The sequence below is a fragment of the Pleurodeles waltl genome, chromosome 4_2 (assembly GCF_031143425.1).
Source record: "Pleurodeles waltl isolate 20211129_DDA chromosome 4_2, aPleWal1.hap1.20221129, whole genome shotgun sequence".
NCBI lineage: Eukaryota > Metazoa > Chordata > Amphibia > Caudata > Salamandridae > Pleurodeles > Pleurodeles waltl.
In genome coordinates this window covers 71,202,837-71,272,711 of record NC_090443.1, presented here as the reverse complement: position 1 = coordinate 71,272,711, position 69,875 = coordinate 71,202,837, and the positions used below count along the sequence as shown (strand labels likewise).

Below are 69,875 nucleotides of genomic sequence, written 5' to 3'. Positions count from 1 at the left end.
GAAGTTTTGAGTAGTCCATGTAATTCACCGATAATCGGTTTGCAGAAGCCCTGTGGGAAAGTTCGAATTGTCCAGGATTTGAGAAAAATCAATGAGATTGTGGTCAAATGTTGTCCCGTGGTGCCAAATCCAGCTGTGATAATGTTTCAGATTCCATGTTATGCTGAGTGGTTCACTGTCATTGATTTGCCACAAGCCTTCTTTTCTGTGCCTGTTCAAGAGGATAGCCAATTTCTCTTCTGTTTCAAGTTCTTGGATCAAGTTTATTGCTGGTGCAGAATCCCTCAAGGGTTTTCAGGATCATCATTCATATTCAATCAGTACTTGAAAAAGAATTTGGAGTCATTGGAATTGCCTTTCCAATCGACCTTGGTGCAGTACTTTGATGACTTGCTGATTGCGTCCAAAACGAGGAACGAGTGAAAGTATGATACAATTGCCCTGCTGAACCATTTGGGAAAGAATGGTCACAAAGTGTCTCCACTTAAATTGCAATACTGTCCAAAGGTAGTGAAATATCTGGGTCACTAGATTGAGAAGGGTTCAAGAAAGATATCCGGAGAAAGGATTACAACCATATTGCAGATAAATCCCCCAACCACACAGAGAGATGTCAGGATGTTTTTAGGAATGGTAGGCTATTGTTGCCAATGGATTCAAAATTTTTCAGTCATTTCGAGACCATTGCAGAAGCTGACTCATAAGGCGGTCACTGATCCTATAGTATTAGACCAGGCTGGAATGAAAGCGTTCGCTGAATTGAGAGAGAGTCTGTGCAAGGCTCCAGCATTGGGTATGCCTGATTACACAAAACCTTTAACATTGTTTTGTCATGAGGTGATGCATGTTCTTGGTCTATCTTGACACAGGTCCATGGAGGTGTAAATTGCCCAGTAGCATATTTTTCAGCTACTTTGGACCCAGTTGCCGCAGCCTTACCAGGTTGTTTGCACGCAGTTGCAGCAGTGGGTCAAAGCCTTACCCAGTGTGAAGATATTGTGATGGGGCATCCTCTCACTATAATGGTGCCTCACTCTATTGAGATTCTACTTACAAGGACGAAAACCCAATATTTGACTGGTGCAAGATTGACAAGATATGAAAGGAGTATTTTAGGGTCACCAAATGTGTCATTGAAAAGATGTACAGTGCTGAACCCGGCAACCTTACTCCCAAATGAAAATGTTGAAATTGAGAAAATGGAAGATGTTGAACATGATTGTCTTGAAGTAACTGACTTGTGCACAAAACAGAGACCTGACATTAGAGACACCGGATTGGAAGAAAATGACCAAATTATCTTTGTTGATGGTTCTTGTCTGACAGACAATGCAGGGACACTGAGAGCAGGATATGCCGTGTGCAGAATTACTGGTAGTTTGGAAGCTTCTTGGCTTCGAGGAGTGTATTCTGTCCAAGTAGCAGAACTGGTAGCCCTTACTGGAGCGTGCCTTGTTTCTGCTCAGCTGAAAGTCACAATCTACAGGGATAGTCAGAATGGATTCGGAATAATCCGTGATTTTGGCCAGTTGTGGTCACAGAGGTTGCATGACCTCTTCTGGTTCACCAGTGGGAAATGGTGAGAGAATTAAAGAATTGTTAAATGCTATTCAAATGCCTGAAAATATTGCTGTGGTGAAATGCAGTGCACATCTGAAGTCGCAAGACTTGGTGTCATTGGGAAATGGATTTGCGGATCAAGTCGCAAGGTTTCACGCATTGAACTGTATATCATTCAAAGACAAGTGGGAACTGTTATCTGAAGAAGATGAAACCTGTACAAGTTATGCATTGAAAGTAATTGACACTTTGGAGGAATTGAAAATGTTACAAAATAATCCTGAAAGGGAGAAAAAAACGTTCATGCAGCAAAATGAAATGTATGCAAAGACAATATGACTTGTGGGTTTCAGAAGAGGGTCAATTGGTTTTGCCAAATAGTCTGTTGTCTCAAATGGCTAGGTACTATTATGGTCAAGCACATATTGGGAGGGATGCAATGATTCGATTGTTCAAACATGATTGGTTTAACCCAAAGTTTAGACAAGTTGCTCAGGCAGTTTGCCATCGTCGTGTCAATTGCCAACAACTAAAGGCAGGAAAAGGGACAATGGTTAATTTGAGCCACATTGGAAGAACTGGAGGTCCATTTAGCAGAATGCAGATGGATTTTTATTGAGATGCCTGTGTGTGGAGGTTTGAGATATGTGTTGGTGATTGTTTGCATCTTTAGTCACTGGATTGAAGCTTACCCTACTCCTAAAAATGATCGTCTAACAATAGTGAAACTACTGCTTAGGGAACTGATACCGCGTTCCGGGTTTCCGATCTCTTTAGAATTAGATCGGGGAAACCACTTTAACAATTAAGTAATTAAATTATTGTGTGCAGCATTGAACATTGAGCAGAAGTTGCATTGTAGTTACCGCCCGAAGCATCAGGACTAGTGGAACAGATGAATGGTATCATGCAAAGGTGTGTGCGTCCACGAATTTGAAATGGCCTGACACATTTCCTTTAGTGTTGGTGTCAATGAGAAACACACCCGCCAGGAAGACAGGATTGTCGCCGCACTAAATCCTTATTGGTCGAGCCATGAGGTTACCAGCAGTGCCTGCAAATGCACTTGTCAACATTACAGATGATATGGTGTTGGACTACTGCAAAGGTCTGGCTGATGTGGTTCGCACTTTCTCTCAGCAGGTGGAAGCCACCACACTTCACCCGATCCATGACCCAGGGCACAATCGGAGAGCTGGCGAATGGGTTGTGTTCCGGAAACACATGAGGAGAATGTGTTTAGAGCCTCGTTGGAAGGGATCATATCAGGTAGTTCTGACAACTACTACAGCTGTGAAGTGCGCTGGAATTCGGAACTGGATTCATGCGAGTCACATGAAGAAAGTGGCATGTTCACTGGATCATGATGAAGAAGAGATGTTGAGAGTACCAACAACAGCAAAACAAGTCTCAGGGCCGGAAAGCGAACAAAGGGGAACTGAGACCAGATCTGAGCCCGTTGAAGACGGTTCAGTCACTCCTGTGAGAGAGAAAGAAGACCTCCAGGAGGGTGATGGAGAGCCTATCTCAATTGAGGCAGCAGGAGAGCCTAGTCAGAGATGGGCTCTCCCAGAGCAGACGATCTTGAGAGACAAACAGAGCAACTGCCAGACCCAGAGGGGAAAGGAGTTGAGGTGGATCAAAGCCATTGTGATCGGACTCCTCCTGAACCGATTGCAGGTCCGTCAAGAGAAAACACAGCAGAACAAGGAGAAGGTTCAAATTCGACTAAAGAAAACATTGACAAAAGGTCCACTGAAAGGAGATAAGTGACCGGAGTCGCAAGTAGAAAGAGGAAAAGAAGTGGTTGTTGAGACAACAATCGAGGAAGAATTAGATACAGCAAGAAGAGAAGATATAAGTGAAGGAGAATTGAATGGTGATCGAAAGTTGGAAAGAGAATAGCAAGGTGAAGATATGCAGGTCCTGAATGGGCGTATGCAACTACAAGTGAATGGCAGCAAGAGTTTTTGTCTTTTTGTTTTAAGAGAGACATTCGGGTCAGTATTTTGGTACTTGAAGGAAGCTGATAAACTGAACTGTTGAAACAATCTGAGAGAAAAAAAATTGAGAAAGAGACTTTTGGAAAGTAACCGGAAGAGACATTGATAACCTGATTTGACTTTTAAAACCTGATTTTGACAAGCAGCTTACCGGTTTTGACAATAAACGCAAGGGAAATTAGCTTTAGAAGCGCAACACTTAGGGAAACTTGTATATATAGGCCTAAATCACACACTGACACTTTGTGGGAACAAGTGAATGCGGGCATGTGTTTCTGTTTCAGAGTAAATGGACGTTTATGTTGAATGGACAGGACCCGGTGATTCCCGGAATTTATTATATCTGTGGTCTTAATGCTTATTACCGTCTTCCAAGAGGATGGCATGGGACAAGGGACATGTTATTTGGGGTTTCACTTTCCCAAAGATTTATCAAATGGATGATATGAAGAAGTTTCTGAAAGTGACTGAATTACATCATATGAGACAGAGGAGGGAGTCCTCTTCTGGTATAGTGGGAGATATATTTGGAGCAGTGATTCCTTCAGTGGGAGTCATTCTGACTTCGAAAAAGATTTGAAAGTTCTCTACTATTACATGTTTGACAAATTTTTCAGGAGCCATACTCCTGATAGATACTGAGTTAGCTGCTGAGAGAGCTATGACTCTTCAGATTCGCCTTGCTTTAGACATTTTTTTAGCGAAGGATGGTGGAGTCTGTAGAATGATTAATTCTAGTCATTGTTGTTCATATATTCCTGATAATAGTAAGGAAATTAGAGGTTCAATTACTAATCTGACTAATGAAAGTGCTGATTTGAAAGAACCAGGTGTTTGGGAAAAGGTTGGCAAAGCTTTTGCTTCAGTGGGAAATTGGCTCAGCAACATTTGGAATGGGATACTTTTGAAAATATTGCAAGGAATATTAATTATTGTGGTTTGTCTAATTGGAATATGGGGATTGTGTAATTTATGCAAAATAATTAAATTGAAATTGGCAAAGAATGATCAGAGGAGGGAAGAAAAGAAAAGGGAAAAATTGTATAGGGAGAATTCAAGAGGGAAACAAAAGTATAAAGGGATTGAATTGACAGAATTTTAGCTGATGCAAAAATTTGTGGGTAGTAGTTAGTGTGATGGCACATTTAGTCATCAGAGGAGGGAGTGCTAGCGCAGCTGTTTTAATAAAATTTTAATGAGTGTTCATGTATTCTGAATAAGTGGTTTGTGTAGAAAATATAATAACGTAGAAAAATAATGCACGCATTTGAAAATGTGATTACGAAGAGTGGCCGCCTAAGTTCACGAAGTGTACTTATTAATATCCTAACACTGTGAAAAGTTGAATATATGTTTGACTAATGTAGTAACATGTCATATTAAAAAGCTATGCATTATGTTTTAGCTTTATTAATTGTAAGCCTTAAATTAGTGAGTGTCTTGGCCTACTTGCCAGGCCTCATGTCAAAAGCTGTATTTCCTGACATTTAATAAATGTCTGTCCTAGAAAGTTAGGATTTCTATTGTATTGTTTAAATGTGCTCATAGTGGAAGTTTTCTTATGAGAACTGACTGCTAGAAGATGCTGTTTTTGATAATGTAACATTTTGTGTGTAATGTGTGTGAGACTGACTTTCTCAGGAGAAGAACAACGGAGATACTGACTGGAGTGGAAGCTGCAACAATATTGTTACCTGACAAGCCAGATGATGAGGACATTGTAGGACAACCAATCAATAACATGTGAACGGAGTAATGGTAGAATTCATATATTGGGAATTTTCGTTTTATTAGACAAAGTGTGAATATGCGATTAATTGACCAATGGGGATTTGGGGAATAGCTTTACTCGTTTTAATTTAACAGAACTGCACTGAGAAGAAAGCAGCATTTTCAACCCGGCATTCTACATTTGCCATAGTTCATTCTTGCCCATTTTGCGTCTTGACAAGAGACGTGCTTAACTTTACTGCTTAAAGACTTTGCGTTTTCTGAATTTATTTTTCTGAATTTGATGCTGAATCCTGAGGACGAAGACTGACTCTGCTTGCTAATCCAGCTTGAAGATAGGTATTATGAATTAGACTGTTGATTATCATGCATATTTGCTTTTCTTTTCTAGGTACCAACTGCACTCTTTTAATAGAGCCATAGTTAGATGTGTTTCTAAATTTGTGTTACTAAATTGTTTGCATGAAGCCCAACATGCTGAGGCCAATCTGATGTTAGTTACGGATCCTCACAAATGAAATTATGCTATTAGGGAATAATGCTTGATGAATTTCTCTGCTGAATTTAAATGTATGAAATCACTATGACGCAATTGATTTTGCTATTAATTTGCACTGTGACTTTAGAATGTGTTGTAGTTCAAGCTTTGATTAGTTTACATTTCTTCCGCCGCTTTGGACAGCCAGTATTGTTTCTGTATGTGTTTCATTTGATTTTGAGATTGATTTCCATGACCTTAGCATTGTTAATATAGGGAAATAAATATTCTAACTTTTACTAAGTGGTGTGGGTATTCATGACTGAAAGGTCATGGCGTGTGACAATTATTGACTCCATTGATTATTGATGGTACTGATTGTTGTTGATTATTGATATTGTGTACTGGTTATTGATTAGGTACTGGAGCTATGATAAGAACATATTAATTGCAAGTCAAAAGGTTCATCGACCTATTCGCGTCCCCTTGTAAGTTTACTTATTATGGTCAGACGCGCTAACAGATATGGTAGCAGAGGTAACGGTTAGTCTCCTTAGGAGCTTATCATAGACCTCCGGTACAGAGTAACAGGTATTAAGGTCAGACGTGCTAACAGATAATGCAATAATGGGTTTGTGTATGTGAAGGCATATCAAATGTCCCCTTTGTCCAAGTGTCTTTACCACAATGCCCAAGGTCCAAACAAACAGGAGTACAATACATAACTCAGATTCACAATATTGACATCTTTACACTTTTTATTTTGTCAGCGGAGATCCGAGCAGAATAGTGTTTAATCACAAAAATCCACGACTTATTTACATAATTTGTATCTGTTAATAACAGTAACTTTATTCACAAGTGACCCTAATGGGCCCCATTTACGGTTCCCAACAAGATGACGAATTGTCTGCGAAAGAAAAAACGTTCCTAGAGATGGAAGCTACTTACAACTCGACCAAAAGCAGCTTTGTACTGAGAATACTGAGCACACCAAAGAAAGAAGACAGACCTTACTAGGCCCAAGGAGCTAACATTAAGCAGAATTATAAATGGTTGAAGTAGTCAGGGCTTCTTGACACCACCTTTACTCATAGGTTATTATTGGTCGTACATGGAGAAGTGTGAAGATCCCGAAGTTATGGGGACACAGGAGACATTTTTGGTGACTGTACTACTGAATACTGACACCGACAATACTGTGGTACCAGAATATGGAGGACAGAATATCGAGAGACAAAATAGAAGGTATGTATATATATAGGGAAGTATAGATTTACAATTCCTAACTCCACTTTACCTACTGTGAAGATATATGCACTGCATAGGTACATATATTTGGAGTTAGGTATAAACAAGCTAGACTTAGTTATCTGTCAATATTTTATTTTTGATTTTCTGTCCTTGATATTGTGTCTCATCAAATTTGTGGTTAAGATATTCAGGGGGCACACCGTTTTTGGCTCCACCTGTACAGGCAAAATGTTCTTGGGTCCACTTGTACAGGAGATAATTGGCTAATCTGGAACAGAGATTATTGGCCCTACCAATGCAAGTGAAAAACTTCCTGACCCTGCCTACACATTTGGGAAATGTGTGTACCTAGCTGTACAGTCAGGAACTACCGGTATTAGGTTCAAGGCGTTATCTGTATAGATAATATGTGCATAGTTGAACTTAACTGTACGGGTCAAGAGGTACTTAGTCCAACCTACCCAGGTCACACACTTTGACTATATAGGTAGGGGGGTCCTGTGTCTACTTGTACAGGTAAGAAGTCCTTAGATGTCACAAGACCTACCCAGTGGCAGCCGGCAGTGTTAGGAGGAATGGTGGCGGGCGGGAACCACACTCACACTCATTCTTTCACACACGCGCACGCACATCCATTAACAACACTCATCAACATTCAAACATGCACGCACACACCAAACATTCATTTAAAGAGATCACACACACACTTACATTCAGCCTAGGAGGTCCCAGGAGGGTTGGGACTGCTGCCTTCCCTCATTGGCTGACCTAAGGGAAGGCAGCAGTCCCAACTTCGTCACAGAGTGGGATGGGGTCAGTGAGACTGCTGACTCCTCCACACTCTGTGACGAGGTGTCACTGATTGAAACTCACCCTGGGCACTTCAGGGCTTAAACCTGAAGCGCCCAGGTCGAAGTCAATGGGTGACGCTTCCCTCGTCACCTGGGGGAGGTCCTCGAGGCACCTTTGCTGCTCCGAGGAGGTCACGCCCACAGGAGCTGTGATCTCTTCAGGCAAGCAAAGTTCAGCTCAGACAGCCAGGAGTCTGCGCAAATCACGCATGTCTGCTCCTGGCTGCCTGGCCTGAATATGAAGAGTGTCTGTCAGGCTGACCTTTGTTCAGTCTGACCAGCACTCTTCATGAGGGGCAAAAGGTGGGTGGGGGCGTGGCCCCTCCACCCTAAAGGAAGGGCCACGCCTGGACCTACCTATTAGGGAAAGAAATTCTTAGCCCTTACTTGTACAAGTAAGACATTTTTACCCTACCTGCACAAAAATGAGAGCCATTGCTATACCTGTTGAAAGAAGGCATTTTGAGTGCTACCTGCACAGACATGATGTCTCTGTGCACGTGAGAATTGCCCAGCCGTACCATTGCTTTTGAGAAATTGTAGAGTCAGTCAGATGTTAATTTCTCAACCAGAATGGTGCAAAGGTTCTACGTCAGCCTGCATAGGTAAGAAGTTATTGGTACTACTTTTTGTTTAATGTCGATATTCTGGTAACAAAAATAGCATCTGCCACTGATATAGTGGTCTACATAATGTTTTCAAGAATATAGCCCCATCAGGTGTAGATTTTCTAATATTAACTCAAATGGGCAATATTTTTGTGAATGAGTTTTTAGACAAAATATTTTTGTGAGTCAATATGGTGCTTGAAATACTTTTGTTTTCTTAGTGTGGCACCTACATGTTCTTCTGCTTTTCCTTGCACTGCCATGGCTAACCAGAAAAGACAAGACTAAAGTATGGTGTCGCTGCTGGTGCATAGTCGAGACCACGGAAGAAATTGTGGAGCTTGATAGGTTCTTAGACCTCTCAACACAAGTCAATTTCTTGGTTCTGCATGTTATGGTAGGGCTATCTTGGTCTTTCTTTTACAGAACGAAAGGATGACCCACTCCCACGGCAAAGTCAACCCTTAAGGAGGTAAATAAATTTGAGACATATACATTTTTGCAGAGCTCCTTATGATGTTTTTTTCCCACAGTTACCTTGATTTTATACTTTGTGTTAAATCTATTCCGATGTTTGAGCTTAGGTTTCAGATCTTACAGTGCTTGTAATCTGTTGGCCTTTTAGTGAGCCTGGTTTTGCTGATAATATCACAGTTATAGTATTTGACTCCTTTCTCTGTACCATGGAAAAAGATGGAATGCAAAAACATATTTTGCAAAAACGAAGGGTCCAAGATATAGAGCACTAAAATCTCGACCTTAAATAAATATCTTTCTACAAAACATATGCCCTGTATTTAATGCCCAAACTCAACCAAACGTACCCCCACAAGTTTAGGGCTGGGTTCATCTACCTTTCTAATTCTAGTCCTCGAATACTGAGAGCAGTGCTTGATACTGGGATTACCTGCAAGTTGAAATGTGTGCAGGGAGATATTTATGTAAGGTTGATATTTTGGTAGAGTATGGACCCTATTGAGAGTATGGAAAACATGTTACTCTGTCACAAACGTGATGAATGTCCCACCTCTCGTATTATAGTACTTTCTGTTTACATATGCTTCATATTTCCTACCTCCATTATTGATGCAGCATGGCGGCATTCAATTGTTATGTCGTCATCAGAAAAACCAGCCCAAAAAATGACCAATGTATTACAAAGAGAGAAAACTCTAAAACGAAGTCGGGGATATTCACTGCACTTTACACTTTACAAAAAAAAAAAATGGAACTCTGGCAAAACTGGTACACTGTAAAAAGCTGAACATATTAACAATTTTCTGTCTGTCCTTAAAGCGACGCCCCACAAAATTCCCAAGGTTTGTGAGTACTCCCATGTCAAATTTGGGCAGGAATTAACTCTTTGTCGAAATGTGTGTCTTCGGTGAGGGATGTACAGTGGATTCTACCTCTAAGCTAATTAACAAAGCTACTGTTGATCACAGAACAATCCATCTCTTTGGGAACCATATTGTCACCTGCTTGTGTTGCCTTAAGGCGGCAGTATACTTACACTTTCTTTTTCAGCCATTTTGACATCGTTGAAACCTATTGTAAACAAAACTGATTTTCAACTAGCGTTTCATCTGACGGTCATATGACAGGCCACAAACAAGCCTAAATCGAAGGACTCTCTCTTGTTGAGGGAACCCAATGGCCGTCCAGTAAATCAAGGGACCCTTATAAGAAGCATGAAGTAGTGAGGCCCAAGCAATCCCTGGCATACAGGCTGTCCGGTGTCAATCATCGTCGTTCCTTTGTCATTAAAAAAAACAATTGAATAGTACAAACTGAATAAACTCTTTCCAGCCTTAGAGAAAATGAGAAATTGACTCCCGAAAGAGTCCTTCCCCAATAAATTCAGCAGTTCTTTCTTGAGTATTTTTTTAGTAATTTGTTTTGTTTTTAAATAAAATAAAAAAATATTTTTGCGCCACACACAGCAAATCAAGTATTTTAGTAATAACATGGGGGGGGGGGGGGGGGGGGGGAATATTTTCATGAGACAGGACATTTACTCACTATCAGCACAGCAGCTCACTTTGTAGCCATGGCATCTCCCAGGAGTGACCGGCTAAGTAACCAAACCTGAAGACTCACCCACGATAACCAGAGACACGGACATTTACAAGCATGTGGCAAAATCTAGCAGTACTGGCGAGAACCAAGTGGAGTTCCCCTTTATCTTAGGTCCGCAGTTTTAAGCAGCATGCATACATGGGGAGTTAGAGATAAAGGCAGCACAAGGTGTGAGCTGAATTACATATCTCAGCATGATCTGACATTTCTACCAGCAAGACAGGCTGTGATGTCATCAAAATGCAGCAAGGGTTGCCTCAAAGAAGAACTGTCATGCCATTGCTAGGCTGCTATTGGAAATTACAGGACATACCGCAATCACATCTTTGTGGCTAGCTGACAAGCCATGATTTAATAGCTGTGCTGCTAGTTGTGCTAGGAAAACTGTTTAATGTGCATCACAGTGTGGCCAGTCAAGTGAGCAAGAAAGTCTAGTGTCATGAGTCTGCTATCAGCTCAGAAAAAGATACATGCTAAAGTGCCATCCACGTGTGACCAATTTTGCCAGCAGACAAACGATGATGTGCGATCGATTCAGACAGGAAAACTGGCGATGATGTAATTGCTACGTGACTAGTTCAGAAAAGCAATAGAAGCTTCCCGCTGTCAGTAGCACTGCCACAAGGACAGGCTCTTAAGTCATGACTGTGTGACTAACAGGCAAGAAGACACACTAAGGTGTCAACACAGTCTGAGAAGTTCATACAGGAAGACCGACTCCCAGAAACAAAATTATACTTTGAAGCCATCACTGTCTGACCATTTGAGGCAGGAAAAAAAAGACTAAAATACCATCAACCTCCAATCACTTCTGCCTTATGTCAGAATGACAGTTAATAATGTCATCACAGTGTGTGGTCACTTCCACCACAACACAAAATAGACAAAATATAATACCATTGTTTTGGTGGCCAGGTCATCCACGCGTGGTGGCTATTAGGTCATAACTACGAAGACAGGTCATTACAGGTTTGCACATCATCACTGTACGATCAGCTCCATCACAAATCTAAATTATAATTTTTGTGGACATGTGATCCAAGAAGATAGACTGTGATGTTAACATGGACCCCTTCCCCTCAAAGAAAGGGCCTTATTATTGAGTGATCAGTTCTGCAATAAAGGCAGATCATCATGTCATCATCCTGCGACCTGTTGAATCTGAAAGACATACTGTGATCTCATCAGAAATGAGTGACCAGTTCAGGCAGCAAAACAGACCATGATGCCACCACAGTATGGCCAGTCGTGGGAAAACTATCTTCCTCCATGCCTCCATGGACGTGCTGGCCAAACTGTGTTAATGTTCATTCACCGAAAAGCATGGTGGGAAGTGAGGCCCTGAAGCTCTCGACTGAGCGAACAGGACCACGGCCCTAGACAGTACAGTGAAGTCACAGAAATGGTAGCAGCGATCTGGAACTCTGGAAAAAGAGACCTTCAGAACTTGAAGTTAGCTGAAATGTCTTGCCACAAATGAAAACTCAAGGAGGGAAGAACAAGTCCACTTTAGGGAAGCTACGCTACTAAGAAGGTAGGCAGGAGAGGTCGTAAACATAGGAGATAAAAATGTAAACAAAACTCCAGCGTTATGTTCCCGTTTACATTAAACCAGATTTAAATTCACGTGTCAATGCTGCAGACTGTGCGGTTCAGTGACATTCAGCCTCACACAGGTGGAAGAGTGATGAGCAACACAAACATCTCTTTCACCTTTAATATTAACTATTGATGTATTTCAGGTATATGCGGTGGCACGCATGTGAAACCTTGTAAAATGCACTACTGGAAAGGAGACTTTAAGAGTGGATATTGTAGAGCTGGTGTAGGGTGATTACTCCAGCTCTCCTCATGTCGCCAGGTGTTTTGGGTCGCAACCTTCACTCTAGGGTCATGATGGATGGGAGTGGGGCTTCCAAATACCTAACCAAAGAATGGCAGATGAGTAATACAAAGAGCCAGTTTCTGCCACTGTCGATGAGCTGCCCTGGCCAAAAGGTGAAATAGGCCTGAACTGCTTTACTGTGACCCTGTTTGTCCACGCCAGTTGTTGGGCAGCTCAAGCGCACTTAATGGTGGTTGACTTCTGAAACACAATGCCCACAAATTGGAAGCAAAATCAAAGTCCATGGGGAGTTCCCCATATTCGAAGCGTTTCTCGGGTTCGTAGTCCAAGAAGGAAACAAAGAGGGGCAAGAAAAGGGATGGAAGATCAGCTGCCTGGGTAGATGTGAGTGTGGGTGACTGGGTAGGTGACTAGGTCAAGGACGAGTGTCTTGGTTGTTGTCCTTAAAGGGACTGCGTTTTCAGCTCTATAGGCTCGCCCGTGGCTTCCTGTGGCTCTGGATCGGCTGGCCGGGCACCTTTTAAGATGGAAAGTCTCTCTGATAACCCCCTCATCCTAGGGAAGAGGATGAAGTCGTAGATGATGCCTCCCAAAGCGCCTCCGATGATGGGGCCAACCCAGTATATCTGGAAGAGAGAGAGAGAGAAACAGAGTTAGGAGACAGCGTGGGGTCCTCTGCCCAGCCCTTGTGCCAGGGCCTTTCTAGGCTTTTACCAGGCAGGGAGTTTGCTGAATCTGATCTTAGAGCTGAGTTTGTGCCAGAGAAATGCCACATACAAACATACTCGAGAAAGGTAATTTCCAAAATCAAATTCGGGTCTATTTAGTCAACTTCTAAAATTACAAACAACATTCTCAAGATGTGGCTGCGTGCTGATGAGTGTGGGTGCTACATGTTGGAACTGAGGGTCACTGGCGTAGCTGGGTGCTGGGTCCGAGCCCTACAACAGGAGAGAGGAATCTGCAGGTCAGAAAGCAGTGGCAGTGGCTGAGCTCTTTGTTTGGTTCTTTTACTTCAACAACAACAGGTGGAGCAAGTGAGGACTGGGGTACACTGGCAGAGCTGAGTGTGGCCTCTGTGGCTGGTATGGAGTGTTGCATACTTGCATTCCTGCATCTAAAACAAAGAAAAGGATAACATTACTGGAAGACCATCTCAACTTCCTTTAGCTACCATCATATAACTGAGACGATGCCTCCCAGGAAGGACTCTTGTAGCATCTATTTCCAATCCAAAAGTGGAAAGTAAACTTTATTTTTAAAGGGACTCTCACCTATACTAATGTGTGGCATGCTTCTTATCAAGTCGTCACTCGGCACATCCAATATTACTGGACGGGGTCGACGTCACTTTTGGAGGGAGCACTTTGGTGTAAATATGCTGTGTTCTTGCAAGGTCTGGCAATGAGTTAAAACAACCTTGAGGTGATACCTCATACATTTTTACTTTGGATCACTTTTGGATGTTTAAAAACAGAGCGGATGTACATGCAGTAATTATCAGCTCCCACATTCACTGGTCAGCATTTTTCAGCTAGTTTAAGCTCAGCCCTATGGGTTATCCATGTTTCTTCAGGATCAAACCAATTCCTGAAAGATATTATTGGTATTATTATCCTGTTAGTATGAGAATGTCCTACCATACATATCTGATAACTGTGCGCACAGTAACATGTAAGGGTTACGGGACCAGATGTCGGTGCAACCGCCTGGGGGGCGGTGGCGGGCGGTGACCCTCAATAGTGGAGGGTCGTCCAGCCCAGTGCCAAACCCAGTAGCAGGCACTGTAATAAATCAACAGTGCCTTTAGGCTGAAATTCCTCAGCTGTTAATCATGGCTCGTTATTTTATAATGGGCCGTGAAAGAGAGCTCTGGAATTAAGGCTGAAGGCAAGGCGGGTTTCTCACAGTGCCTGTCAGTGGGCGAAAAAGATTAAAAGAAAAAGAAAAACAAACTTACCTTTTTCATCTTTATTGCAGAATCCTCCTGGAGCCTCAGCCAGCTCTCCTCTCCAAATCCCAATATTGCCTTCAAGCTCCATATCAGCAGCATGAGAGCAGCGCCAGGATTGGCTGGAGCGGCCTGACTTCACGCTCCAGCAGGCACAGGAGGCCTGTGCCTGCTCTCCACCAAGCTGTCTAAGAGAGGTAGGTAGAGAGGTTTACACTGCGCATGTCAGGCTGGCAGACTCAAGACAGATGGCCAAACTGACATGCATAGTGTAAACTGGTGGAGTGAGCACCACTCCCCTGCTGCCAGTGAGTAGCAGTGCACCACCCCCAAACTCAGCTCAGGCTGGGAGCAGTGAAAAATAAAATGGTAATTTATTTTATTACCATTTTATTTTTCGTTTTGCTGTCTGGTAGCAGAGGAGCGAAGCTCCTCCATGATAATAGTGGGGTCTCTGCTGCTTGGAAATGTGTGTGACACAAGGGTCGAGCATGCCAGTAACCACCCATGAGTACATTCTGTCCTTCTAATAAAACCAACTGCATGGTGGCATCAAAGCTTTTTGCAAACCATTACACCAAAACCCAGTTGTAAAGTAGTGCGATTATCTGCATGATGTATATGCACAGTTATCATGTGTAAATGGTATGAAACTCTCATACAAACTGAATAATATCCATAAAATCTTAAAGGAATCGGCTGGGTCCTGAAGAACGTCTGATGACACACAGAGCACACTTAAGCCGACTAAATCATGTTGATCTGTAGATGTGGGAGATGATAATTACTCTATGTACATCCTGCTCTGTTTTTAAACTGCCCAAAATGTCACAGAAATAGAAGTTTATAGGGTATCAACTGAAGGCTATTTTAACTCATTCCCAGATCCCACAAGAACATACGGTATTTACACCCAAGTGCTCCCTCCAAAAGTGAGGTTGAGCCCGTCCTTTAATATTAGATGAAGCCAGCGGGGACTCGAGGATGAAGCATGCCACACATTCGTGTGGGTGAGAGGCCCTTAAAATATGGTTTATTTTCCATGTTTGGATTGGAACTAGATCCTGTAAGAGACCAATGTGGAAGGCTTCCTCTTGGTTATTTGATTTGTGTCCATGGCCACTGTGTGTACGCCTCCATATTGAAAATGGTAGGATGCTGCAAATATGTCCCCTAGCATCCCTGGCAGTACCAGCGTAAAGACCAAGTATTGCAAGGCATACACTGGTATTGGAAGGCGTGCTAGAGGCCGGGAATTAAGTGCATTGGCACAGCTGTGGGTGAGTCTCATTACTGGAAAAGCAAAAAAGCAGAGGGTGGTGCAGGTACGACTGATGTGCACTGGCAGGCTTCTCTGTGGATCCCACTACTGGAACAGCAAGCGTCTTGTAGGTTCCGTTCGAGGTGCCATGTTTGAAGCCTGTGTAGGTCCCAATGGCCTATAGAATGGGGCACAGCAAACTGTGCGGCTCGGTGCTGTAATAAAAGGGTATGATGTAAGCCACAACAAGGTGCATTGGCAGATCTGTGTGCTGGGGGATGAATTGAGGAAGGGCTGCTGCAGTAAAGCTCGATATGCAGTGACAGAGTTTTCATCTCAACAGTTCTCCATTCCTGCATACAACCGGTGTTTCATTTTTCCATGGGTTAGGACAAAACCAGAATACATTTTCTCCCTCTGCAGAGACTTCAGCTGCACACGTAGTTAAGATTCTCTCCCTTGAGAGGCACTCCAGCTCTCAGCCGATATCCACCCAGCTTCTGCAATAAAACACTTAGGTCCGTTGTTCACCTCAACAATATACTTTACCTGTTTAGTCCAGCCCTGCCATGTGCCACACATCTTGCAGTAAAATAACGCATTTTCGGTAATTTTCCCGCATTACTGGAATGTCTGCGATTGTAACGCAAAATAATCATGTCCTAAAGTGCCATAACATCCTCTAGTTCCAGTTTCTCACTTTGCTGGGACGCATAAAAACTAAGCTCAGAATACTACAAAGCCACAAGGGGGCACTGGTGTACAACAGGGATATAGGATTCTTGATATATTAAGACAAATAGCCCATTAGCGCAGAAACTCATATCACAACCAAGCGAACTACAGTGACTGGAAGACCTAAACACAAAATCACATACTCGCCTAATTAATGTATAAAAGCACCCACTGCTCAAACCATGGGATCAAGCAGATATGGATCTCCAACATCAAAACAAAACTTCTAAATATATGCTAAAAACATGGCATAAACTGATAATTGAGAGACCTAATTTGAGAACTATACACGGATAAAAAGGTGGAGGCGGGTAAAGACGTAACTGATCGTCATGTAAAGCGCCGCTGGGTCAATTCATACGTTAAGTACTGTCATATATGAGAAAAGGGTGTCATTTAAAAAAATGATCTCTTGACATAGATGCAACTGTCTTATTTCACTCACAATAAAGTGTCACTCAAGGTGTCACACATAAGGTTTGAAATGCCACACATAAACGCGCCATACAAATGGGAATGCCACACATAACCAAACTGAAAACTTGGCAGCTATGTTAGTCTTTCCCTAAATCAAGGTACTGTGGTATTCAAACAGTTACATGCCTTTACTGAGATCAATAATATTTTACACGACCTTCAAGCAGGGTTCGAGCTAGTCACAGCACAGAGCTGGCAGACATAGACCCTGGATGATCTCCAGAGGCTACTGTAGCGTAGTTTAGGGTGTGCTGTGATCCTTATGAACCTTGCAGCAGCCTTGGATACCACTGACCAATCACTTTTGCTTTCTAGATTGAAGGATGTTGGCCTTGATAACCTTGCACTAAAATGGCTCCACTTGGACCCAGACATTTTTCCTGCCACCTTCCAAGTCAATGCAAGATCAAGTTAAATATGGAGTGCCTCAGGTTATGCACTTTCTCCTCTGCTTTTAAGAGCCTGCTTGCTATACGCTAAAGAAATAGTTTTACATCTAGGCTGATGATACCCAACGGTTTAAACTACCAGTTCTGCAGGCAAGCCCTCTCATCATGGTTCCCTGCAGAACCCGACAAGACAGAAGTCCTCATCTTCGGCTCCACCGCCTCTGCATGGGATGACTCCTGGTGGCCTGCCACTCTCGGAACCGCTCCGACTCCCACTGACCACGCACGCAACCTAGGATTCATCTTGGACCCCTCACTATCCATGACCCAGCAAGTCAACGCCATCTCCTCCTCCTGCTTCAACACCCTCTGCATGCTCCGAAAGATCTACAAATGGATAGCCACCGAAACCAGAAGAACAGTCACCCAAGCCCTCGTAAGCGGCAAGTTGGACTACAGCAATGCCCTCTACGCAGGATCCACGGGCAAACTCCAGAAGAGGCTCCAACGCATCCAGAACGCCTCCACACACCTCATCCTGGACATCCCTGCCACTTCCACATCACAGACCACCTGAAATCTGCACTGGCTCCCAGTCAACAAGAGAATCACCTTCAAACTCCTCACCTACGCTCACAAAGCACTGCACAACACCGGACCAGAATACCTCAACAGACGACTCTCCTTCTACACCCTGACCCGGCATCTCTGCGCCGCCGACCTCGCCCTCTCAACAGTCCCACCCGTCCGCAGAACTACAACCAGCGGTAGATCATTCTTGCACCTCGCCACCAAAACGTGCAACACTCTTCCCACCCACCTGCGCCAGACCAAAGACCTCCTTACCTTCAGGAAACTTCTCAAGACCTGGCTGTTCGAGCAGTAGCAGCACCTCCCCACCTTCTCCCCCCTTCCCTCCTCAGCGCCTTGAGACCCTCACGGGTGAGTAGTGCATTTACAAATTCCTGACTGAGTGATTGTTTGATTGAATGAGGTAAGTGATGACATAATCAGAATATGTCAATGGATCGCCTCTATTATTGGGTATTGAACCCAATAAAAAAAGAACTTCTGGTCACAAAAATTTCCACTTACAAATGACACCTGATTTCCTGGCTTGTAGGGACAGGGACGCCAATTCCTCGAGCTAATGCCATCTGGAATCTGGGTATTCACTTAGATTCAGACCTTTTCCTGGAAATGCAAATACCCATGGTAGCAAACGTTTGTGTGAAATCTTCCTCCATATTGCACCAGATACCAAATCCCTGTAGTTACAGTTTTAGTCCAGTAGTGGCTGGCCTATGGAAATTACAGTAATTTAGGAAAGCTAGAAATACCTATGTAGAAGGGTCCAGCTTGTGCAAAATGCCAGTGCCCGGCTACGGACTGGTGCCTGGCCTAAATATAATCTACGCAATATAGTAAGAATGGTTGACTGGTAAACTCTCAAGAATATAGCATTATTTAATTATTTAAAGTCCATTTAATACAGAGAATCATTTACAATTCTTCTCCCTTATTCCTGTCTTCAAAAATAGAATGTTCTTTAGTTTACCAAACATCAGGATGAAATATTTTGTTTGATGACTTCTCATTTATTTTTCATATTTTCATATACCGCCACAAGTTAGGACACAAGATATATGTTCTAAACATGTGCACTATTTCATTTACATTTCCTGGTAGGGAATCGTCCTTTTCAAATTATTTCCTATTACTTGAGTCTTTTGTTCTAGAGGGAGTGCCTCGTGATACCCTGCTGGTCATTTGTGCTTTGGGGAGGGATGTGGTAACATAGCCTTCCATCCCTACTGATTCATAAATCTTGAGTACTGCACGGAGCGTGAATTGCTGCGTTACGCTACTCTGTCCTGGGAAGGCGTTCCATGGGCGTTGCGTGTCTGTTACCATGCAACTCCATAACTGTTAAACCTGGGAATGCAACAAAATGCTGTGTCTTCCCATGGCAGGTGTAATGAGGAGTAATGTCTTTATTTCTCCTCGTTACTTCCTCTTTCACATAGAAAAAAAGAATACGCCTCAGGGGATTGTTTTTGTGCAGGAAGGTGCCCCTCATGGTGCAGAGGTGCTACCATGGTGCAGAGGTGCTACCAGTTTAGTGTGGGATCCTCCTTCGGCCTCTAGAAGCCAGTAAGGGACAAATGGTGAAATGTGAATCTTCCTCTATGGTCAATGACGCTGTAAACAGTTCTTCTGGCACCTGCATAGTGCAATGTTCTCTGATTCCCATACATGCATCTCAACGTTTCTGTGACGTGTTTTTGGAAAAAAGTTATTGCTCCTTGTGTGTTTTCCTCACCACAATGTTCAGTCATAGAGAGAAGAAACACCTTTGCTCCTCCACAAGTTTTTTTGTTAGAATGTTTTGAAACACGTTTCTCTTCTTTTTTGGCTCCTACAAAAGAGTTGATTCCTCTTCCAGCTTCTGTTCAATAGCAAGCTAGACCATGAATGGTAGGGTGTGTTGACGGAGCGCCTTTAATGGGCCGAATGTAGGGTTGTGGCAGGGAAGACTTGCACTCAGTGTAATGAAGATTACCAGGAGGTAAGGAGACAATCCCTCTCTTTGGAATGGAAATCGTTCAGGTTCATTCTCAAAGACAGGAAAGCTGCTTCCTTTTAAAAGGCGAGTGACTATTACACAAGCAAAAGGTGTGTGAGGAAGGCGATCAGTGCTTAGTCTGAGCCAGTGATTGCAGGTTGGACCCAATGATATTCATTTTTCAGGATCAACACTTATTTTCCTCAACAGGGTTTGATGCAGAGCAAGAGAGAGGAGAACCCAAAAGGGGTAATGTAAGGGGAAGATGAAAAACATTCATAAAGGGAGAAATCAGGGGTGAAAAAGAACCTGCAAGAGTGAGGTAGAGAGTGTCTAGTCGTGGATTAGTCATGAGGTGGTCTCAAGACTACATAGTCTTGGTAATAGGCACGCCTGACATTCAACAGCACTGTCTGTGGGCTTCCAAGCAAAACTTTGGGCCCCGGAACTTATTTTTTACAAATTCAGCATGGAAACGGTGCTCCAGAAGCTCGGGGACATTTCCATTTCTTCCTGGGGTAGGTGAGTGTAGCTTGTGGCAAAGGTGTAAGTAGGATCAAAAGTGTGGTGGGGAAGTCTTTAATACAAGTGTGACCTAAGAGATGCAACCCTTTTACAAATGATGAGGCCTACAAAGCAAATTGTGTGTCTAGAACACCTATATTAGAATACATTAAGGCCTATGTTTATATTGAGAATAACTAGAATCAGTAAGCAACATGAATTATGGCGATTTACATTGCACGCGTAACCTGGTGAAGCACATCTGGGGCTGAAAAGGAAAACCTCCCTTCATTCGAGTCTCTCTTCCTCTCTAGTTTCCAGTCCTCGCCTGTCTCACTGCTGTGCTGCCCATACTTTTCTCTGATTAATCCTCCTATCCGCTAAAAAATATCCCTTACAGGCGTATATTCCCTTGTTTTCTCTAGGTACCCCTCTGATTACTCCCTCCTCTCCCATTTGTCACTCTGTCTATCCATGTAGGATTGTCCCTGTCTTTCTTGCTACAGCAGATTCTCTATCTTCACAACAATACCTACATCAATCTTTCTCTTTGCACATCATTTACCCACTCTCTCTGATCATTTCTATCCATTCAAAGTTTTCCCTCCAGCTCTCTAACAACCTTATTCTTGATTTCCACCTCTCTGGCACCATTCACAATCTTTTCCCATCTCTCCATCCATTTCCCCAACCACCTCTATCCTTTGTTTTTTCCTGCAGCCATCTCTTTTCCTCTCTATCTAGCTACATCTTTTCATCCTCAAGAATTAGTCAGCCTTCCCTCCGCCCATGTCTTGACATCCCTTTCTCGGTCTCTAGATTCCATCTTTCTGTCTAGATTCGACCCCTTTTTCTCTGTCTGTAGGATCAATCTTTTCCTCTCTGTCTCTATATCCCATCCTTTTCTCTCTGTCTCTATATTCCATGTTTTGTCTCTAGAAACCACCTTTACATTACTGTCTCTAAATCCCATCCCTTTCTCTCTCTAAAATCCATCTTTTCCTCTGTCTCTATATCCCATCCCTTTCTCTCTGTCTCTATATTCCATCTTTTTCTCTGTGTAACTAGATTCCACCCCTTTCTCTCTGTCCCTAAAATCAATCTTTTCCTTTCTGTCTCTAAATTCCATCCCATTCTCTCTGGCTCCATATTCCCTCTTTTTCGGTCTCTAGATTCGATCCCTTCTCTGTCTCTCTAAAATTAATATTTTCCTATCTGTCTCTACAACCCATCCCTTTCTCCCTGTCGCTATCTGCCATCTTTTCCTCTGCGTCTAAATTCTACCCATTTCTCTGTCTCTATGTTTTATACCTCTCTCTCTCTCTCTCTCTCTCTCTCTCTCTCTCTCTCTCTCTCTCTGTCTACAGAGTCCATCTGTTCCTCTTTGTAACCAGACTCCACCTCTTTCTCTCTTTCTCTAGATCTAGATTCCATCTCTTTCTCTTTGTCTCTAGAAACCATCTTTTCCTTTCTGTTCCATCCCTTTCTCTGTCTCTAGATTCTGCCTTTTCCTCTCTGTCTCTAGCTTCCATCTCTTTTTCTCTCTGTCTTTAGACGCTGTGGACCTCCCTTGCCTAATATATTGCCTTTGCCTCTTACCCAGTGGTTGTGGAAGTTTCTGATGAGCACGGCCGGGGCGAAGGACCGTGCAGGATTCATTCCAGCTCCGGTGTAGTAAATCTGAAAGGAAGACAGACATGGTGAGCTCACTTGGAGGCACCTATGGTAGAGTGAGCCGACGGCTCCAAGCCTCCAAGACACTACCCTTTACAGTCCTGGGATTTCCGTTCAAAACCACTGGCGTCGTGTGTGCTAAATAAAGTGTTTCAGTGGAAGGAAAGCAAGGCTACAACTCTCAGAATACACTGATTCGTTAAATGTAACCGCAGATGACGCCACTGAAAAGAAAGCAGAGTTGGTGTTAGTTTGCCTCAGTCATAACTGTCCTTCAAAGGCAGTGGTCTTTGGTAACATCTCCAGACCTAGTTATAGAACACATGGCTCAGTCTGGCAGAGACCCAGGCCAAGCTTTCAGGGCACAGTCACGTAATTAATACATACATCTGGTTCTACCACCAGGTACACAACAGGTAGTTTTGGCGGTTTGGTGTCAGAATTGCTATTGGTACAAAGAATGTTCTGCCTGCCCAGTGCCCTGCATACACCTGATTTAATCTTCATGTCTTTGACGTCAGTCCGAGGTACCTATAGGTAGAAGGTGCAAACGTGGCTTGTCCTTTTGAACACCTGGCAAAAGAGGGCATGAAAACGGCAAAAGAAACGTAGCATGACTTAAACATGTGACCTGTTTGTGGTTCCCCCTCCATGCCCTTCTCTTGGCTCCTCAGCAGCAACACTAGAATAAGAAGGGTGTCATGGACCAAGCAAATAGCACAGGAACATGGCCCCCATACAGTCATGAACCGCTTGGATCCTTGGGCCATGGTTTTAATGCACCTGCTGCACTATCAATATTTCCATCCCAGAGCAGTAAATAGGAGGTGGCCAAGGAGCCAGGGGTCAACCCTGGGATGTCCTCAATGGTCGAAAGGTGCTGGGTATCACTTCCACTTCCTGTGGCATTTGAATAAACCAATAACCATGTATCTTTGCTTGTACTAAAGACAATAGCAGGAGGAAATTTGCGAGTCCATTTGGAATATATTTGCATTATTTGCAGATATTTCACCATAACATTGTCTCCAACATTTGGTCTTCTCATAATACCGTGTCAAAATATACAGGACCAAAATATACAGGACCAAATATACAGGACCAAAATATACAGGACTATACGGCTAAAGAATAGGTTTACTTTTTTTAATTCCGTATAAGTACCACAATCATGCCAATGGCATACAGATGATTTTCAGAGCAAGCAAACCACCACCACCTTATACCCCCTCCCCCACTGTCTTCATTATCTGCATGATAAGAAACCAACCCAACCTCAAGCTAGAATATATCTCGTTGTCACACGGGGGGACCCCCTCTCTGTGGCTAACAAGTTAGCTCTGCCAATGCAGGTAGAAACGTTGACATGACATTGGAATTAGACCTCACTCTTGAACCAGACATCAATAAAGCACTTTAAATTCCTTCTCCCATCTCCACACTAAGCCAAGCTGTGGTTTGCTTAGCCAACCCCAAAGGCTGCTGGCCATGACTGCTCACATTCTTAGTACTTGCCTAAACTATGCACATGGATGCCGAGGCTTTAGGCCTACTTTGCCCAAAAATTCCAGTAGGGCTAGGATGTGGCAGCCAGGATGTACTGCACATTCGACCTCGGGACGGTGTTTCCCCCATCTTAAGACCATACACTAGGTGCCAGCTATCCAGAATGATTTTATAAGACCCTCCGAATCAAGCACACAGCACATCACAACAAAGACCAAAATTCTCTCATACACAGTTGTCATCATACTAGCCCATTCGGACAAGACCTACCGAAAGACCAGGCCCTTCTGAAAGAAACAAGCATTGGCAATGCCAGTCGGTCTCGCTTACCTTTACATACAAGTAAGACTGGTTGCCATTGCCAATGCTTGTTTAAAGTAGTCCTCAATGTCTGTGAAGATTGATGTAGTTGTAGTCTTCAATGTCTGTCAAGATCGAGGTTGTTATATCTTCCACATTTCTGCAGCAGTTTTTCTGGTAAACATTAAGCTGCACTGAGAGGCAGCACATGCATGTTTAAATGTGGCTCTGTATGCAATTCTGTGTTCGAAGCAAGACAAATCTATGATGGCGAAAACAAAAAGCTCCTGTGGGTGGGTGGGTCAAACACAGAAAGAGAGGAAAACAACATATAGTAGCTAGGCATGGAGCAAAGCCATCCAATTCTGAACAAAGACTGTCTCTGTGGAGTGTGGTGCACAATGCTGTCTCCCGGACAGACAGATGTAGCTATCTGTAGCAAGACTGCAAAAATTAAACCGGGTGCACATAGTTTCCAATTATGGAAAAGAACATTGGCCATTTCTACTCTAGTTATAACTGTACTCAATGCACGAGCCCCTAGTCTTCAGAAAAGCCTTTAAAATGGCACTTTGAGGTGATCACACATGTAAATAGTGGCACCTACCCGTACTTGCACAACTACCAAAAGAACATGTTTACCCCTAAACTCAATAACATCGGAATGAGGCAGAGATGCATGGAATACAATAAGCAGTAAGACAATGGACTGGGAAGTCACCTGATTTGGAAAACTCTAGCTTTGGAGATGTGTAACAGGCACGCCCAAAGTTGGGTTACAAACTCTCAGTGCCAAATGACTCAAGCTTCATCTTGCTCAAGAAGCCCCACAAGGCTGAAATCGGTTTAAGGTGGGTTGTGTTTCACGTTAGAGAGTACACTGCCTGGTGGTTGAGCAGGACCATTCCTATTTGAGCAGGACCAAGTCTGATTTCCATATGGGTAGTCCCTGTATGGAGGGGAAGAGTGGACACAACACAATGGACTTGAATACAGCTCCAAGCAAAATACTTTTGTAAGAATTCAACCCATCACCTTAGTATTCCAGGGAAATACCAGGCCACCAAACCAGAAGACACTGAAATAGGGAGTAACCAAATGTTGGTGCTTAGAGGATATAAGGTGCTGGAACGTGGAGCTACAAGAACTATCAGGACCATGGTCAAGAAAGCATGGGGTTTAGAATTAGTAGCTGAAAGGTCAATTTTTGGGAAGTCTTGGGGTCAAGGACAGACACTAGATGGCTAACCTAAGTACAAGAGAGAAAGGAAATTAGACATCAGGGAGACGTAGGACCATGGAAGATCTTCAGAAGCACGGAAACATGAGGTAAGGAAGGCAGAAAGGGAGAACCAGGGAGCCAGTGACTTGAGATCAGAGAGGCAGAAGAAAAATGTCAAATCATAAATATTGGTAATGCAAAGGGACAAGTTCATGATGCAATGGACTGTGCCTCTGCCTGAGCTTAATATGTTCTCAACAAACTTCTTCACCCTGCTGCATGTTATATGCCCATGTTTTGCAGTGACTCAGATATTTTAGGGATATTTATGGAGTGCTTCAGTGCAGTGGTGGAATGAGAGCTAAATTGAGTTCTGGAAAAAGTGTTCTTAACAGCCCCATGTTATAACAAGTGAGTACAGCGAGTGACCCCCATTTTCTCTTGGAGGATCGGGGATTGTAATCTGGAGTGAGGGTGAACAAGGGCAGTGAGACTCCAGGACAAGAAGGCTTGGACAGAGGGAAACTCTAACAGAGAATCAGGAGAGGAAGTCAGTGACTCTCTTGTACAAGACCCAGAGAGAGGGTGAATCTCGGGCAAGAAGATCAGGAGCAATGGAAACTCTGTGACAGTGAGTTGCCCGGAAAAGAAGATCATGAGTGAGGAAGGCTAAGTGGCAGTGAGATTCTTAGACAAGAAGATCCAGGGAGAAGGAAACTCTTGAACGAGACAATTGGAAATGAAGAAGACCAGGGGATATAAGACTTTTGGATACGAAGACCCAGACAGAGGAAAACTCTTGAACAAGAAGATCGGGGGTGAAAGAGGCCCAGGGACAGTGAGACTGCTGGTCTAGAAGACACAGTGAAAGAGGAGACTCTGTGGCAGTACGTCTTCTGGTCAGTAAGACTCAGAGAGAGGGACACTCAGGGACCTGGAGACAGAGTGAAAAGGGCTTAGGGAAGTCTGTGAAACTCGAGGGCAGGAGAGACAAACACAGGTAAACTATGTCAAATTGGGACATGGAAACATTGGAATAGGGATACACCTGCATGCATAGGAGAAGGGGAAGAACAAGAAAACAATTTTCACACAAACTCAGTATAACAAGAATTCTGACACATTTCTGGCTCACATGGGTGAGATGGAAGACCATAAAATCCAAACCTACCACCCAATGAACACTCAGTACCTATCAACACAACTGAGACTCGCAGCTGGAAGACACCAAGGTCTTTACATATGAAGCACCAGCAGAAAGATAATGCACACCACACAGCCCACATCTTGTGAACTTCAGGAAAAGACTACAAGACCTGAATTACACTCATCATCCACGGTTACTCTGGCAAGGCAGAAGGTCACCTTGTATTTCTGGCTTCTTTGAGGGCATCCAAGCTTCTCCCTTTTCATTACAAGTTTGTGTGATTCACAATAAATGCACATTTTGATATAAGCACTGTGTGTAATCCCAATGAAGCTGCCTGAGTCCCACCTCTCTGGAAGCCGCAATTATCTAACTTTTTTTTACTGAATTGTTTAGGCATAGGCAGCTCTAGGCCTCTCCAGGCGCTAGAGTAGCTTGTTTGCAGAGTTGTGCTCATACTATATAAAATCAACGTACACAGCGCGCTATAAGCTCCTTTCCATGTCAGTCCATCACCACACTTACCCCAAAGAGATGTCCCAAAGTGAGCGAGAATCCGATAGCAAGGGCGACAGAGCCGAGCCGCCCATTTCGCCGTTCGTCGTAGGTGGCGAAGATGCACAGAACAAATTGCAGGGTGAGGAAGATCTCCACCGTGGTGGCCTGGCCCACGGTGACTCCAGGGTGTAGCTACAAGAGGGAAGAGGAGAAGTTTATTGGTGCAAAATGTGAAACAGGCAGTGAGACTCTCCAGGCTGTGAGACAGCTTTCACGCTAACTCTACGGGTGTAACACTGGACTGTGCAGCCACTGCAGCGCAGGGGGGCTCAAGCCCTTCAATGGGCCCCAAGTCCATCAGGTGGCCCCCAAAACCCAAGACCAATGTAAATCTGGGAGATATGGGTGACTTCTTGGTGCAGCTGCGTGAGGGAGGGTTAAATAATAAATAAAATTCATCAGCTCGCCTTGAACTTCAAGGGCCAGAATTGTAAGCAAGATGTCACGCAACTGCGACTCCCGCTTTCTGGATTATTTTTACACTGCTGGTACAGGATAATCCCATAAAATGCCATTTAACGACAATACCGGATCAACAGGAAATGGGACACTGTGGCACTGCCTACTAGGTCACAGCGTATTGCCATTCAGAGAAAGACTTCACAAGACACGTCTGAAGTAGAAAACAGAGAAATGAGTAAAAGCATAGGAAGGAGTGGGGTAAGAGAAGGAAAGGAGAAGAAAGCAGAGGAGGAGGAGGAGAGGGGATGGGAGGAGAGATTAAGTGACAGGCATGATAAAAAAAGTGGGCATGCATTATACTCCCCAGCATACATCACTCTACACACACACGATACAACAAAACACCTTTTTTAGATATGTTTTATTTCATTTTGATAATTGTGCATATTTTCTACTGATATGGCAGACTAATTGTTATAGGCAACCTACAAGCATGCGAACACTTCTACATAAATCTATCGTAAACACTTATAAATGTAGCGACACTCTTATCGTAAACGTTTAAATATTCAACATATATTTATGGAACAATTCCTGATTGAAGAACTAATTAATATAGCAATATAGTTACTCAGCAAACAAATTCATTGACAAGGGCAGGCTGGCCTATCTTTAAATTGGGCTTTCCTGGCACACCAATACCTCTGGGAGAGGGCAGACAATAATGTGTCATGTCCCTGACACGACTGGCTCAGGTATAATTTTTGTCAGCGATACCCGATTGAGTATGACATGCGAATTAAACTTCGGCAGCCCCACTTACCTTGCAGAGGCACACGCCTCTCTCATTGAGGCCGAATTCACAAATATTTTTCTGTGAGTAGTATTACTTTTGATTTACTCCTGGTTTACACAAGGAAGAAATCTGACCTGACATACATCCTTGGGAGAAGAGGAGATGTGGTCTATTGTTGACGCTATTGACTGTGGAGCTGCCTGTGTTCTACTCCCAGCACCGACCACGCATTGTGGGCCCTGAACACATCACTTTATCTCCCTGTGCCTCAGTCCCATCTCCTAACGAAACGCACCTAGAGGCAGGATAATCCTGGAATTATGAGCTGAATTGTCAAAGCAGGCCCTGAGCACACGCACACGGTGTCCCTGGTGTCAGATTTGTTCTGTGGTCGCACCCGGCGCTTCATCAGCAAGTTCACTCCACATTAGTCATGTCCTGCTTCACACTAAGCTTGGCTGAGCAGCGCGTCTCCTGCTGACAAACAGCCCATTTTATGCCGAGAGTCCCTCCCCGGCTGGCGGTGCCCCATGAAAGGTAGAAAATTGATTTTTTTATGACTGTTCCGTTTTCACGTTCCCTAAAAGGGTTGTCGTATTTGTTTGCACTTTTACTGTAGAAATACCTGCACGTTGCTGTACTTGTGTGTGGTTTGCGCAAGAGAGAGAGCCTCGCGTCATTTAAAGTTCATAATGTGATATTTTTCTCTAGTTCTTACACGTCTGCCGGATTTTAACGGTGCGTTTACCCTTTTATTGTTAAAAAAAATAGTTTGTTGCTGTCATTGAAATTCTTTACGACATTTAGACTGACAGGGCTGTGCTGACTGAGGTCGGATTCGGAGAGTACGTCCAGTCCGATTCAGTGTGCCAGGCGCGTTGTCACGGACTCATATGGTGGCCGAGCAGTGAATGCACTTTCTGACGCTAATTTGGCTTTAGAATGGCGCTAGGGACTCTTAAATATGCTCCCTTATTTTCAAAGAACTGCTTCACAAACCAGGGAAATTACTAAGAGTGTGTTGGCTAAATAGCTAATATGCCTTCTGTAATATTTCTACATGCAGCTGCTTCACAACACCTTGAGACACTGCAAGCATAGCAGAATATACTTCATTAAGGGTCAGATGTTCGAAGACTCCAGTTTGCAATCTTTGCAATTAGAAAATCGCATATTGCAATGCACTAATGCGTCTCAGACACATTTAGCGATTCGCACTGGGTCGCAAATAGACCTGCCTCATCAATATTCATGTATCATCTATTTTCATTATCTTTTCATGTCATGTATTCCACGCTACTGTCTCAACATGCCGATAAAATATGTCCAAAAGACACCCCCGGGTGGAAAGCATATGAAGTTTTGAATGGGCGGTTTCCAATAACTAGGTTCCTTTCCACTCCGCTTTCGTAGCATCATCAAAAAGATCAGAGCAGGGCTTGCGTTGTCTAGCTGTCTGTTGGAATCCTGAGTGAAAAGCTCAGTGATACTACCAAATAAAAATATACACTTTTATGTTATGTATGCCCCCTCCTCTCCACAAACTCTCTTCCCTGGTGCTGCTGATGGTATGACAGGGGTACAGGAGTCCTGATCAAGGCAAGCACAACATGACCACACCTCTTTCACCTACTTCCCAAATTAACTTTACAAATAACATGTACCTGATGCACTGACACCCACCCCATCCTCATGAACACCCTCCCCTTTGCCACAAACACTCCCTCCCACCATACCCTCACCAGTGACCACCACTGTCCTTCAAAAACACATAATATACCAAGGGCTGGACTGGGAACCTAAGCAGCCTGGCAATTCTGTCTGACCAGCCCCTGCATGGAGGCTGAAAATAAGTGAGTCGATTATGCTGGATTGTTATTTTTGTAACTGGAGGGGCAGTATTGCAGCACTATTGCTACACCGGCTCCCACCCCTCCAGCCTCCCGGGGAAGCGATTGATGCCCGTTACGGCCAGTCCTGCCATTAATATACCTGGCGTCCAGCTACCCTTCCTCCACACCTTGTGTAGGAAGCTGGCCTGGTGTGTGGTGGACACCTATGGGGTTGGCACCTTATACCAGGTCCAGGCAACCCCTATTAGTGAAGTGTAGGCAGTGTCTAGGCAGACAGGGCTCCCTAGAGGTAGCTGTGGATGACAAGCAAAGACTTATCTAGGAAACGTGCAAAGCTTATGCAATACCACTATAGTCACACTGTAACTTGTTACACATGAAAGAGCCGCACAGTGTTACAAAAATAAAGGTAGTTTATTATAGTAACACAACACTAGATTACTTATAGGCAGTCCTCCCCAACTGGAGGTAAGTACACACTAGATATATACACAATAGCAATCAGAAATTAGCAAAGCAACAACAAGCATTGGCAATACTTAGTGAACATAGTGAGGGCCGTAGGGGAGGGCCAAACCATATACTAAGAAAGTGGAATGTGAAGTGAAGTCACCCACCCAAGGATATGGAGTTGTTAGAGGGGAGCTGGAAGAACTAGGAACCCCAAGAGGTGAGTACCTGGGTGACCCCCAGCGACTAGGAATGCAGAGATACGTACCTGGTCTTTCCAAGGACTACCAGGAGGACTTAGAAAAGGGATTGCGCAAGAACATGACTGGCCTAGAAGAAACCAATGATGGATTCTGAAAGAAGAGGACCTGCAAAAGAAGGGGAAAGAGTCCAATCCACGATTGAGTGTCCAGTGGGGGCAGGAGCTACTACCCACCCTTCTGTGGATGAAGAACGAGGTTGACGGGGAAAGAAGAAGACCAGCTGTGGAGCCCAGGAGCTGAAGAGGAGTCCTTGGAGTGGTGCAGATAGTGTCCCACTTCGGTTGTCGGGTTGCAGTACTTGGGGCCGGGGCTACTCAGAGCCTGAAGATCCCTTGGAGCAAGAGACAACAAGCCTTGGTAGCTGCAAGAGTCGCGGTGCACAGGGGTACTGTCCTTCAAGGAGAGGCAAGGGCTCACCGTCTCCCAAGTTGGACAGCTGGCAGAGAGGACGAAAAGGACCACTCCAGACTACCACCTGTGATGCAACATCCACACGTTCCAGAAGAGAGCAGATCCATGCACTGGATGCCGTTGCTGTTGGTGCCTGCAGATTCAGGGGAGTGACTCCTTCACTCCCAGGGAGATTCCTTCTTGCTTCTTTGTGCAGGCTGAAGTCTCACCAACTCCAGAGGATGCACAGCCATGGAAATGTTGTAGTTGTTGGAAGGAGCCAGAGATACAATGTTGCAAAGCGGAGTAGTTGCCGGAGTTGCAATCTTGTCAGTTCCTGAAGAGTCCAGTTGCAGTTCCAGTGGCCAGAAGCCAAAGTAAACAATGCAGAGGAGTCCTGGCGGAGTCTTGCATGTCGAATCTGGGGATCCACTCTCAAGGGAGTGCCTAAATAGCCCTAAAAGGGGATTTGGTCACCTAGGAAGGTGACCACCTATCAGGAGGGGTCTGTGACGTCACCTGCCTGACCTGGCCACTCAGATGCTCCCAGGGGCCTCTGCACATCTTGGTTTCAAGATGGGAGAATCAAGTGGCCACCTGGAGGAGCTCTGGGCACCACCTCCTTTGTCTGCTTTCGCACCAGAGCAGGGACCAGGGGTCCCTGGACTGTTTCAAACTGGTTTATGCACGGAGGACACCTAATGTGCCCTTCTAAGCAACCCAGTGGCTTTGGGAAGCTACCCCTCTGAAGCCTTGTAACACCTATTTCCAAGGGAGAGGGTGTTGCCCCCCCCCTCCCACAGGAATCCTTTGTTCTGCGTTCTCCTACCTGAGCTGGTCAAGCAACAGGAGGCCAGAAACCTTTCTGAGGGGCATCAACAGCGCAGGCTGCAAAGAAAACCCAAGAAGACTGGTAGGAGCAATACCGGGGGTTCCTGTAAGATTCCCCCAGAGTGCATGGAATCATACAGCCAATACTGGCAACAGTACTGGGGTATGATTCCAACATGTTTGATACCAAACATGCCCAGATTAGGAGTTACCATTATGTAGCTGGACGCAGGGAGTGATCTGTACCCAGTACACAGGTAAAATGGCTTCCCCGCACTTACAAAGTCCAGTGCAATGGAGCTGGGTCTCCTCTGCTCATGAAGGGGTGCCCTCACACACAGGGATATGCACTCTGTCCTCTAGGAGTGCCTAGCATAGGGGTGACTTACAGTGACCTGGTGCAGTGATGTGTGGTGCACCTTTTCACACTGGCTAGCCTGCAGGCACATATTGCATGGGCTCTCATGGGTAGGATAATACATGCTGCAGCCCATGGGGCTCCCCTAGTGCCCCAAATGCCCTGGGTACCTAAGTACCAAATACTGGGGACTTATAAGGGGACACACGTATGCCAATTGTGGAGTGCGCAAAAGTCCTAGGCAACCAAATTTAGAGGGAGAGAGCACAATCACTGGGGTCCTGGTTAGCATGATCCCAGTGAAAACAGTCTAAGCATACTGATAGCAGGCAAACAGTGGGGGTTGCCATGCCAAAAGAGGATACTTTCCTACACCCTCAATTACAGCCTCTCAACCTTTCCTTATATTAAAAAAACAGCAATACCTGGTGCCCTACCGCCTTGCCCACCACACTCATGAACTCCTGCCTCCCCTTGATTTAATATTTCAAACGTATTCCGACAACAAAGTAGGGTATGTAGAGCCTCAAAAGAGGCCAAATGAGACCAGCACAACAGCGGACTTCCACTTACAACCTTCCGGGAAGAAAGAGGTTTAACACGTCCCTTGATAGTTAATAACTGAATTTCAAAACCTGCATTGATAATGGTATCTTACGGAAGCTATGCATAACGCCCCCATTGTTTATGCACAATTCTAATATTTTTCATTACAAATGCGTTTTTCACAAGGAACCACGTAAAGTAAATAAAATTGCAATTCCAAGCAGGAGCAAAACGTCTGAAGACTTGGATATCTACATTTCGCAAGCAAGGATCGCAGTGCATCCTGACTCCTACTTGTCCCGTGCAGCATGCTAGACAAGTGTGCCATTCATGCGCTACTCACTACATAGCCCGCCCTTCTAAGTTGAGCATCTCTAAATGACTACTGTCAGACATGCCTGTTGTAGTCTGATCCGGCAGTGTTTTTCCTATAGTGCGCTTGCCAACAGTCCCTTATGATATCCACATGGCTGCCCCAGCGACTACACCTGCTGTGTTCATGACAGACAAGTACATGCATGTAGAAAAGGGGCAATATTTATATTCTGCATGCAGTACATATCAACTATTCTGAGTTTTTGAGGTTGGAATGATGCATAACATGCAGAACTGGTATTTACTGCTCCGATTTCTGGATGTTTTGTCTTTTTTTGTCCATTTCCCCTGATAAATTTCGCCAGTCTTTTCGAGACAAAATCTAACTGAGGAAAGTTGCTGGGGTACGATACCTACTGCTGAACTTGGAATTTTGATCCATACGCAAGTTTCCACCAACACACATATTAGACTTTCACTCAGTACTTGTAATTGAGGTCTTAGAGTCGTACACAGCTGCACCGGAAACACCACACCAATTAGTCTACAATAAACAGAGCTGTATAAACAGCTCCAAGAAGCAGTGACTATTAAAGCACACAGGTTATCAGACTTAGATGATACAGCAATACACAACACTTGGCAAAGCTAGTAGCTATGGTGTTGGTTGCCAGCCCTTTAGCTTTGTTTATGCTTGTTCTGGCATTTTTTTTTTTAATTTATGGTTGGGAAAGCTGCTAGCCCTCACCATATAAAAAAAAAATGGTTAAAAGCAAAAAAAAATTTTGATTTCCAAAAGACTACAGCTATAGTCCTTGACATGAAGGAAACGACTTTGTGTGTAGGTGTGCTTCTTGTGAAAGAGCAGAACACCTTCACTCACAGTAAAGGTAGCCAATGACTGTAGCAGGGTGACCCAGCGCCCCATGCTGTATGTAGAAGTGGGCAGAAGAAAAATGAATGACACAAGAACAGACAAATGGATGAAGAGGGCTGGGGGAAGACCCCCCTATAAGTATGTGTGTGTGTGTGTGTGTGCGCGCGCACACGCTGGCGCGCGCTAATGCCAGATAGAAACATTCTGGATAATTTAAAAAACGCTTTATTAGCAATCTCACTCAGTTGTACCTAATTCTGGGCTTATTTGAGCCAATTGTTGAATCTAATCAGTAGATATATTTTGTTTTTGCCAGGTATTTATCTTTACTAATTTTTGCCCAAAATGATGGCAGGCCAGTCAAGACATCTACACAAGGGGTTGTTACGGCAATAAAAAAAAGAACAGAGTATTGTGTATTTTCTGGAGAAAAGTAAATATATGTTTCCCTTCTCTATGCTAATCTATACCAAAATAGCTGGGTTTGCGCAAGATCATTAAAACAACCCAAATCATGCTGATTTGCCTAAGATTATACTCACGACAGGTCTATGCTGTTTTAAATTGATGGAGTCCAAATCAGAGCACACTCCTGAATCAAGTGGTGACATCTACTAGTGGATAGAATGTTTCTTCTGAGATTTTACTCCCTTGCTTTTTTGTCTCAGATGCAGAGTGCTTAATTATTATTATTTTTGAGATTTAAGTGTAACATACACGCAAAACAGGGGCTCTTGGCGCAAGAGAACCTACACTTTGTTGCACAGTAAAATATAAACTTGATTCAGATCGCAGCTGCAATGGCAGAGAATTCCAGTCTTTAGCAGCCACCATTGAAAAGACTTTACGCCACCTATCTTGCAACCAAATTTAGGAACATTTAACAGTTTATGGTTAGCCAATTTCATTAAGTGTCTGGAACAGTACCCTGAACTCTAGTGCATAAAGGAGAAACTGAAGGCCTATATGTTGCTTTATGATCTAAGCACATAGATTTGAATAAAATGTGTTGCTTCACTGGTAGTCACTGAACACAATATACAACAGCAAAAACATGGCCTTGGGCTTTAAGGCCTAGCACAATCCTAACAAAGTAATTCTGGATCAGTTGTAATCTGTGTATATGATAAGCAGAAAGTTGAAGATATATGGAGGCGCAATAATCCAATCAATTATACAAGGACCTTTACCGCTAGAGTTTTGTGCACATAATAAGTATGAGCATGTCACTCTAAATGAGTACCTTAGTATTGTTAAAATGCTTTAACACTGGTGATCATCCGTTTGCCAGTGCTCCAAAATTGGGATAAGTAAGTGAATAAGAAAAACTTTGAGTTTCCCAAGATGAAAGAATCTCATCCAGTGGGGCAGGTGGGACTAAAAACTAAGGCCAAGATTTACTATTAGCTTGTGCCGGTGCTCGCGTGACAAAATGGTCCTATGAGATGCAAAGCGCAAATAGTACGGTAAGTCAACTGTCCCAAACAAATTTTTTTTATGAAAGAAATGTTTATACGAGTGCGCCACAGTCCTGCTTTGTGTTGTGTAGCACAAAACCCCTATTAATGCATGCAAAGAAATGTGTTCTGGGGCCTGCCCTCGAGTACAAATCTCATGCAAGACACTATTCATTCGCCTTTGCCATGCTAAGAGTTAAGCAAAATCTACTTTTTGGACTGAACAGTGATAATGACATCATTGTCATGCTTCTTCTTGTAAACACAACACTATGCATTATTTTATGTTTTGGGTAACTCAGCTCTTCAGATTTTCTAGGGCCAAACCTCCATTTCAGTAGGCAGCTGCTTAGTCATTAGACCTTATCAGGACTATTTGCCTTTCTGAATTTCCTCTTGTTGAAACGACAATAGCGCAGGCGCCAGTAGTTATATTTACCGTGTTGAGAGCCATGTTGCCCCGAATGGCGGGAGGGGTAACACCATACAGCAAGCCGGCGCCTGCCACGCCTCCGAGGAGCTGGGCAGCGATGTAGCAGAAAGCCCGAAAGAGTGACATCTGGGAGCCGATGAGGAAGGCGAAGGTGACAGCGGGGTTGACATGGGCACCGCTCACGTGGCCCACGGCCTGGACCAAGGTGGCTAAGGCTAGGCCAAAAGCCAACGCCACATTGAGCACATTGACCGGCCCGGCAACCCACTTGAGTGATGCCCCCAAGCCAATGAAGACATAGAACATGGTGCCATAGAACTCCGCGAACACCGCCCGCCAGAATGAGGACGAACGAAACTCCCACATTTTGGGGTGGCTTTTAGACAACCGAGGGAGTAGAATGTGCGTAGCAACAAAGAAGGGTGAACGAAAGAGGGCAACAAAAGGAAACTAGAGACAAAAGGGGGGTACCCTGCTGCAAAACATAGACGTGGAGACGGAAAGCAACAGTCTTCCTTGATGTGTTCCCCCCCAACTTGTTTTTAGAGCGTGGGCGAGCATTTATAAGAGGCCGGGGTTGTGACACGTGCCTCTCTGGGGGTGGGACGGTGGTTCCAGCAGCATTTGGGTTTAACCCACTGGCTGCCGGGGAAGCGAGCGTGGTTCAGTTACCCACCTCTGACTATAAAGCACTGGGTAGTGGTGATCACGCCTCGGGCCGTCCGAAGGCAGCACGCGCGCCTCTCTGAAGACGCCCGGGTATCGCTCGGATGGTCTCGCGAGCAGTCACCGGAGCCCCAATGCCAGTCACGGAAGCATTAGTTGCACACGAATTCCAGACTCCCAGTCGACGCTGAACTTTTTGCAGACTTGGCCCTATGTGAAAAGTTCTGGTTGTTTCAAATAAGCGTAGAACAGGACTGTACTTTTTGCAGACAAAGTGCGAAATCGTTCTATTTTCTCCAGGTGTAGAGCTGTATGCTATTCTATGTAGGGCTACCATTATCTCCATAAAAACAATAATGCACATAATTCTCTGAAAAAAATGTGCAGTATTCGTTAAAAAACACAGACATCTTAAACGATGAGCGTTAAATTATTTACAAAGGTGTACTGATTCTTATGTAGGAAAGGTGCAGAATCGTTTTAGAAAGTACAGATTTCCCTATAAACAGTGCTTTAAATGGGCCGGTACTCTCCGGTACTGAGTACCGGCACTTTTTTATTTTGAGAGCGAGAGTACCGGCATATCTAAAGAAAAACATAATACTTTTAATTGGAGAGTACCGGCACTTTTCGGAAACAAGCAGGTACTCTGGCACAGAGTACCTGCACTTTAATTTTTCCATTTCAAGCACTGCCTATAAAGGCATATAATTTGTTATACAGTGTGCTGAATTCTGTAAGAAGTTTCGAACAATTATTATTTTATTTATAAAAGGGACACCGGAGCCCATTAAAACGCTTTGAATATTATTTAACTCAGAATGTAAACTTTAAAAATGTGTGGAGAACATTATTTCCACTTCCCTGCTTTAAATAAAACAAATGCCAAAAATCATACGCAAGTACTACCAAAAAACGCTCTGTTCCTAGAAAAGTGCTTGACGTGCATGGACATACAAATTGCCATTTACCGGAAAGGTGGGCCCCGCACCTGAACTTTTCCCAACTAAGCAACTCTCATAATACAATACTAGTTTGCATCGTTTTGCGCCTATACATGTAATGTAAAGGAAATTAATTGCTTCCACGTTAGGGCCCTAAAACTACACCTGTGGCGTCAGGGCGAAGGTTCCAGTGGCGTAATAATAAACGTAAAGGCTTAGTGGCTTGCAACCGTACTCAGATATCTAAGACGGAATTCAAAAAACGTTATGTGTCTGTTTTATAAAACTGGAAAATATTTTTTTAGGGTTCCTATTGGTTGAAAATGTTTAACTCGTTGGAATTACACCCTTCCTGTGAATTAAAGTATAGTATAGTATGTTATTAATGAAAGTGATGTAATTCATTTGTGTTAGGGTTTCAAGGTCACAGCTGCCTGTGAGAGTAATGGCTGAACGTGTAATTTATCAAAGATATTTCATAATCCGTGTAAAGGAGGTGGCAACTTCACAGCCACAAAATATATGCGAGGTTGTACTGTTTATTTAAGGACACAGATCTGTCCCAAGCCTGGGCTCATGACTAGTTTTCAAGAATTTACCCCACTTTTTGGGGCCTCTGATTATCTTCGAGCCTATGGGACAACTTCCCCGACCCTTTCTGCTAATGTAGACACATATTACTTGCAACTCGTGCTCTGCAAATGCTCTGCAGTTTGGGTGATGGAGATGACAGAGTAGTTTCCAAACGCCCTCTAGGTCAAGTTCAAGGCAAAGGGAGCCATAATATAAAGTTCAGAAGTCATAAAACTCACACCATCTGATTTTCTGTGCTGGTTGTATACGTAGGTATTGGTGTCTGGCTATAGCGGCAGCTAGTCCATCAGGAGATGTCAAAGGTTGAAATGGCTGGGGAAGAATGAGTCACACGTCAGCCCAGCCCTTATAACTGGCAATGGGGGACATCCTGCCAGGGTCTCTTCCAGGTCGGTCCAAAACAGACCCTACTGTGACTCTTTCCAAAGGAGGAGCTGAGAAAGAAGACATCTGAACATCATGTTGGACACCTCTTCAGGCCGACACGTTGGACACCTCTTCAGGCCGACACGTTGGATACCTCGTCAGGCCGGGAAGTAGCTGACGCACCTGTCACCCTTGGCTAGGACTACAAGATGGTGGATGGTCTATTCGTATAATGAACACGTTTCTAGCTAATGTCCAGGACTAAAACGTAATGCAGCAACATTGTTGCATGACTCAAAAAGCAAAGACCACTGTGGAGCTGCATTAGAAGGCTTTGAAAGAATGAGTTCCAGACCCCTATGGCAGGGGAATGAAAACGTAAACTGAGAGTTAACCACCCTGAGGCCTGTGTGATTCTGACAGTGGATCAACACTACTAGGGTTCTGGAGACCCACTTCCTGGTCTTTTCCTTTAACGACACAACAGCCTCAGCTTTTGTCTGTCATTTGCACCAGTGTTTGCAGGAAGCAGTCACTCCTGCCATTTCTTGTCTACACCTCTAGCATCTGAGGAGGCAACAGGACAAAACCGACTGAGGACAAAAAGTAAAAGCATCATTGTCTGGAATGAAACCTTGTACTTCGCTCCTTAGGTTAAAAACCTTGACTGCTGGTGACTATGCTGGGAATGGAGGTTTCTGCTACCCCATGTGGCCCAAGTGACTGTAAAATGTACAACCCTTGGGGCATGCCGTACTGTACTTCAAAGTTAATCTTCCAGGCAAGTCTAAGTTACATGAGAGTGTTGTTCTCATTTGCCTTCGGTTCCCAGATGTCTTCAAGAGATGTAGAGGCTCATCCCGAATTACAGCTCAAAAAGGTCCAACCAGACAGGGATGCACTGCAGTCAGGATCTGTGAGATAACTGATACCATAGCAGGGTTCACTGAGGATCAAATGATATTCACGGATCTGGGCTTTCTTTGGTATTACAGGGAGATAATGGTCAACTGTAGCAGAATCCAGGATCATACTCATAAAAAGGGGGCTCCTCTAGGATTACAGGGAAAAGGAAACTAGAGACCCACACTTTACTCGAACATACTGGGCCAGTACAAGATTACTAGGAACATAATTTGCTTCAGATGCCACCGAGGCCATGCCCTTTAGCACTGAAAGAACTAGGGACATATCCTGGATTACAGGGGAAGGTATACTCTCAGAACGTTTGAGTTGTGAGAGCTCATAACAAAATTTAAAAAATAAGGTGTTCTTCCAGTAATGCACACAGGTGTGGGGCTTATTGTGATTTGTGAAGGCAAACTTTCAGTTGGAGCATTAAGATTTGGTATTTAAAGCTCATCAAGCTTTAGAATGAAAGACATTTTTGTAACTTGCACTGTATTTTACAGATACAACAGAATGAATACCAATTAACACAAAAAACATCTTTATAGGGATGAGGGTAGCATGTCCTAACCAGAAGCAATGATTTTGTGTATTTATTAGTTGTTAGACTTTTTTGTCTCATCTTTCTGGGCAGTGTTATTGGTGAATATTTCTCTACCACGTTACTTTGTGTATCTTCGCATTCAGTTGAATTCAGTCTTTGCATTCTTCTGTTTACTTGTTTACTCTTAAAGGTAAATACAAGTTTCCCACAATACTTACAGTTATAAGGCCAAATAATAATTGAGGGTTATTGGGAAGACATTCTTTAAGAACTTGTGGAGATTGTGTTCCCTGACTTACAGTGGCTTATTGAGGTAAAAAGTGAAGAAATTTACTTTATTTAGCTTCAGATAATGCTCAGACATATGGGACTCAACCCCGGTTAGTAAGCTAAAACCTCTTTAGGAATTTGCTCAGGAGACAGGCTCTGTACATTCAGTCATCGCCTTTTCACCCAGCACTAGCAATTCCACATTCTTTCCATGAGTGAGATTTTCCTTTAATGGTCAAATTACCGTTCCTAAATCTGTGAAACTGATCTGCAGAGGACTATTATCTGTCAGCAGATTTTTAATGGCTTTATGTAAATTGGCTCAGAAAAAAATAATATTTCTATTCAGTTTTTCTACCCATTTTAGTGGATAACCAAAGAACACCTTTATTGTTTAATGTTAGGTTGTCATATGTTTCTTTTGTGTCAATTGTAAAGGTTTTTCAACAGTGGCGGAAGGAATTTCCATGATCTGTTACAATTGCCCTATAGGACTCCAGGGCAATATTACTCTGCCAGAAACTTTAGCAAGGTACTATTTTTAATTACAGGGCACAATTAGCTCTAGTGAGGAGGCTGACATCATATTCTCCCAGTGCTGCTATCTGGAGGATTCCCATTGCATTTTCCGCTGGGTCTCCTTCTGTGAAGATGTTCTGTCCAGACGTGGACCATCTGCTCACCGTGCCTCTTAGAGGCTCACAGAGGAGGCCCAATGAGAGCATCTCACACAGATGGAACTTGTCGTAGCACACTACGTCTTTCTGAAGATGTAGCAGGGTAACCCTTGCTCAGCAAACTGCTTGGGCAAAATTATGCTGGGACTAAATATTCGAAAACAGGCTTATTAGATGTCTCTGTTTTGTCATAGGAGTAATGAGAACAATGGGAAATTCTTTCAACTTTGAGTTCTACATGTAAAACTTGAAGCCCTGAAGAGATACGCATAACCACAAATGTTACTTAATATATTAGAACTTCGCTTTCATTCGTTTTTTTGACTCAATGTAGCTAATTCTGTCAATATTCTCCTGTGTATGCACTGGCCCTCTTTCTACGTGTTGTTGCCAAATCTGGAGAGCAAGGAAAAGATAGAAAATATTCACCTACTTGTGACGCGTTACTGAAAAAGGCACCTTTCTAACCAATCGGCAACCATTTCTGTCGTCACATATCCAGAAAACCACAAGGGGACCTATCAACACTGCTAAGCAAGCAGTAACAGTGTTGGAATGGCCCCTGTTGGAGCTATCGTCAGGACTATCTTATTTTCAACAACACTAAAATTAGTCCTGTAAAAAAAATGCCTCCTTGGTCACTGCCTCCTTAGCATTTGCGGAAACAGTATTAAGTGGGCTTGATTAGGGGAATTTTTGTAAAATGTGTTCCTCGAACCTCCTGCACAGACAATGCTATGCAGAAGGAATACAGATTGCAAAACTTCTAAAGAATCATCAAAATCAAAACAATCATGCAATATAGTAAGACAGAACAGATCTTATGTGAAATTTAAGCAAAATCTATTAATAGCATTTCACCCAATTACCACAATTTGGTTATGTATCCTTCTGCTTTTTTAGGAGCTCTCCTGTCCTCTGCGGGTAGGTCTGCATTTTAAAAAGTACCTCCAATAAAATAACTATTGTAATTGTCCTTTATCAAAAACGTGTTGTGTGCCATTTTTCAATTACTGCTTGCGGTCTTAGACTGACGAGATGACACCAGGCTACTTCAACTTTTGATTTGTTAAACCTGTAGAATCATTTTAATATTTTGGGGCAGATATTATTGGCACATCATAAAGGAATTGAGATTGGGTATTTCACAATAAAATCAAGAAGACTGGCGAAGAATGTTGCCGTTTGGACAAAACAGATACAAACACATATTCTACTGTGGATTTATACCTATGACGTGTGAAGATATACACAATTTGGTATTCACAAAATCCTAAGGATTATTTTCATAAATCTTTGAAATGTGCAGATTAGACGAGGTTTCTCGTATTTGCCCCAGAATGCACTCAAGCAAATTGTCTGCACGTGTACACCCCTCAGGGTTAATGGCAAAATGTACAACTGCACATGCACTTTTCGTCCATGTTTTTCTGACAGATGGAAACATTGTTCTTATTTGTACACAACGCTTCTCCTAATGATGACGTCTGCTTTATTTACCATCTCAAATACACACTTATACCAGCTCTGTGAGCAGTGCTTAATATGTAAAAAAAAAAGGTGCTGGTGCTCAAACCTCTCCTCTTAAACAAGCGGCTGCTGCAATTAAAAGTGCGAGCACATATAAACGAGGCAGCGTAATCCTGAAGCCACCTCGGGCCTCTTCAATCCATATAAAGCCACTCCCTTCCCTTTCAGCTCACTTTTGCAGATTCCTGCTTTTCCCCTTTCTGGCGCTTTTTTGTTTTTCTCTTCCTCCGTCTTTCCCATATGTGTCTTTTGCTCGCAGTAAATGCTTGAGCCAGAAAACTAAGCGCCGGCTCTCAGAAATAAGTGCCGGTGCTCAGCACCGGAAACAACAAGCACAAATTAAGCACTGTCTGTGAGTTCCATCTGTGCTTGTACGTGTCTGGAGATCTCAGCCCATATCCTTGTGATATTTCTTGCACACATTAGGTGTGTGCAATTCTTTGAATTTGGAAGAGTGTCTCCAAGTTAGCCGGGTATGCTTTGTAGACGTGCAATGTCAAGGGTGATCCATTTATAATGCTCCCCTTACCCGACTGAAGGTAAATGCAAGTGCCCTCTTTGTCCTGCATTGTGCCAGATATAGCCTCTGCTCTGGAGTTCATATTATGTCACCACGGGCATCTGTTAGTACACCTGTCTTGCCCTCTGGTACTTCCAGCACTGCCATTGACACTCCTGGCCTAGAGGGTCATGCAGGCAGGGCAGAAAACAAACATGAATTTAAGGGGCAGGTGTACTTGATGTTTCCATTTCTTTACATTTTCAGACTGTCTCAGCAACAATCAGGATGTTGTGCTATGGTTAGGATATTTCACCAAGGTCAAAACAAAGGATGTGTGTTCTCATTTTCCTGTCATGTTGGTGAATTGATGCCCATAGAAGTCACCTTTACAGACCAAATATCTCTGTGTGAGTCAGTGTTTTTCCTCATAATGCCTTGCCGCACATACTCTCTCTATTACCTATGCTATTATTCTGCTAATTTCTGATTACATTTTCGGGAATGGCATGATCCCTGTAATCAGATAATCTGAAAGTACATGCGTTGCACGACAAACTGCGGCCTGGCCCTGAAAGGGTTCGCGTCGAGCAGGGATGGTGTCGAGCCGGTGTTTTCTGTCAGGGCAGCACTTTGCCACTTTGTCCCACTCAGCCGGTTTGTTGTACAGAGCGGTGGAGGGGGCACCAGAGGGTTCTTCATGAAGTAAAGGCCAACGCTGGGGCTATTCACGAAGTACAATGAGAACGCTGCGGCGGGTCTTTCATTCAGAGCAAAAATGCGCCACCCCAGCCTGCCATTGTCGTCAGCAGAATTGCAAAGAAAAGAACGAGCGAAAAAGAGCGGGCAAAAGGACCTGCAAAACTCCCAACGCCATATTTTATTTGTTCTTCCTAATCTTTTATTTGTGTGGCCAAAAAGGAGGGCGTTGGGAGGTGTTAGTACGTCAACAGAGGCCACGTGCATCACGACATGGAGCTGCGACTGCACGTGTTTAGCCTTTGGGCCCCTTCTGTATAGTTTTTCTCAGGACGAACAATGGAAAATATTTTGTTCAGGTATAGGCTGGCAAATACATATATTCTTTTTTATTCTGTGCTCCCACCTTGGTGTTTTTAAGAGTTATAAAGCAGAATAGCAATCACTTAACTCGATGACATTTCTTTTATCAACCTGAGAAGGTTAAGAGGGTGAGTTCGCCCTGCTGGGATCACAAGCATATTGCCCACACATCTCTGCAATCAGCGCATTCCCAACGGAGCTGAGCTCCTATAGTATCTATTATGCACAAAACAATAGAAATGGTTGAATAAAAACAGTATTCTTCTACTCCAAGGACCCTACCTTCTGTCAATCAATGTCTAAGTCAGTGGTTCCCAACCTGTGGTCCGGGGACCCCTGGGGGTCCACAAAGGCTCCTCAGTGGGTCCGTGACTGCTTAGAAAATGAAATAATGTTAACAGATTACATCCCCAGATCACAGTAATGACTCAGTAGGGGGTTCCCAGATTCCAATAATGATTCAGTGAGGGTCCTCGGGTTCCAGTAATGATAAAATGGGGGTCCACAGAAGTCAAAAAGTTGAGGACCACTGGTCTAAGCTATAAAGGGTACATTCAAAAGTTGATATTCTGGTGTAATATTTAATATTCCTTTAATATTTCAGTTGTAACATGATCAAAATGACATTTACATTGTATACAATACTAATTATAAAACACAGGAAATGAATTAAAAACGTTCATTATAGCCATAGAGATGGTAAAGGTGTTCCACTAACAAACAGTACAACCCACACCTCCCAACCATAATTTTCACAGACCACAGAAAGCATTAGATATATCTCCCCACTCTAATATTTTCCCAACACTTCACCAACTTTGTATAGTTGGCATTTTGATGCTCCCCAACACTACGACACGCCCTTCAGAAAACTACTGTTCACAGAGGCAAAACAGCTTGCCAGGCAGATCTTACCCACAAACAAGACCACACGAAAGCAATGCTGCTGGCAGTAATATGCTCAATGACAGAACAAGCCATGCCACACAAACCACTGTTCACAGAGACAACAGAACATGTTAGAGGAACCTTCCTAGACCCTCAGATACAAAACAAAGCACCAGAGCCATATAGTCGGCAAAGTGATGCTTGGTAATTGTACAACCCACTTCTCACCCAACCACTGTTTACTGATACAACTAAATACTTTACATTAGACTGACATTCATACACCGACATAACAGCATGACATCCCTATCTCCAGCAAAGCAAGTCTCGCATACAGCACAACATATTCCACACACATAAAACAAACACAGATGCTAAAGATAACAGAGATTCGACCCCACCCCCTCACACACACAACACAGTCTAGAATAATAGAGCTGTCAACTGGATAACCCCAAATAATTGAGTATACGTGCGAAAAAACATTAATACAGACAAAGGAAGTATAATTGCTACTGTATTTAATAAGGAAAATAGAATTATGTTAGAACATTTTTTGATACATACCATCATCATGTTCAAGAAACCGCAGACACAACTTGATCACCAGATGAAGTTGAAAAGCCTTCCCCTCAACTGCACCCTATGATGTGAAAGGAAAGTATGTGGAGAGCTCAAAGTGGCTGCGTAACAAATGCCCCTCAATGATATCCATGTGAACAACCCCATGAAGCTGTCATTCCCCTTTTGGATCTGCCTGTTCCTTGTCAGGGAATGGATGTGTGTGACAACTCATAACCTGTAAGGATGGTAGATTTAATCCACCTCGAAAGAGTAGTTGTAGAAGGACGTGACACCTTATGAGCCATCGCAAATGTGACAAACAGGGAGTCAACTTTACAAAATGATGATGTTCTATGCAAATAAGTAGAAAGGACTCTGTGGACATCCAAAGTATGTAAACGTTCCTCCTCAGCCGAGGAAGAATCTGGATGAAAGTCGGAAAAAACAGTGTCCTGTAAACAGTGGAAAGGTGATGGAATTTTAAGCAGAAAAAACAGACTCAAACTCGGACTACTTTGTCTGGAAAAAAGTGAATGAAAGGAGACACACAGTAAGGGTCCTATCTCCCCTATCCTCTATCCATAACAAATTCTACCAAAAAGACTACCTTTTGTTTCAGGTACTTAAGCGCCCCCGACTCAAGAGGTTCAATTGGTGTAACCGTAAGTACATGTAGCACCACGGCAAAATCCCAAGGAAGAACTGGAAAGTGCATAATGGGACATTCAAGAAAAATACTTCTTAACAGCTTAGAGGCCAGTAGAGCAGTCCCTGCTACCAACCTCTAGCCAAAATGGTTGAATTGCTACCCATTGAGCCCTAATGATGGAGCCTGCCAAACTCAGGACAAAATTACCCTTTAGGGATTCTAAGATTTTGATCGGTTCACATGGATTGGGCTCTAATTGCTTAGAGTGACAGTTTCTCAAAGTTCCTTCAATGTTGACTGTATGATTTATGAGAAGCAGGTCGACGAGACTGCTGGATGCAATGTACGACATCTGAAGAACAGCCCTGAGCCAACAACATTAACCGCTCAGTAGCCAAACCCCCAAATTCAATCAGCTGAATGAACATTTAGAGAGACACGGTTGACTCAAAGGTGATGGTTGAAAGGGGGAAAGTTCATAGAGGAGATACAAAGATATGATGTAATAACACTAACCATGGCCTTCTCGTCCATCCTCGGACTACCAGCAGAAACCTGGAATGATCGTTCGGAATTTTTTTCAGGAGTCTGGGTATCAAATTAAATGGAAGGAAGGAATAAAAAAGGCTTTGAGGCCACCTCACTGACAATGCAACTATCATGCATGGTCCACTGGATGAGATCATAGAACAAAACTGAGGAAGTAGAGGATTCACCTGTGTGGAAAAAGGCCCAACCATGGAAGGCCAAACCTCTGAACCATCTTCCAAAAGATTAAGGGAGAGAGACAAAGGGAGATTGATGAGGGAAATCTATAGCTGGTCGATAGGCCCATTCTCTCTACCCAGATGGCACTGCTCGTAGACAGTGGAGATTGACCTCTGCCCAAGTACACATCTCCTTGACCAAGTGAAAGACAGCAGGAACCATTCCCCCTGCCTGTTTACATATGCTCTTACCATATGATTGTCAGTCTGAATGCAGACCACCTGATTCTTGATTGGAAGAAGACACCACCTGAAGGCAGAGCGCACTGCTGCTAACTCCCTCCAGTTGGAATAACATTGAGCCTCCTGAACAGACCATCCTCTATGAGCTTTGGTTGTTCCCAGGACTGTCCCAATCCTTCTCGCTGGCATCTGTTCAGAGGGCTGATTCAACTGGAACCCTTTCTGAAAAGGATCCTTGGCATGAGCCATCACTGGAGCGCTAACCAAACTGTGGAAAAACTCACACCAAAGCCTCCTAATCTCGCGAGAGAGGATTCCAATGGTTCACCAGATGGTAAACCGATGGATAAAGGTGAAGTCGGATCCAAGGCATAAGAGCCTGTGCCGAAGTCATTACCCCCTGACTCAGTAGCCACAAACGTGCTGATGCTTGAGTTCTTTGAAGGAGGTCTGACAAATACATCAGTCTGCTTGATTTGTCCATTGAAAGAAACACTGTCCCTATGTCCATGTCAAACTGTTCTCCAATAAATTGAAGTGATTGCAGTGGCTGAAGATGGGATTTGTCTAGATTGATCAGGAAGCCATACCCCCACAAGACGTGACATTCTTCTGTGACATCACTCTTTGCCTTTGAAAAAGAAGAGCTAATTAACAAATCATCAAGACAGGGGTATAACCGGATACCTTCAGCTTGAATAATACCCACCAAAGGAACCAAGAGCTTCGTAAATACTTTTGGTGCTGAACTTAAGCCAAACAGCAGGACCCAAAATTGGTAATGATGAAGAAGTGCTGCTCGAATTCTTCCCCTTTTTATTAGCAGTTGGGTAACGGCAGCCATGTTGGCTGAACATTTTTGGTTAACTAGGGACCAGTGTCTGCAGAGTGGAGATGAAATCTCACACCTAAAGAATGGATCGCGGAAGATGGGTGAGGAGTTAAAGCATCTCACTCAGATACCAAAAAACACAGAAACTCTGGCAAAACTGGGGCAAACATCGGTCCTCCTTTAAACCAAAGGGATCTACTACTGAACAATACACTTAATAGACCCATTGTCACACACATCCAGAAAAAAGATATTTGCCTTAGTATTGCTAACAGCGAGAAAGCACAGAACCAAGAGAAAAGGCTCCTTTCTCTTATGGTACCATTAGATCATAAAATGGCAGAATGTGCTGTACAAATACTGACAACAGATCAAACAAGCATTTGCAATACAACAGGCCTCGCATTATGGCGAGTTAGAGCTATTAGCGTTGTAAACTCCTAACCGGAATTTCTTGACACATTAAATAAAAATTAAAAAAAAGAGCGCGATCGCGATGTGTAAAACGCGCTGCGTGATAAAGAGAAAACGCAGTCCAGAAACCATATGGAAACCATGAAGCCCCATATGTATCCAGCAGTTTACCAGTGCTCTCGAGGAGGGCTAAACACCGAAAGAGGCATGACGTGTGCATGCCTTTCACGAATGAAAACAAGTGGATTTTAAAAGGCAAGCCCACGAACCAGTGAAAGTGACTGACGTGGGAAACAACCTTAACAACTACGTTTGAATTACTACTTGCTTTAACAACGAATCTTGAAGAACTACTGGGTTTTAACAACGAAGTTTTGAACAACTACTGGTTTAACAACGATTTTACCTTAACAACTAATTCCAGAACAACGAATTTTAGGGTAAGTGAATTATTTTTTGATGAATTTTAAGGTGAGTTTTGTGTTTTGTTTTTTATTTGTTTAGGGTTTAATTATTATATGTTTAGTTTTTTTAAAGTATATTGTGTGGATTAAGTAATGGATTCTATGGGTTGTGGGTGTTATGGGTGGGGCAATGTATTAATACTCAGGTATTACTTTAAGTACTTTTGTATTTTTTATGTGTTGTAATTTATGTTGTGGGTTTAGGGGCGGGATATATGGGATGTAGGGGTTATGGGTGGGGAAGTGTATTAATACTCAGGTATTAATTTCAGTACTTGTGTTTTTTTATATGTTGTAATTTATGTTGTTGGTTTAGGGGCGGGATATATGGGATGTAGGGGTTATGGGTGGGGAAGTGTATTAATACTCAGGTATTAATTTCAGTACTTGTGTCTTTTTATATGTTGTAATTTATGTTGTTGGTTTAGGGGCGGGATATATGGGATGTAGGGGTTATGGGTGGGGAAGTGTTTTAATACTCAGGTATTAATTTAAGTACTTGTGTTTTTTTATATGTTGTAATTTAAGTTGTTGGTTTAGGGGCGGGATATATGGGATGTATGGGTTATGGGTGGGGAAGTGTATTAATACTCAGGTGTTAATTTCAGTACTTGTGTTTTTTTATATGTTGTAATTTATGTTGTTGGTTTAGGGGCGGGATATATGGGATGTAGGGGTTATGGGTGGGTAAGTGTTTTAATACTCAGGTATTAATTTAAATACTTTTGTTTTTTTATATGTTGTAATTTAAGTTGTTGGTTTAGGGGCGGGATATATGGGATGTAGGGGTTATGGGTGGGGAAGTGTATTAATACTCAGGTATTATTTTAAGTAATTGTGTTTTTTTATATGTTGTAATTTATGTTGTAGGTTTAGGGGCGGGATATGTGGGATGTAGGGGTTATGGGTGGGGAAGTGTATTAATACTCAGGTATTAATTTAAGTACTTGTGTTTTTTTATATGTTGTAATTTATGTTATTGGTTTAGGGGCGGGATATATGGGATGTAGGGGTTATGGGTGGGGAAGTGTATTAATACTCAGGTATTATTTTAAGTACTTGTGTTTTTTTATATGTTGTAATTTATGTTATTGGTTTAGGGGTGGGATATATGGGATGTAGGGGTTATGGGTGGGGAAGTGTATTAATACTCAGGTATTATTTTAAGTAATTGTGTTTTTTTATATGTTGTAATTTATGTTGTAGGTTTAGGTGCGGGATATATGGGATGTAGGGCTTATGGGTGGGGAAGTGTATTCATATTCAGGTATTAATTTAAGTACTTGTGTTTTTTTCTATGTTGTGATTTATGTTGTGGGTTTAGGGGCGGGATATGTGGGATGTAGGGGTTATGGGTGGGGAAGTGTATTCATACTCAGGTATTAATTTATGTACTTATGTTTTTTTATATGTAGTAATTTATGTTGTGGTTTTAGGGGTGGGATATATGGGATGTTGGGGTTATGGGTGGGGAAGTGTATTAATACTCAGGTATTAATTTAAGTACTTGTGTTTTTTTATATGTTGTAATTTATGTTGTGCGTTTAGGGGCGGGATATGTGGGATGTAGGGGTTATGGGTGGGGAAGTGTATTAATACTCAGGTATTACTTTCAGTACTTGTGTTTTTTTATATGTTGTAATTTATGTTGTGGGTTTAGGGCGGGATATGTGGGATGTAGGGGTTATGGGTGGGGAAGTGTATTAATACTGAGGTATTAATTTCAGTACTTGTGTTTTTTTATATGTTGTAATTTATGTTGTGGGTTTAGGGGTGGGATATGTGGGATGTAGGGGTTATGGGTGGGCAAGTGTATTAATATTCAAGTATTAATTTAAGTACTTGTGTTTTTTTATATGTTGTAATTTATGTTGTGGGTTTAGGGGTGGGATATATGAGATGTTGGGGTTATGGGTGGGGAAGTGTATTAATACTCAGGTATTAATTTAAGTACTTGTATTTTTATAATATTGTAGTTTATGTTGTGGTTTTACGTGCGGGATATATGGGATGTAGAGCTTATGGGTGGTGAAGTGTATTAGTAATTGGGTGTTAATTTACATAGTTGGGTATTTTTATTTTGTTTTGTGAAATTGGTGTGGGGTAGTATATTCATATTTGAGTATTTTATTAGGACTTTAAGTATTTTTTTTTCTTTTATTAAGGGTATATTGTGGATTAATTTTTGGAATGTATGGGTTGTGGTTGTTATGGGTGGGGAAGTGTGTTAATACTTGGGTATTAATTTAAGTAATTGTATTGTATTACATTTTGCAATTTATGTTGTGGGTTTTGGTGTGGGATATATGGGATGTAGGGGTTATGGATGGGGAAGTGTATTAATACTTGGGTATTAAGTTAAGTTATTGTATTTTATTAAAATTTGGAATTTATGTTGTGGGTTTAGGGGTGGGACTTATGGGATCTAGGAGTTATGGGTGGGAAGTATATTAGTAGTCTGGTATTATTTATTGTATTTGGTTATTTTTTTATTTATTTTTATTGAAAGTATATTTAGAATTAGGGGTGGGATATAGGGGATGTAAGGTTTATGGTTGGGGTATTTTTCTTATGATTAGTTTTTTTTTACTATGTTTGAGTTTTATTTTTTAATGTTATTTTTTTTTTGGGGGATGCAATTTGGTTTATTGGTGGATCATGATTTGGATATGTATTGATAGTTTATAATTTTTTATTATGGGTGAATTATTTTTTTGTGTTATATTTTTAGGTTTTGTATTTTTTTGTTGTTATTGAAGGTGTAAAAATAATAGTGTTTAAAAATAGTTATGTTTAAAAATTTATATTTGATTTTTTAATAGTATAGTAGTTGGTATAGTAGATTTTGGAATATAATAATGTTACATTTTTTTATTTTAAATATATATTAGATTAAAAAAAATGTGAATTTTAAAATTTGTTAAAATGTTTTTTTGTTTTTTTTGATTTTTCTTTGGGGATCTGATGTAATTAATATTATTAATATTCTTTAATTATTTTTTTGGATGTATAATTTTATACATATATTAATTTGTCTTAATATTATTTCTAAAAATTATTTAATAAAATAATTATTTGTAGATTATCTATAGATTTTTTTTTTTTTTTGGTGTTAGAAATGTTTGCATTTGCAATAATGTTTTTTTTAATGTAAATTTAATTTTAAAAAAATAAAAATACCATTCATTTTTTTTAAATATATTTTTTATTTTGAACATAATCAAGTTTAAAAAGTGCAAAAAAAATGTTTTAAATTATTGTTTGATATTTACAGATTTATAGAATTTTTTTTATTTTTTTTTATATTTCTTTATCTATTTTCTGTGGTATTTTCTTATTTTCCCTATTATAGTCTATGAGTGAAATAGTCTGTTTTCTATTTTTAGTGCTCTTCCATGTTTACGTTGTTTGACGTCTTCTGTATTCAGTCGGTGGAGCGTCGCGGTCAAGATAGGACGGAAGCGGAGACCTCGTTCAGGTAAGTGGGATTATAATTTTTTGTACAGTATGTAGTAGGGTATTTTTATTACAGAAATAGTTGTCGGAGGTAGTTATAAGGTAGGTAGTAGATTTTTGGTGTTTGTTATGTTTCTTATGTTTAATTATTTGTTATCGTATATTTTATGAATACGATAGTGGTTTCGTAAAAGTAAACAAATTTGTTTAGCAGTGTTTTATCTTAGAAATGATTATACTGCTTTTGTAGTAGTTGGAAAGAATTGTATATTTTTTTGCTAAATTTAGTTTTGGGATTTTTGAGGGAGTTAGTTGTTCGGTTTATGAATTTTTTTTTAACTTCATTGTAATAGGTTTTGTGATTAATTTTTTATTTTGTGTTAGTAGTATCCTTTATATTGTTTTCATGTCTTTTTCTTGATAGTTAATGCTTTAATTAATGATGTGGCTTTGGTTAGTAGGTGATTAATTTCTTTACTTTTTTTAGGTAAAAAAAAGTATATTTGGTATTTTAAGTTTTTTAGATATTTCTCGAATTTCTGGTTTGGTAAAGTATTATATTTTATTTCTTTCATTGTTTTTATAGTATATAGAGTTATTTTTTTTATCATCCATGCAATAGGAATATTTTTTATTTGTTTTTGGATGACTAATGTTTTTTTTTTCTTTTCTAAGTATGAGATGCTTCTTTCTATATTAATGAAGAAGATTTATTCAGCATCACGTTTGGATAAAGACATGAAAACTTGAAAGGTAAGAACAATTTTTGTTGTGTAAATTTAGTGTAAAATTTTTTGAAAAATGCCAATTTAATTGATGGTGTTTGGTGTTTTTTAGAACTGCCAAGTAATTTTTCAGTAGGTTAGTGGTTGTTAGTAATGTAGAATATATGCTAGACTATTGAGATACTATGATGGTGTTATTGTATCAAATTGTTGTATTTTTGCCAAAATTCTTTCGGTCATTTCTTTGCTTTTTTTGCTTGTGCGTGGGTTCAGGCTACCTGACAGTGATTGAGCAAGTCTCATTTCTTGGAAACTTTGTTCCTTTTTCAAAATTTCCATAAAATGATACAGGTTTGGGTGGGGTTTACCTATTACTTTATTGAAGGCGTTGTGCCATCCTTCAATGGCATTATTAGTCTTTGGACCACTTTCTAAACATGTTTGGTAGCAGTTCCACCATTCTATTGGAAATCTTGGCTTTCGTCTGCGACCAGATCTGTTTAGGTGTCCAATCCAGGTTTCTTCGAAGTAATTTAGTAAGGGTTCTAATTTGTCTTCATTTTGTGTATAATAGTTAGACTCTGTTATTGCGGTGTAATACTCATCTACTTTTGTAGGTGGTACAAAGCATAATGCTGTGAGTTTTTTTAATTCAAATTGTAGTATGCAATCTGAGAAATATTCTCTACTTAGGGATGATTTTTGTATTCTACGCCAATATGCTTGTGAAAAGTGGAAAAAGCATCCTTGAATTTGGGTTTGTGGATATATTTTTAGTATTGTAATTACCATTGATAATTCGAAATCTAGTATGACTTTTCTAGGTGTTTTATTTAATGTTTTGTTTTTGATTGTTGATAAAAATTCATTGTATGTAGAGGAATGTTTATCAGGTAGTAATGCATACACTAGGGGGATTGTAGTGTTATTTCTTGTGGCATGTATGGTGTAAATTTGAGTGAATGGATGGGTTGTAGATTTAAAAGTTCCATCCATCATCCAAATTTCACTATTTTGTAGGATTAGTAAATTGGATGTTGTGCTGAATATTAAAATTCTTTTTTGAGGGTTTTCGTTGTCGTGAATGAGGAAAGTTTCTTTGGAGAAGGTAATTGTTAGTTCTGGGGGGTGTTAATGTCTTCATAGGTTTGTGGTGTTGTATGTTGGGGATTACTTGCCAGTCTTTCTCGTTGAAAAATTCTACTAAGGTTTGGTACAGAAGGCATGCTACCAGAAATCTGTACTGGAATATTTTGTACTACCTCCCTTATAACTTGTCCGCAGGAGTCATTGGAGGTGTGTGCAATGTTTTTTATATGTTTTCTCTTATCTCAATTTCTATTGCAGAGGCAGAGTGGTTGTGATCTGATGTCTTAACAACTGTGTTTTCTAGAGTTACAGCTCTGCCTCTACAATGTGAAGAGTAGAATTGTACACACCTCCAATGGCTCCTGAGGTTGACAACCTTGTCTCTGCAATAAAGATAACCTTCATACTTTAGTAGCTGGTTTCCGGTTCTTGAGGTTATGTAACCTGCTTCTCCTTGCGATGCCATTTGTGAAATATCTGTAAATAATATAAAAGAAATAGGTTAAAAGAAGTTTGCAGTTTTTATTATTAAATTTGTGGTGGATTAAGTTTACTACTTAGTAAGTTAATTAATATATAATGTGTTCTTTTTGTAAGTGTTTGGTGTAGGTGGTTTGTTATCTTTTATATTTGGTGATTGTGTGTTATTTATTGAGGTAATTAGGTTAGTGGGGGGTTTTAGGTTTTGGGGAGGGGGTGGGGGGTTAGGGGGTTTTAGGTTTTGCTGTGGGGTTGGGGGGGTGGGGTGTTTTTGGTTTTGGGGAGGGGGTTGGGGTGAGGGGGTTTTAGGTTTTGGGGTGGGGTTGGGGGGGTGGGGCGTTTTTGGTTTTGGGGAAGGGGTTGGGGTGAGTGGGTTTTAGGTTTTGCAGTGGGTTTGGGGGGGTGGGGTGTTTTTGGTTTTGGGGAGGGGGTGGAGGGTCTGGGGGTTTTAGGTTGTGGGATGGGGTTGGGGGGTGGGGCGTTTTTGGTTTTGGGGAAGTGGTGGAGGGTGAGGGGGTTTTAGGTTTTGGGGTGGGGTTGGTGGGTGGGGCGTTTTTGGTTTTGGGGAAGTGGTGGAGGGTGAGGGGGTTTTAGGTTTTGGGGTGAGGTTGGGGGGTGGGGCATTTTTGGTTTTGGGGAGTGGCTGTGGGGTCAGGGGGTATTATGTTTTGGCGTGGGGTTGGGGGTGGGGCGTTTTTGGTTTTGGGGAGGGGTGGGGGTAGGGGTTTTTCGGTTTTGGGGTGGGGTTGGGGGGTGGGGCGTTTTTAGTTTTGGGGAAGTGGTGGAGAGTGGTTTTAGGTTTTGGGGTGGGGTGTTTTTGGTTTTGTGGAGTGGGTGTGGGGTCAGGGGGTTTTCGGTTTTGGCGTGGGGTTGGGGGTTGGGGCGTTTTTGGTTTTGGGGAGGGGGTGGGGGGTCAGGGGGTTTTAGGTTTTGGGGTGGGGTTGGGGGGGTGGGGTGTTTTTGGTTTTGGGGAGGGGGTGGGGGGGTTAGGGGGTTTTAGGTTTTTGGGTGGGTTGGGGGGTGGGGTGTTTTTGGTTTTGGGGAGGAGGTGGGGGTTAGGGGGTTTTAGGTTTTGGGGTGGGGTTGGCGGAGTGGGGCGTTTTTGGTTTTGGGGAGGGGGTGGGGGGTCAGGGTTTTTTTAGGTTTTGGGGTGTGGTTGGGGGGGTGGGGTGAGGGATGTAGGGTGAATGGTGATTATTAGTAATGCTTTTATTAAGAATGCTTTTACAATGAAATATTGTTGTTAAGGCATTTGTGGTAAAATTATTAGTAGTAAGAACAAGGCTGGTGTTCTGTCCTTGTTGTTAAGGTACTAGTTGTTTTGGAAGTTGGTGTTTTGTTGTGAAATTTATTTATGTTAATAGTCCAGCAGCTGTTTAGAGGTAAGTGTTTGGTGGAGTTGTAATAGTTATTTTTTTTACATAATATATGTACTGTGTTTGTGAAGTGTTTTTAATTTTATTGAATTTATGTATTTGGTGTTAAGTTAAGGGGTATTTGAATAAGAATGTTTGTTTAGTTTTATTTAACTAGAAAATCTGGTTGTATGTTATAATGAAAATATTCTACTTACCTTGAGTTTATTTTCTTATTTCAGATGTTATTTTTTTTTAAATTGATTTAATTAACTTTTTTATGTCTTCTGGTGTTTTTTTGGGTTCTTGGAGTCTGTAAGAAATAAGAAAGAGTATATTATTTAGTTTATTCTTTTCTTTTATTATTTATTTACTTTTTTTGATTTAGAAGTAATTTTTTTAGTAGGTTTGAAATTTGGTGAATAATATTTGGTTTTTGGTTAAATTTATTAGGTGAATTAATTTAAAAAAAACCTAATTTGTAGATTTAATATTTTATATATATATATTTTAATTATATTATGGTACTCGTTATTTAACAATTTTTTTAATGCAATTGTTTATGGTTTAGTGAAATTGTTTTGAATAATGGTAATGCTTTACCTTTGATGGTGAAGGTGTCGTGTTTATCTTTTTGGTCAGATTCTTGACATTTATGCCTGTAAGAAAATAGTACGAAAGGTACATTAATTATATATAATTTTAGCTGTGGTATAGGTTAGTAAATTTATTTATATTTATTTATGGATATTTTACCTTGTTATCTCAGTAGATGGCGGTGTTGGATAAATTATATTTTAATTCTTTTCCGTAGTGATATGCTCGTCTTCTCTGTAAGTTGTTCGGTGCAGTAATGAGTAGAAAATGGAGGTCGTTGGTATTTATATGTGTTTTTGTAAGTATTGTTTTATTTGTAAATTGAATGTGTTTTCGATGTGTTTTTTTATTATGAATTCGTTTGTGATGTTAGATATATATAATTGTGGAGTGTATTTGTTTTGTAGTTTGTATTTTTTTTATGTTCGTTCTCGTTTGTTTAGTAGAGGAAGTACTTCATGGGTCATGTAGAAAGTGTTGTAGGACTATCGTTTTATGTAGGTTTTTTTTTTAGTATTGTGTTTGTTTTATAATTATTTAAGTATTATTTATTTTGATTTAAAACGGTGTTTATATGTTTTGGATTTTTGTGATGTTTTGTTTTTTGTATGTAGGAAATATATTGTTATTTTCTATTTCGTTTATTTTTTACGTAGTACTGTAGTGGTTTTAATATTTTATTTATTAATCGTTATTGTTTAGTTGTGATATTAATTATTAATATTTTTCGTTGTTTGGAGTTCGTTTTAAATATATTAGGTGTTTAGGCGTTTTCGGTGTTGGGTAGTATTTGTTTGGGTATTCGTTGTTTGGCTAGTCGTTTGTTTGGGTCGTAGTTATTTTAGGATTCGTTGTTTAAGTATTCGTTGTTTGGGTAGTAGTTTGTTTGGGTATTCGGTATTTGGGGAGTCGTTATTTAGGTAATATTTTTTTGGGGTAGTCGTTGTTTAGGTAGTAGTTATTTGGGGAGTCGTTGTTTAGGTAGTCGTTGTTTACATAGTAGTTGTTTAGTGGAATATTCGTGATTTAGTGGTTTTCGTAGTCGTTAAATAGGTGTTCGTTGTTCAGGAATAATTTAGTTCATGTTTTTTTTCGTTGTTTAGACTTCGTTGTAAAATAATTCGTTTTATAGGTTTTTTCGGTGTTGGGAAGTTGTTGTTTAAGTAGTAGTTTTTATAGGTATACATAACACAGTTACTACTGAAAAAGCACCTATAAAAGCTGGAGACCAGAAAAAGAGTAGCCCGGAGGGAACTGGTGTTTCTCATTTGCCACCATGATGTAAGTCTCTATAAACCTCATCCTAATCATTAGTTTTTATATCAAAACACTGAGCAGTTTAATAATTTGTTAATGTTAGTTGTTCTATTAATTATTTTAATCAGTCAGAAACAACACATTAACATTACAAAAATAACAAACGGGCCAGGAAGATATATGGCTCTCAATATTGTAGAAGGTGAAAGGAGAATCCCAGAAGAATGTCCTGTGTGCATGCAAGGGGCTCTCAGAGGTCTGTGATATTGGGATCCTAGAGCCATTTCCTGTTTGAATTAACTTCCTCCGTAACAGTGGTCTCTGCAGTCTACAAGGTAGCTAATTCATAGACAACAACAAACTGAATGTCGTCTGTTTGGCAGAGGATCTCTACTCTACTGATATTGGATCATGGTTTTAAATCAAACCAATAGTTCTGGAAAAACCGGGCTTCTAATGTGGCAAGGAAACAGTTTTAAAAAACATTTTTTGGCCTCTGTGGAAGTGTCGGGGTTAGATTTATCTTATCTAACAATGAAAGAATCTTCTTTGCAAGACTAATACTCTGGACAGGATGTACAAACATCCGTTCACATACCAGGATGTGCAATTTGCACACCAACTAGTTTGCAAATGAGTGTGCAACCTGCAGTGCAACAAACATACTAATGGGTTGCATCACAGGGGTAGCAAAATGACCTGTCTAATGAATATTAATTTAAACATATTACTATTTGCAATGCCTTGTAATAGGCTGCAAATGGGGAGGGGGGGCTGGAAGGAGGTGGAGGGGGGGGGGGCTTGTTGATAAAGCACACCTCCATCCCTACATTTGCTCTCCCAAAAAGTAACATTCGATTTTAAAAGCATCTGTGCTCTGTAAAGGGAAAGGTGCTGCTTTTTTTCCTATTGAGAAATTGGGAAAGACATGAGAGGAGCAGGCAGTGGTCCACAGGACATGGACTGCTGCCCTCCAAGGCCATTGACACAGTTCCCATAGCCGAAGCTGTCTACTGGGGACAGCTGCTCCTTTGTGGCTCAGGTAACACCCCAGCTCCTGAGTCAGTAACTGAGTAGTCGTTTGTGACCGCAGTTGATACATATGTTTCTAGCTCTTAGATAGGAGCCACATACTGTTTCCCACCCCTTCCTATTTGTGATTTTGAAAGGATAGCAAAAGCCCATTCCTGTATTGGAAAATCAGTTCTGACTTGTAAAAGAGCATCTAAATGTTGTAAAGCCTGTACTTTTGCAAATTGCTAGCTTTGCAACCACACACAGGCTTTTTGAGAAATTAGGACATCATGTAATTATTTGTATGCAAGATATAAGGTGATGTGCAATGTCATTTTTTATTGAGTACTACGGTGTCTTGTGCGTTTTTTATTTTATTATTGGCATTTGAACAAATAATGAGGATGCAAATATTTCGATATACAAATGAGGTTTATTTACAGTACTAAACTATATGTTTGTACCTACCTTTCAAATATATACATACATTTTCATACACACACATATAGACATACATATAAATATATATCAAGAAAACCCCCTTTCATTCTTAGAGGGGTACACAAATTATGCAAAAAAGGAAGCAGGGAACTCTGGGTAGTTCCTGAGTTTAGGTGGAGAGCAGCTCCTTTATTTGGAGCATCCTACAACTCCACTAACTCTGAATCTGCTTACCTCACATGTATGTTTCTCTAGCAGAGGTTTTAAGCATAGGACTATCACAGTTTTATCAATGCAGTGCTAGAGAATGACAAAGCTTTTGCCATTATTACAGAAAAGTTTTTAAGCAAAGGATCAGCAAGTTCCATCCACTCCAAGCTGAAAGATTACAAAAGCCTTTTACCTCTCCAGGCACAGTATTACAGCTCTATGTATTGGTAAACTACCACCCAAGCCAACCTGGAATGAATAAAAGCAACACCTGACACGTGTTTTGCTCTAGTTAGAGTTCATCAGAGAGGCATAGCTTTATCCGTACACAAGGGAGCACCAATAAAAATGGAGGGGTCCCAAAACACATTTTACCCATGTTAATTCCAATACACGTTTTGGGAAGTGATACAGAAAGAACAGTGAACAGAATTACACCAAATTTGGCAGAAAGTTAGATCTTTACCATAGAGTGTGATTTTTGTGACATGGCGTAAATCTGTTCAGCTGTTCTGGAGAAATTACTGTTTAAATTATCATGATAATGGTGGGTGTCCTGCAATGCTCCTGCGGTACCACAAATTTAAATAAAAAGTAGAGTATTGTGATTAGCTGAGGGAGCTTCTTTTCTCGTTGCACCCTTTAGTCCAGCAGGACCAGTACCGAACCCACAGGACTGAGACAGTCTTATTGGCTGCCTCAGTGTTTAATTTGAGCCGGTGGGGCTAGCCAGCACTCATTTTTGGGCATTTGAACTTATTTATCCTCAAGAGACTTTGATCCAGAGTAACAGAGAGAAAAAACAAAAAAGAGGGAAAGAAGAAGGAAGGGAAAGACAGAGAACCTGGGACCAGGGAGAAAGCAGGGATGGAAAAGAACATGCAAGAGTGAGATATGGAGGCAGAGAGTGTCTAAGGGTGGGTTAAAGAGGCATGAGATGGAATCAAGACAACACAGCCTAGGTATTTGGCACCCTGATTTTAGATAGCACCCGCCTGTGTTTCTGATCAGACCTTTGGGTCCCGACACTCATTCTTTTACAAAATAAGCACTGGGCTAGCTGCAACATAAAGAGAAATATTGCAGCTGCCATTTCAAGACTCAGGGACTTGTTCGTCGTGTCATGAAGTTTGAAAAAATGTGAGTCATAAAGGGTGAGGGCATGGGTACCTTCATCGCTTGGTACTTCTCAGGTGGACTCAGGGGGACCCCACCACGAGGGACTAATCATTAAAAAAGAAGATTGTGCCACAGGTTCTGCTGTACTCCTGTGGGACCCTACATGGCCCCTGTGAGGTATTGTGAGCCTTCTACAGGAGACTAGCACCGTGGTGATGGTGGTCAGTGGGTTTTGGCCAACTGTGCCGTGATTTGGTTGCAGGCTTGGCCAGACCCGGCGCCCAAGCTCACGCCAGGCAGTTGTCCCAGCAACACCTAGTGAGGGAGCTGGGTGAAGATGATAAAAAAGTCCTCAGAAAATCACTAAAGAAACACAAAGGTTAAAGTGATTTTGTAATCAGGTATGGTAATAAAATCCTACTTTACATAAAAAACCTTGGAAATTCAAGACTAGAGTAATGTTATAGTTAGGAAAAGTAATACGATTTTAGCTTACTGTAAGAAATCTGCCTTTTCTGCGTGGTCACGCCGTATTTTTCACCCTTTTGCTGGGCCCTATATTTTTGTTGCTTTTAGAACTCTGCACTTTATCGCTCATAACCAGTAGTAAAGTGCTGGTACTACCCCTTTTAAAGTGGCCAAATTGGCATACTCCAAATTGGTATATTTAAGTTACCTATATGTCCCCAGTATATGGTACAATATGTACCCAGGGCTTGGAAGTTAAAAGTCACTAGTGGACCGTAGCACCCATTGCGCCATCCACTAAAGTGACAGAGCAAACATGGCATTGGTCCTGCCAATGTAGCCTGACTGTAGTGGGATAAAAACTGCAATACGCTCTGTCAAAATAAACTCCTTCGACAGCTCACATTCTCCCTTAAAATTGTAATTAGTCACCCCTGTGGTGGCCTTGGAGGTCACAAGGCAGAGTACATAGGGGCAGATTTATCAAAAGTGGCGGTGCACCCAATGCAGCGGCACTTTTCTTGCACCCCTTAACAACCCCCGTAACGCCACCATGTGTACGCCATATTTAAAATACAGCGCACCGTGGCAGTAGTTAGGGAACTAGAGTCATCATTTTTTATGCTAGAGCAATGCTTTGCAGGACTAGCGTCAAAAAGTTTGACGCTAATCCTGCAGAGCCCCCAGTGGCATATTGAAACCAATGGAGCCTCCTTTTAACTCCTGCTCTGAGCAGGCATTAAAAGTCCCAGAAAAAATGACACAAAGAAATCTTTTAGATTTCTTTGTGCCCTTTTCTCAGGCCCCCCAACGGGAAAACACCCCCCCCCTTCCATACATTATGCCTGGCGCAGGCATAATGTGTTGCAAGGGGTTACAAAGTAGCACAAAGCATGCATTGCACCACTTTGTAAATATGCTGAGGTGTTTTTGGCCTTCCAACACCACATTAGTGAAAACAAAATGACACTAATGTGGCGTTTGAATGGCGCTAGGCCCTCTTAAATCTGGGCCCTAGAGTTTCAAATTAGGACTTGTAGAAATTTAATGTTAACATGTCTTTACAGTGACTAGTACCCAATAGCCATTTTACACTGTGGCTGGCCTAAATATAGAAAACCTGTGGGCAGGTTAACATCCTAATACTGTATCTTGGGAAATTGAATAGCTAGAAAAATATTTAAACAACAATTATTTTTATAGTTGTTAAAATCCAATTAAATGTGGAAGTTGGGTGATTTTTAATAAATATTAAGGAAAAGTACCTTTCAGAAAGTTAGCATTTCTCTGCCTGAAGTTTCCAGAGTCTAAATTTGCCTTTTCTCTCTAACTCCTGCTAACCAGTAATTAAAAACTGAAAAGGAGGGAAAACAGTGTAAAATGCCTTCCAAGAGCAAACAATAGGCTGACCTTAATGGGTAGAGGTGACTCCTCTGAACCTCACCAAATGTGCAGAAAGGTCTGAGTATGCTTTTTGGAATTATATTGTCAAATCCTGCTTGACTGCTCTGCTGGGTTTACATATAACATTGAGGGCGCACATGAAAGGAAAGGTTACAGGATGCAAGTATATTTCTTGTGTATGCACTGTCTAGTTGCTGGAAAGCATTGCTTTTGTTCTACCAGACGTCAGTCTCTGGGTTTATTGTGGGTGCAGTGGCTGCCTCAAACTGCATTTTAGTGCTAGATGTGGGAGAATATTAAGATTACCTTAGTACACTCCCCAGATTCACCCCGAGCTCTCAAAGCCCAGGTTTAGTGTTGCCAGAGATGTTTGCCATCTTAAAAATACCCAAAGAGGAGGGGTAGCCCTGGGAACTTTTAACCCATTGTTTAGTACATGCACAGGTGTCATTGCTACCCACTAGGTCATGCCAGGCATAAATGTTTATTCTTCAAGCTCCTACTTTAGAACACTGTGGGACCTGAGGAAGCACAGAAGAGGACCGGATCTGCTGTCTGTGACCTGAGAGGAACCCAGTATATGGTACCCAGTGTACCCAGTGCCTGTAAGTTAAAGTATCCCCCAAGGGCTGCAGCACTGATCGTGCCACCCTGAGCGTGTCCAAGTACATCATGGCTCCCAGCCTGCCACTGCAGACTGTAATAGCAGTTTTTATATGTCTGGATTTAATGTTGCCATCTAAAACAGTGGCAAAGCCCTTACATCCCTTGATACTATATATAAGTCTCCCTTAAGGCAGGCCTATTGACCCCTAAGGCAGGGATCTATATATGATTAAGAAAAACATGTACTTTCATGTGTCCTAACAGTAAACGCCCCAAATTTTCATTTTTATTGTGGAGAGACCGGTGGCCCCATTGGCAAGTACAGAGTTACACACTGACCCCTTGCTGTGCTAACGTCTGAATGGGACCATTGAAATGGGTATTTCAAGGTATCAAATCGACGGTGGCAATAAACCTGACTTAAAAAACAGATTACTGCAGTTTAAAGAGGTGTTACCTCCCCCACACAGGAAGTGAGCCCAAAAGGTAAGCTTAAAGGGGAAGCCACCTTTGATGGGCAAATGGCAGCCACACTTGAGAAGGGTTCCTTTTTGTTCAGGAAGACAGGCTGGCGGCAGGAACAGAGAAGGGAGGCCAGTTGCAGAATTGTTTTATGGTGGGTGTGTAGCCCTCAGGGAGCCACACCTCTAGGGTGTGCTACCGTGCTCCACACACCAAAAGAGGTGTTTAGACATCTTGGGAGTGGCCAGAAAAGTGCACTCTGGGACAGCTAGATGCCACACATGATGGAAGTCATCATAAGGAGGGGGGGGAACCTGGTAGCCCATTGGCTAGTGAATGCTTTATCCTGAGGACACTTTTTGGGCATGAATATGGCACCCCTGGCGCCAGACCTCAGATCACATCTGGAATGGAGAGATGACAAAAGAGGGACTGCCCTGCTGACCCCTGGACCTGGCAAGAGAGGTTGCACTAACTGTTGGACTGCAACAGCTGTTCCTTGGGCTGGCAAAGAGAGGACTCTGCTTGTGGTGTCTGGCTCATCGAAAAGCCGCTCCTGGAGCCCCAGACAGAAAAGGTGAACTCCAAGATTCAGTTGGCTGACTCCCTGTTCCAGCACCAAGGCCATAAAATCTGAAGTATGCTGTTCTGCCCAGTCAGTGCCCACATTTATCGAAGCACCACTGACTGCCAACGTAAAGCCAAGAAGACCACTCCTTGATACTCAAAAGTTGCACCCAAGTCTGCCGGACATCGTCGGCGGATTGGAGATTGGTTACCCAAGATTGATACTAGCCCTCACCAACTCAAAGTTCTAGGCCTGCTCTGACTGGAGACCAGTAGCACAGTCGTGACTGGATCTCTGCTGAACCAGAGAGGACTTTGAGGGACTTTGATCCCTGTGGCCAAAGTCACCCCACTTGACCCGTACACCAAGTAATAACCCCACAAAGCCCCTCATCAACCTCACAGCACAAGCAGCATCCTACAGTATCCTCAGCATCTTGTATCCTCAACATGAAGACCACTTCATCGATCTGAGCATGAAGTGTGGAACTGGACTTGAGACTGCCTTGGTGACCAGGTAACTGCTGAAATACTCATTATTGCCGCCCAAAATTCTCATTGTCAGATATGGTCACCCAGTCTGGGCCAGAGTAGTCAAACACAACCCTTTAAAAGTTTTAGAATAGACCAATATCCCTGTTGAACGATGATTTAAAACTTTTTACAAGCATTTTGGTGTCATGTCTTAATCCTCTGATGCCCGGGCTTATCTCTCCCTCCCAATCTGGCTTCATCCCCCATCTACAGTGTTGCGACAACACCAAAAGGTTGTTAAACATCCTAGACAAGGCCCATCGCTTTGCCAGACCTATTGTGCTTTTTTCGGTTGATGGTGAGAAGGCTTTTGATAGGGTCCATTGGCCATATCAGGAGTCTACCTTGGCACACTTTGGGTTTGGGAAACCGCTGGGTGCTGAGTAATTATAGCTTCCCTAAAGCCTTGGCCCATGTAAATAGGGTAACATCTACCCCCTTTACCACTGGTAGGGTGACGTGTCAGGGCTGCCCCCTGTCACAGCAACTCTTTGTCCTTTACATGGAGCCCTTTGCGCAGAGAGTACGGGATAATTCAGGCATCACTGCAGTCCCTTTTTAGTGGGGAGGAACACACAATTTGCCTTTATGCCAATTATGTATTTGTCCCTCTTGATAACCTGGCTAAGGCCCTCCCGGCCTTGCTCAGGGAGCTTGGGCACTTTGGGGAAGCCTCTGGTTTCCTGGTGAATCTCAACAAATCTCAGGCCCTCAATCTCACAGTCCCAAAGGGTGAGATGGCCATTCTGGCCCAACACATTCCTTTTCAGTGGCAGAATGATTCAATCTCATACATGGAGGCATATAGCCACGGCGGTCTGTGTAACTATAACACCTTACTCAAGCAAACTATTGCAACCCTCAATGGCTATGTATCACCTTTTGTAGCTAGGTAGGAGCACTGCAGTAAAGATGGTGATCCTCCCACAGATTTTATTCTTCTTCCAGGCTCTCCCTGTTTCCTCCCATCCTGCACGATCGCCTTCCTCTAGAACAACATACATGGATTCATCTGGGTGTGGCTATGCCCTTGTATGAGCAGGGAGCAGAGCTATGGTCCACTGTGGGGAGGAAGCTTAAGAATCCCACACCTCCAATGGTACTACCAGGCAGCACAGCTTTGCTATCTGGTTGAATGGCTTCAACCAGAGTCGGAGAAACACTGGCTTTTTATGGACTGGGCCATTGCTGGTACCCAACACTTGAAAATCCCTTTCCTACCCCAACGACAGTGGGCTTGGGGACTTTATTCCTCCCCTATTACACATGCGACAATGAAGGTTTGGTACATGGTCGCTATGGGCAAGGAACTTACATCCTTTCCATCCCCCTTAACACCTATCTGCGGGAACACAGACTTCACCCCAGGGCTGAATGAGGCAGCATTTCACTGTTGGCTGGGTGCTGACTGCCGATCGGTTGGCCTCCTTATGACCTTTGAGCAACTAACATGACATCTAGGCCAGGTGGAGTCTGAGAGACTTTGTTATCTCCAGATTAGACATTGGGTTTCCCATAGCACGGTCAAACAAGGAGCGTGATGCCCCTGACAGAATTTGAAAAATGTTTCATACTTAAAAAAGACAAGACAACCACTAACTAGTGTCCGATATATATATATACATATATGTATAAATATATATATATATATATATATATTTATTTATTTTTTACTCTCTCCGCCTCCATCACCCACTAAGGCTCCCAGTCAAAAATGTGGGAAAGGGAGCTGGGCAGAAAACATACTGAAGAGGAATGGGGATATATCTGTAACCGTGCGAGTCACGCAACCACTACCACTGCTAGTATTGAAACAGCTATGAAAATCACAACGTAATGGTATCTTACGCCATCCAGATTACACAGGGGGAACCCCAGGCGTAGCGCTGAATGTTGGAGATGTTGTGGATAGACAGGGACCCTGTTGCACATTTTATAGGACTGCCCCAAATTACAAGCCTTTTGGAACTCTCTCTTGATAGACATTGACACTTTCCTGGATACCACTCTCCCCAGATTTCCAACATACATCCTACTGAGCTTACCTAACCCTTTTACTTATCCCCTCCAAACACACAGAGGTTGCAGAATTAGTTTAGCATTAGGGGCTGCACACCAAGCGATCCTTTCTCAGTGAGGGAAGGATAGATTTCCAACACACATGCCTAGAGTATGCCACGGTTGTGGCATACTCTAGGCATGAAGAAACATACTCTGTCTCTCAGGGCGTACTTGGTCTCTTTTCAAGAACTGTCGGCCCCTCTCATTTCTTTGCTGTCCTCTGAATTTCGTGAGTTATTCTTTCCGAAATACTTGAGACTCCTTTGTCTTACAGACTCTAAAAGCACTTCTTATTCCGTATGATAGTAGGTTCTCTAGCCTAATGTGTCTGCAAAATGCAATCAGCAGTAGTTGGATACCTCAGTTTTGGTTTGGGTTGGGAATGGGCTGGGGGAAGTGGGAGGTTTGTTTCATCATGGATTAAACGCTCATTTAAGTAAGACATGCCTTGTCCCTGCTGGCCAATGGTTGTAGGCAGGTGTATGTGTAAACCTTTAATAAAGAGAACTGAACCATAAACTTTTTAGAAAGTTTCCAAACTTTACGGTTACCAATGCTTGTTTGCACTTTTAAGTACAAAGCTGAGATTTACTTGTGGGTATTCGCTGGCCCCAATTAATAATCCAGTTTCTTACACTTATGTTTATAAAAACCTCTATAACTTTACTGAAAAAAAAGGGAAAAGTGACTGTATAGTTTGGTCTTGTAATAATATAAAACTAACATTTAAAATGAGCTAACTCTAACTTGTGCCTCAACTATACACTGCCTATGAGCTCACATATTACATAATTCATGACGTTTTAAATTACATCATTGATGACATCACTGATGACATTTCAAATTAACATTGTTGATGACATCACTGATGACATCATCCAACACACTGCGCCAAGCAATTTATTTTACACATATTTTATACATTTTTGGGAGGGCTGGGCAGCCAATTGCTTCATTTAATTTTTTTCCAATCCATCTTGAATTGATAAATTTTAAAAGTCACCTCTATCACATCGTAGGCATGCATACAAGTGGTGACACATTTGTGCATGCATATGTTATCATCTGTGCGCACGCCTACAAAATGGCGCTGCAACTGGCAGCTGCATCATCAGTCCTTTTTCTTTCCCCTTTTGGCCACGGTACACAGCATCTGGAAAAAATGTGTTTGAAGGTGTATAGCCTTGCCAAAAGGCACTGGCAAAGCTGTGACCCAAAGGCTTGCTCCATTGGCTTTGCTTGGCTTTGTTTTTTATGTGGCATCTTCTTCATGTTGTGCATTCACGTGTATGAAAGTAGTTTATTTCTGTCCACAAGAAACGTAAAATTTCCCCTACAAACACCATGTCACCCTAAACCCTCCCCACCCTGGAGGAGATGATCTCCACTTAGAACCCATGGGGTGCATATCAAAATGACTAACTTATCCCACCTCACTTCTCCCCATCGGAGGGCTCCTGTATTCAGGGCAGAGTATGGTGTGATACCTTCATTGAGCAGTGCGCACATATGTGGAGTACTCAAAGATCTATCCCCAGTCTCTACATTTACCTTGGACTATCATACAAACAAATAGAGTACCTTGGACTATCATACAAACAAACAGAGTACATTGGACTATCATACAAACAAATAGAGTAAAAAGGCCTGAACTTGACAAAAGTGAAGTCACGGTCCATCAGCCTTTCTAACTTATATGCCCAAAAGCTGTGAGTTTGTTCTGTTGAGGTGCCCCTCACTGTACCAATTTGACTGCGTGGTGTGTTTACAGAGCCCCGTACCCCAGTCTTGCATTTTTATTTTGTCGCTAAGCCAGGGTTCTTGAAAGAACAGAAAAGGCATTTTACTTTGTTTCTGAGACAGTAAGAGCCTAAATTTACAGGTGACTTGGAAGAACCTGTTTGGGTTTTTGGCCTATTAGTTTTCCTGGCCAACAAAGTCTTAGATGGAAATCACCTTCATCGCAGATCTGAGTTTGGCATTACATTATTGTGTTCACTACTGGCTTGTTTGGTTGGATGCAGGGATTCGCCCCTGTTCCAAGCTGTGGTTTGAGGTGGGCTCTGGAGTGCCCCCACAACTGTCTTTGACGGCGTGCAGTGAGTCCAAGGATTGTGTCACAGGTATCTGTTGTGGTGCTTGTTAATCGCCTGGAATTTACCTGCGTCTCTCTACTGTGCTGTCTGACAGTCAGCAATAGCCATCAGAGCTCCCTCTCTTTCAATCTATGGATTGGCTTGAAGTTGGTTTCGCCGAGGTTGTTAGTCTCAAGGATCTAGAAGCAGCTCTCTGCTGTTGTGTTGTGTCATAGGGCCAATGAGTACTTGGCAGGATTTCTGTTTTTCTACACTGTGATCCCAGTAACCCCCTGGGTTTCCGCTGTAGTATGCAATGAATCCTGGGACTTCAGGGTGACCTCTCTGTTGTGATGTGCGATGAACACCAGGGATTTACCACTGTGTCTGTTATTGGTGGGATTCTTCCATGTGCTTTATTGGTGCATCACTTTTGTAGTGCTTTGTGTGGACCACTGTTTCACTGTTATCTTAGTGCTTTGGTATTTGGTATGGCACTGCAGGATCCCCCGCTGCTTTCTGTTTTGTTGGGTGGTGCTTCCAAGGATTCTCCTGATGGCTGTTTTGTGAAGCGTGGCAGGCCTGAGGGCTCCGTCGTGGCAATGGTACACCTGAAACACAGAGAGTTGCGCCAGTGGCATCCAGCTGTTGCGTGTGGCAGGCATCCCAGCCCTCCGTTAGTTGTCATGTTTGCTGGCCTGTTTGGCCCGCATGGCGGTCTGCGTAGCGGTGGAAAGCGAGGAACGTGATATGCTAACCGTCTCCACAATCTCAATGTCTTTACAGGTGATGCAGGCCACTAACTTCTCTCTTGAGGCACTGGAAGCAAAGAAGAACTCGTACGAGACCCCTGCAAGCACAGATCCAAGCACTGGGCCGATCCAATACACCTGAGTTTGGGGTGGACAATAACATGCTGTCAGAAAGACAATGTGCACCATCACCAGAACTGCACTGTAAATCTGAACTGGCTCAAGCTATCTGGTACTGAACTGGTATATTTGCAATTTCTGAAGCCTGTCAGTCCCACATTCCTGCTATGTGGCAAAGTGATCAATAGTAACGCTGTGTTAGGCACATCAACAAAGGGGATCCACATTAAAGTCACATAACGCTCGTTAATGTTATGAGATCTATATGAAAGTCATATGACCCTTATTAAAGTCCCTTAAATGGAACCAGTAAAGTTACCTGTTCATGGTTTCCTTCTAAGGGTTTCTAAGGCATCCCAAAGTTGCCCGTTAACTGGTCCAAGCTAATTATTTCACCCTAGTGATAGAGCTGACCCTCCCCCAGGCCAGAAAGAGACATATCAATTATAAAGAACCTCATAAGCAAGTTGCAAAGTACACAAAGTATTACCTTCCATGGGAAGTGGAAAGCCTACTTCTAGGTACAGTACCCTCAAATTAAGGAGCTTAGGCCCCATGGAGTGTAACTCATACATTAAACAGGGTCCCAA

General features: G+C 42.3%; 1 protein-coding gene across 1 annotated transcript; it reads right to left on the bottom strand.

Annotated features, from left to right (window-relative positions):
* Positions 1–10,462: 10,462 nt before the first annotated feature.
* On the bottom strand, positions 10,463–36,201 carry MIP (major intrinsic protein of lens fiber). The gene is made up of 4 exons (XM_069230695.1): positions 35,678–36,201; positions 26,668–26,832; positions 21,893–21,973; positions 10,463–13,036 (listed from the first exon to the last, which is right to left on the bottom strand). Exons 1-4 carry the CDS (start codon positions 36,035–36,037, stop codon positions 12,854–12,856), a joined length of 789 nt encoding a protein of 262 aa, XP_069086796.1. The 5' UTR covers positions 36,038–36,201; the 3' UTR covers positions 10,463–12,853.
* Positions 36,202–69,875: the final 33,674 nt, after the last annotated feature.

Coding starts and splice junctions, on each gene's coding strand:
- MIP (XM_069230695.1), bottom strand. CDS start 36,037: ATGTGGGAGTTTCGTTCGTCCTCATTCTGGCGGGCGGTGTTCGCGGAG. Junction 26,833..35,677: donor GCAACATGGCTCTCAACACG/GTAAATATAACT, acceptor TCCCTCTTGTAG/CTACACCCTGGAGTCACCGT. Junction 13,037..21,892: donor GAAACTTCCACAACCACTGG/GTAAGAGGCAAA, acceptor TCTCTCTTCCAG/ATATACTGGGTTGGCCCCAT.